Genomic DNA, 72,089 nt, shown 5'->3' on the forward strand with positions numbered 1-72,089 from the left:
AGACACTGATTATTAAAGATGTGAGAATACAATTGCGGAAAAAAGGAAATGCCACCCGTGGAAACATGTCATGATTAATTGTGTTTACTCAGAGAGCCCTTTTAGGAATCCCTGCAGACGAGGTGGGAACGATTAGAGGCTGCAGTATAGTCACACAAATCGTGTTACGGTAAAACTGGGCCTACTTAGAGAAGAGAGAGTGATGCTGTGAGACCAAAGCTTTTGGGGGAGGGGGCTTGTTGTTGTGCATACCAAACACCACTTGGGGGCACTGCAAGCAATGTCAGCCGTCAAATGTAAACCATTAAGGTTACACAGACTCCACTTAACAGGAGAAGATGAATGGAAAATTATGGAATGCTGTACTAAAAAATGACCTTAAACCTAATTCACTCATCATACTATTATTATAAACTGTATCACGGAAATGTATTATTTGCAACTTAAATAACACTATGTTAATTATTTACATATATTTCTGTCAGCCTTATACGTCCACAGCTGGGAGGTTATAAGAAAGAGCATTATTGTAGTTTTTGCAGTTGTAGTTCCAGTAGAACTTGCACCAATGAACATTTTATATAACAGCATTAGTATCATGTTAGAGTTGACTAATTGTCATTACTCCTTATATCCATGTGTCTTTCAATAATAAGCGCTTAAACGCAAGTTTAATGCCCAATAAAAACTTTTAAAACGTATTTATTATACTTATACTGTGTGATTACTTATTTGTTATACTTGATTGGATCTTATTGTTCTACTTATGTCTCTTATCTGTTTGTTTGCACTATCCACTCTGCTGCTGTAATCCTGCAAATCCCCCCCATTGTGGGACTAATAAAAGATTATCTTATCTTATCTTATCACAAAATGATCTTATTTCTCCCAAGTCTCTAGCGACTATATTGACAGATTATGTGATATTATGGCTTTATTTTCATTTACCTAATAAACAATTGTTCTCGGGATGGCCAAAAATCTTGCAAGAATGGTGAAAAATCTTACTCAATGAAAGAAAGACAAAATCCTACAATAAATAAGGAAAATTAACAAAACTGGCATCTCTGATTTAGAAATGATGCGAAGCTGTGTGTGCATGTCTATAGAGTAACATGCATATATTTTTTAGTTTTTTTGGTAGCATATGATGTATTTACATTTTCCATATAAACTCCACTACGAATAAATGTCTTGTCTATAGCGAAACCTCCAGACCCATCCAGTGTGAAAAAACATCTTTACAAAAAAATTCCTATAAAAAGCACCATGGCAGACGTCATCCTGTAGGTACTTTTTTGCTCCACAACCAGCAGGAACATGAAGCGCCTGGGGGGTGAGGTATTTTTTACCTTCGTATGCAGGAGCATTACAGTGCACTGGAAGTTCAGTGCCGTAGGAAAAAAACCCGCTGAATGAACTGTGAGACGATGATGATCTTTACTCAGTAATTAGACTCAGTGGAAGTGACACAATTCTGCTTGTCTTCTAACAGAGCTTAGCCATACAATGGAGCATCATTATTGTTATCTATCTTTTCTCTTTGACGACACCAGTATTTGAAGGCATTGACTGTATCAGATAGAATTATTGGTTTCATTTTTATTATAAAGAAGTAATAAAATGTATTAATACTGTTATTTTTGTTTTCCTTGCCTCTGAACTGTGACACAAAATCCAAGATAAGATAAGATAAGATAATCCTTTATTAGTCCCGCAGCGGGGACATTTGCAGGCTTACAGCAGCGTAGAGTAAAGTGCACACAAGAGACATAGTAAAGAAAGACAAGATAAAAATAAAAAATGAAAATAAAAAAAACAAGTATTATAAATAAGCAATAAAAACAGTAGAAAATCAACAATAACTGAAATATTATATTTACAGACAGAAAAAACTATTTTAACTATTATTGCACAGTGTAATGTGTAATGTATTGCACAGGATTTTATTGTCATGTTATTATTGTCATGTGTCATGTGGTCTACTGGGAGCAGAGCTGGTTGTGCAGCCTGACAGCAGCAGGAAGGAAGGAGCTGCGGTACCTCTCCTTCACACACCGGGGGTGAAGCAGCCGGTGGTGAAGGAGCTGCACAGAGCTGCCAGGGTGTCCTGCATGGGGTGAGAGGTGTTGTTCATCAGGGATGACATACAAACCGAAACAGATTTTGGGTATTGTTACAACCCCTAACCACAATGTGTTCAGGGAGGCATTTTCCGTATTTAAGCTTGTCGACTGAATGGGAATTGCAGTAACTAAAATACATTTAGATATTCGTGTCTTGTTGTGTTTGTAGTGAATGAAACCCGTAACACTTTTCCTCCATCGAGCTGATTTTATCTGCTGGCCCTCAGGGAGTTTGTTTTGGATATTTATTCAGCTTTTTCTCCACTGTGGAAGCGCATGTAAGCATTGCTGCATTATATTGTTTTCCATTGTGGTGGCATGACACAGAGAACTGCACCTCAAACACCTTGGATGGAAGACCGTACTTATTGCCTGGAAACTATTGCTACACTTTATCAGTTTATGACAGTGGACCAGAAGAAACTAAACCCATCACTTTATCTGTTTATCAAGGAGCCACGAGCGCTGCTATGCAGAAGGATTAAAGAGCGACTCAGCAGGTCGTAAACAACGCTCAGTGGGGATGACGGAGACCTAGCTGCCTGGAGATAAACTCTGAATAAGGATGCATGCCGATGTTAAAGGGTGAGGAATGACTAATTATTTCGTTCTGAAATACAGGCTCAGCTTCATACCACCCATATAGCTGAGGTTGCACTGCCGAGTAACTGGGATGGCGCCAACCAAACAGTTGGTTACAAAGCACGTATTTTGCAACAGGGCGAACTGCTTTTGTATCATGGGTGGAGCAGTTTCTTTCCATGGTCGGAACCAGAGGTACAAAACCTGCCTTTACAATAACAAGGGTTTATTTGCTTTCTCTTCATGCTTTACACATAAATCCAAAGAGACAATAACAATACGCCTGACAGGAAATGAAAAGGATTTTTTTTCGCTCTCTACTCTGACCTGGCTCTGCCCTTTGTAATTATCTTTGTAATAAAGGCATTGATTTGTCACTATATCGTGTTTCGATAAGAAAAGGATGAACTCAGTAGAATGCAGATCTCGCAAGGTGTGTCAGAAACGAGAACGTTTGTAACGTCAAATCGAATGAGAACAAAACACAAATGTCCCCGTCAAGTCCACAAACGTGTCAGACTGGTTTTTCATTCACACATCTCATGTTACAACAAGGCTCGCTTCTCAGCTGCTTGGCAACCTTTTTGGAGCAGTTTGTACAGGTCTCTGAGAACTTCAAGGGTAGAGGAGTATTTTTGGAGTGTTTTTTCACGGGCAAACTTTAACCGATACTGCACATTTCTGCCACTAAAGAACTTCACTGCTAAACTTTCCTTCAGCTCAACTCAGCTCAAGTTATCTTTCCCTTTTTTTCCCACACTATAAAATACATCAGTTAATACCGCTCACAGGAATTTTGAAGCTTTTACATGTATTAATAAGTTGGTTGCTTACAAGTGGCCAAATGAGACTACAAAACGTCATCAGGCCGACTAGTCCACCTCGTTCCATCGCTACTGTACCCACAGGATACTACATTTCCACTTTGAATGTGTTCTGTCAATGAACTCTGGCTTAAATGACAAAAAAATCTAATAAAGGCAACATTCCCAAAAACCTGTACAAACCAGCCTGTGAGATATTTAAATAGAAATTGTGAGCAGCTTTGTGAGATAAGAGGGTACAAGGCAATCACAGGGCAATTATTGCCACAAATGGACTTCACTGGGATTCGAGAGTAATTAGCCAAAACTTCCCTTAACCAGACAGAGGCTGTCTAATTCCTTCATCCACAGAGAGCACAACTGGTGAAGCAGCCTCATTTTAAAAGCAATCTCCCGTTCCCATCATAAGCCTGGGATTTTCATTAGCATCTTGTTACTGCTCAACAGCCCCACAATTACCTCTTAATTGGAGCTCATTCTGCTCTTATTTATGGAATACAGTGATAATCTGCATGCCACTGAGCCTAGAATTAGGTGAAAATGGATACATATTTGGACGCCAATAGTTGACTGAGCCTCTGCCAGGCATGCCATTAGAGCATTTGAACTAATGAGTCACGCTTACAGTTTTAGTTTGGTAAAATATTAAGTACATATTGACACATGAAAGCATCTGTCACACTTACAGTTTTAGTTTGGTAAAATATTAAGTACATATTGACACATGAAAGCATCTGACCAAGACAAAATAACAGTTGTTTTCCATTTCCTTGTACAGTTTTCGTCCGACAGAGACGCTATACACACATGCAAACAAGTTTAGCCTTTTTTTTTTACAAATACTGGGAGTTGATTTAAGAATATGCTTGAAGCAGGAATGTTTTTTCATCTCAAAGCATGTCCAAGATAAACAAAGTGTTCCACACGTTAGGTGCAAAAATAACAGGCGGGGTTAGAAACTGACAGCATGTCTGAGAAGTGCTTTTGGAGCCAGAGTAGCCAGTTCTCTTTACACCATAGGAAGGATTTTGAAATGTAATTTTAGTTAAGCGTGTAAGCAACACTAACTCTTGTTAGTGTTGCTTACACGCAACCAAACACAAAGTACAGCTGCTGAGGATGTATCTCATTAGTATTGCAGACATTTCCAAGGGGTTGGATTAAAAGATAGGGAAACGCCAAAATTGTTACAATTCATCCTATGGGGGACATGAATATCAGTAACAGTTTATACTGTGATATTGTGTTAAAAAAATGATGCACTTATCAATTGATCAATGATAAACACTGACAGGCAGGTGGAACTAGATGAAAGGTCAGAAGATAACCAAAGTCGGTCGGATTCATCCTCTGGGAGCCATGAACACATGGTTCATGTCTGTAGCATGACAATCCAACCAGTAGTTGGACCAACATTGCCATCAGTCATGATAATGTGGCTAAAAAACATTTAAAGATCAGTATTCATTGTGCATGACATGTGAATTGTACTGCATATTCTCCAGCCACTTTAGGCTGAGCTGATTGTATGTGACATTAAATGCCAACGTGGAAAAATGAATCGCAATCTGATTGTCACAAAAAAAGGCTCTCAGCGAGGAATTTCCTAACCTTCTTAACTAGACACAAATCTATTAAAATAATAAGGCAGCCATACGGATGCACTTTGCAAGGCAGAAAGAAATGACTAGGCCTTCGCTGGGCTCTGCTTTAAATGCATCCCATAGATCAGGTAGACAGAGCTAGAGCCAGAACTAATTGAGCAAGGCTGGTTCTCCTGAAGGACTTGGGCGATTCCCCCCTCCATGACTGATGGATGTGTCTCAGAGGAAGAGCAGGGCCCTTCTGCTACTATCACACATCCTAATAATATCTCTTTGATCACACTCTCAACCTGATGAAAAATTTTAACATGTATTAATATATGTAAAAAAATAAATAGGTTCAGTGCTGCCGAGGGGCTCATATAATCGTTTCACTGAAGGAATGTTTAAATCTCTGCCTGGTGTGAATGTTTACCTGCTGAGACAGCAGGCAGGCCTCGATAACAAAAAAATATGACAGTTCTGCCGTTTCATCCACTGATTAAATATTAATTAACTCAGCTAAAATCAAAAATATGTCTTCACGAGTGCCCAACGATGCATAATTCATAAGTAACTGCTTGGACAGAATACGCTATATAAGCATTATCTGGACAAGCTGTTAAAAGAGAAAAGCAATTTAGACAAGTAGAAGCTGCTTAACTGAAGTCTGTAGTAGAAAAAAATGCAATAAAGATGTCAATTATACAACAGGACTAAGAGTCTACAGCCATGCTAGGAGGTCTGTGAGGCTGTCTGCACAGCTAAATATCAGCATGGCAAGACTCTCACAGTGACGATGCTATCGTGCTGATATTGAGCAGGTTATACATAGCATAGTCAGTTTATAGTTTAGCGTGCTAGCAACACTAACATTTGCTACCAAACCCAAAGTACAACTGAGACTGATGGGAAAGTCATTAGTTTTACAGGTATGTTTGAAATGTTGAAGTTTTGACCGGATGGTGGCGCTACAGGAAAAGTCAGGGGACCACCAGGGGGAAATAATAAATGTCTCTACAGCATTTTACGGCAACCCGTGTATAAAATGTTGACATATTTCAGCTCGACCAAAGTGGACAGACCAAGAGGCAACCTTTGTTTCTGAAAAGAGAGTCCGACGTGGAAGTGTCTTAAACTTAAACTTGACTCCTCTGGTTGCTAAAATAATTCTGATTGTTTAGAAGTGTATGAGAAAATGACCCTATTTGTCACTGGATTTATTACCTCGGTAGACATTGTGAACATGAGTTTGTCCAATCACTTGTTTCAAGTCCACCAATACAGCATGATTTTTCATTTAGCAAACGATAGTCCCATTTAGAGTCAAATAGACAATAAGTAGGGAATGATTTAAGGCGTGGCTACCTTGTGATTGACAGGTTGCTCTCAGAGCCCTATAAGGCATCTCTATGTCGAGCCTCCGCGGTCCAAACATGGTCACTTCCACTAAATGGTTCCAAAAAAACAAGATGGCGACGGCCAAAATGCCTTTCTCGAGGCTTCCAAACCACACTTCACAAACCAATGGGTGAAGTCACCTCAACATCGTCATCCCTAAAACCATGGCACGACCATGGCTCTGAATGTGTCAGTAATAAATGAATTCATATATGTGGCAACAAGATAATCCTTAAAACAAATAGTGAAAGGAAGTTGTTTTTTGAGCCACAGGTTCGAGGAATTGAAAACTCAGGCTGATTTATGCACACGTGTGACGGAGTCATGGGGGATTATTCAAAAAGGATTGCATTGCTTTTGCGGGCTGCTAAACCTGTACACCTAACTGCGCTGCCAAGCAAATAGCATCTCAGTGCTCCTGTGCTATTTGTCACACATTTAAATAAGGTAATATTCATATGTTTTGCTCAAAATTGGCCCCTTTATAAGGAAACAAGCCTCCAATGCACAAAGATCAGCGCTATAAGCCACTCAGAGTTACAGTGAAATGATTAGAGTCTTCAGAGCTCATAACCCCGGCCTAACTGAAGCTCATTTATTAGGGTTGACGTGCAATGAAAGTTGTGTCATTAAAAATAAAAGAATAAAGCTTTCCTACATGTCATTTTTTAAAATAAATGAGACAGGTGTACCTTTGTTCTATTGTTTGTTTGCCTTCTTTGTCTGACCAAATAAACCATCAGCAACACGGAATTCTGTATGGACAATGACCTTTTTTGCCTGCGTAATCCACAGATCCATGCCGCGTCACTGGCCTTTTGATTTAAATTTGTTTTAGGATTTTTCGGACAATTGGCCGCTACAGTTATTATTTAAGCGAATTGAAAAGAAATGTCTTTGTCCCCCGCCTTTCCTAAACCCTGGGCATATATGTTTCCCTTTCCTTTCTTACTTGCATCCAGCAGGTTTGCATGGGAGAGGCACTCTGGCAGCCTCTCAGGACTCCCACCCCTCACAACCCGACGCATTGACCTCAAGCACATTTATACTTTGCCACATGGATAATTGCAATCAGATGCAAAGGAAGGGCAGAATTGCACTGATCAGCATAACTGTATCGATTTGTTTACATGTGTTTACAGACACCCCCTATTCAATTTGAAACATTTCTATTCAAGGATATAGGCAGGAGTTCATCCGTGAGTTGGTATATAAACTATAGCTTTGAAGTCACGTAAAAATTTGCCACTGAAGACCAACCAACAGATTTATTAATTTGGTTATTCTCTCAAAATAAATCTTAAAAAAAACACAATAATCCCCTTTTGAGTCAGCATGCCCTCTCTGGGTGTAACATTTGCGCTGTAACATTATAACACAAGACCTTTTGTGAATCAGACCTTTTAGACGGAGCAGTTAGAGGTATCATATGATGCGCAATTCATGGGGCTATCATATCCAAAATCAATCCTTTTGGGAATTCGCCCCACAGTCTACAATGCACAACCGTATAATCTGCCAAGACCAAATATTTAATAGGTATATCATGTGATTGTGTGACGTATTGGCAGAAATTCCCTCAAGATAACCTGTGATTTGAAACCGTCCCTCTGTGCCAGATAAAATATCAGTCTGTGTAGTTGTGCAACAACACAGAGACCTAACTTGGGCACCTTGAACTGAACTGAACCACACAGGCATTGAAATGTAGTCAGCTCAAAGTACAGTAAATATAGAGATATACAAGCTACATCGAACACCTTAGAGTCTGTATGGAATACTTATAATAATGCAAAATCATATCAAATTTAATTATTTTCCTATCAGCACAAAACAAACACCTTATTATTTAGTTTAACTGATCATATCAACCAGATTTCCAGCAGATGCAAAACTTCATGCAAACCTGCTCAGAAGCACACAGCAGTCAAAGTAAGGGACGATAGCTGGTGGAGCATTTAGCATGTAAGCAGCTAAAAGGAGGCAATGTTGAACTTATGACCTTAAATTGGACAGAAAAGTGACTTCAGCAGGATTTAAATGTATTAAAATAATCCATACTAAACTAAAATATTCAACCCTGTGGCGTAATCCTCAATACCCAACAAAACATCTGCCCAAAAAGTAGAAGTTAAATGGCAAAGGAACTTGGATGAAGGTATAGATACACTCATATTATTCAAATATATTACTAGCTAACATCATGTAAATTGAGCATTTCAAGGTTTTATACTAACATTTGTTTTAATGTAACCCCAAACAAGCTATTTATTTTACCATTATTACAACATGAATATACTGTATTGTGCTTGCAAACAATAGAGGGAGTTGTATAGCAAGCTCTCTGCACCCAGCACAACCCTCATCACTATGTAGCGCTGCTCACAACACACTCAACCATCCACCCGCTTTGGCTGTCATGTTTGTATTGTGCACTTTCTGTAATGTTGTAATGTTCTGTGGATCACAGCAATTTATTTTGTTTAAAGACATCTAGTAGCTGGCTTTGTAGAATTAAAAAGGAGGGATATCATGCTCATAACCAGGCTGATGCTTTTTTACTTTTTGGGTTTCTTCTATAAACATCCTTTTATTTTCAAAACAGCTTTTTATTTTTTCTCATACTCTGTCTGAATAAATCTGTATTCGCCCTCTGACTGAAATGCCCAGTTTAAGCATGTTTCAACTAAATTTGTTGCTAGGCAACAGCTTGGGTTCATGTTTAATTCCTGTCATCATATATTTTACATACATTGCATGTCATTCACATACACAGCAAAAAAAAATTAAAAAAAAAAGAGCAAAAGAGGAAAAGAGGGCATCTTGACTCTACTTTTTCCATGGATAGTTTTTGCTGCTCTTGACTGATTCAAGAAGTTCTTTTTCCTTTGCCAAGTTGACTTTTCAGACATTGGCGGAGGGATGGAATGGACAGTTGGTTGAAATGTTTTTGTTTTCTGTTGTCTTGTATTCAGTCCTTTGAGACTGTCAGTGCTGTTGTAGCTGAGTGTGTGTTTAACCCTATGTTATACGAGGACTCACTTTGGTCATTTTTCTGCTGTAGATGTCATGATTCATTGGTATTGGTCGCCCATTTAGCTAGTGTGGCATGATTGTACATTTCTGTGTTAACATGTCCCTGCGACCCTTAACATGATAAGCAGGTTACGGAAAATGAATGAATGAATGAAGGAATGAATGTGTTAACATGTGAGGTCGCTCTCATCTCACCTCCATGGCCTATTGAGAATTCCAGACAGCATGATGTACAAAAGGCTTTCGTTGAGTCACCGCTGACGGCTTTACCCATGTCTGTTGTGCTGTTGTAGGTCTATAGTCTTTCCTTTTTTGCGTTGATTTTATCGAACAACACCAGACTCTCAGATCTCTCACATGATGTGATCGGTGAGGCTCGACAGGTGTCTGTGTTCACTAACCCACGCTGACAACTCCGTCAGTCGTTGCGATCTTATCACCATCCGTCAGTAGTAAACAATTGCATTATCATTCATCTCGGCACTCATTCAGGGAGAAGCTTAGGTTGTCATCCGTGACCATGACAGAAGATTCCATGCAAGTGCTTTGCTGCGTGCTACACTCACTAAACCTGATTACCCGGGCCACGATTCTTTCAAACTCTAGTCTTCTTCACAATTAATTAAATGTTTTTGGATGTCACAATCCTTCAATGATTAAAATATTAACTTATCTCATCATCATCATCTCATCTGTTTCAGTCCAAGTTTCATCTTATGAAAAACAAGGATGACTTAACCTTTATAGGAACGTTGACAGAGAATTGCACATTTGTAGTGTGCTGTTTGGCGGCTTAGTTTATACTTTTTCCTGTGGAAGGATATAAATACAGTTTTCCTCTTTACATTAGGAGCATTTACAATAAATTGCCCCGGTTAGATTAAACATATCTGTCTGATATAGACGGTGTAATGACCTCAGAAGTGTTTTGAGTCTTGTTGCTGATCATGCCACTGCAGAATCTGCAGTACTTGGCGTTATTCCTTTCATTGAACTGCCAATAACTACTTCCAGTTGTACTTTTAAAATACTGACACTTTGTGTGGAAAAAAAAGTAGAGCAGCATTTTTTCCCCTCCTAATAAGGTTAATTCTTTTAAAATCGTATGACTTGTTTATGTTTTATTGCACGGGTTATGTGGCTTATTAGGTTGCCTTTTTTCTGTTAATGGAAAAGTAAAACTCACTGGCAGCCACAGCTGGTCTAGATGGTAAGAAAGTAAGAGATTGGCACAGAAAGCTAAGCTTCTATTCAGTATGAGCTGTCAGTCAGTCTTATTGTTCCAAATTGCCTTGAGGAGGAGTTTGTTCTCCACCTTTCAGCGTGCTGCGACACATCCAGGACTCAGAGGCAGAGCAGTTGAAAGAAAGCAATCATTCATCAGAGAAGAGTTACGCCCCGCGTCAGTGAGGATGAATCATGCTGGCAAACGGGTGGAGAAAGAGGGCTGATACGTATATGCAGGGGAGCTAATGTGGGAATGGGGATCAGGTGTGCTGGGATAGATGGGAACACACTGAGGAAACTGCAGGGCATGAGGGGAACAGCAAGTATCTGAAATGACTGGAAATGATAATGACTGGAAATGAACAGGAAATTATGCTCAGTAAATAAACAGAAGTAGTTCTTGGGCCAATTTCGTTCGGGGAAACAAAGCATTCCTCAATGATGACAGGCTCTGTCACTTCCTGGAAGGAAGTCAGTGTCAGAGTTTGTTGCTCTCTGGCTGGATAAGATCTTATGATCTGTTCAGAATAGATTCAGCATCAAACATGAGGGGACACAAAGAAGCGCTTTGTAGACTTTTCAAATAGGTTATTAATTATTGACGTAAACATTTTAGATACCTTCCTGATTTAAGCGGATTCTCCTTTTTTTTCTTTTTTCTAAAAATTCAAAGTGCAATTATATACTATATCAAAACTACTATTACTACTGATCTTTTTGAGTACATTTCTTTAAATCAACTACTTGTTCATTTAACCAACAATGCCATCATAAGGATCATCCTGTCATCCTGCAAACCACAGCACAGAGACATGAAGGATTTGTGGTTGCGAACAATGTGGCTGTCCTTCTTCTTTTACTGCCGAATTCTATGCAATCGACCACAACGTTTTAATTGCCAATGTGGAAGTAAAGAGGTTCAGTATGTTGTAGATGTTCTTGTTCTGCCTACCAAGGTAGATGACTGCATTTGGGAAGTTCTGGGGATTGCAGAACTGTATTGTGTCCTTTGTGCCTTGTGAGAGTTTTTCAAAAATGTTTACAACGCTGGGGAAATTGTAAACCAGATTAGAAGCCACCTGAAGCCCAGCAAAAAACAATATATATATTTCTTTCAACAAAACTTGCGACAATACATCATTTCATCCCCCCCATGAGGGAAACATGCATGAGACCATATTGGACATAAAGCCTATCGGCTACCTCCACCACCAACGTTGAATAAGGTACATTAACGTGCCAACCAACAAATGATATATAGGCTGATTAAACAAGACATTTATTATATATTTTATTGTGCCATAGTGATACAACAATAATGTATAGATCTACTGCAGCACTACTTTAAATCAACAAGAAAAGTATTAGATTAAAAAAGAGCATTCAGTCTTTTGGAGACTTTTAATGCCCCTAATTACGCCTGTAGGCCACCAGATGTCGCTGTTCCAAAAAATAGAATGAAGCCCTGAAGCTTTAAATCTTTTTCAGCACAAATAAAAAGAAAGCCACAAAGCTGCATAAGGCTTCACTCACTCATCGTTACATGGAGGGAAAGTACTGGGTCGGGCTCCAAAAAGTGCAGATTTGTGCACTAGTGCTACTCACATCACATTCCACATTCTCTCATCCCCAGACGACATCATTACCCTAAAATAAACAAATATCATACAACTAAAACTAAAGTGTATTTCTAACATGTATTTCTCATACAATGATCTCATCAAAAAAAAATAGTTTTACACAAAAATACGTGTTTTTTTTTTTTAATCATGTGACCTTTACCTCATCTGAATGCGCCCTGGTCATGATGGTATTTAACAGCTGATCAGGCTTTACCCGTGTTTGGAACAAGGACACCCTAAGAACACACACACACACAGAGAGAGGTTAGTATACAGTCATTGATTATGCAAACTAAAAATCAAAAGAACATTTGGTTAGAGTAGGACACAAGTGTGAACCCCCTGGGGACATACAACACTGTCAGGATGAATCATGTGTTAGTGTGGGATCATTATTTAACATAATGAATAATAACTGAACTAAATCTAAATTGGTGTCGATGTTGACTAATATGGATGAATACCAAAGTGATGATAGTGATCACAGGTAACATTGAACCTTGTGATTCTGGGTGTCACGTGGTCTGTGTCAGCTGAACTCACTTCCTCTTGGGTCTGAACATACACTGGGTTTGTATGGTTTACTTATCTAATGTCCTGGGGGTTTACATTTGATTTGACGATGGTGGTGTCAATATTATCAAGACTGTTTGGTAAATAGGCCTGACTATTTGCACTTTTTATGAAGGAACTTTTTTTTTTTTTTTAATCATCTGTCTTTAACTGACCCTAAAAAGGTGCAGATAATATATCATCTACAAAGACATGATTGGTATTGACATATATATATTTTTTTATACAGTTATTTTTCTTCTTACATCTCCCATGTGCTTGAGCCATGCAGCCTATCTCCAGATGCTTTTTTTTTTTTTTTTTTTTTTTTTTCTCCAAGTTAAACTAAATACTAAATGTTATATTGTTTTGGTTGAGAAACTACCTGTTAAATAAAACGAATTAAACATGTAAACCCCTAAATTATTTTTGATAAAAGTCGAGAAACCCCGCAGTGTTTTCCTCTCCTAACATCATTGAGTGTGACACTGTGAATATTGGAGCTGTGCCTTTTTAATTTCGTTTTATTACATTAACATTTCTTTCATAACTGTTGGACTGCACCAGGCACATAATCCACTAAATCAACTACTTGTTCATTTAACCAACAATGCCATCATAAGGGTCATCCTGTCATCCTGCAAACCACAGCACAGAGACATGAAGGATTTGTGGCTGTCCTTCTTCTTTTACTGCCGAATTCTATGCAATCGACCACAACGTTTTAATTGCCAATGTGGAAGTAAAGAGGTTCAGTATGTTGTAGATGTTCTTGTTCTGCCTACCAAGGTAGATGACTGCATTTGGGAAGTTCTGGGGATTGCAGAACTGTATTGTGTCCTTTGTGCCTTGTGAGAGTTTTTCCAAAAATGTTTACAACGCTGTGGGAAATGGTAAACCAGATTAGAAGCCACCTGAAGCCCAGCAAAAAAAACAATATATATATTTCTTTCAACAAAACTTGCGACAATACATCATTTCATAAATGAAATCTTGTCACAAAAATATCAAACATGAGTGAAAAAGACCATATTGGACATAAAGCCTATAGGCTACCTCCACCAGCAACGTTGAATAAGGTACATTAACGTGCCAACCAACAAATGATATATAGGCTGATTAAACAAGACATTTATTATATATTTTATTGTGCCATAGTGATACAACAATAATGTATAGATCTGCTGCAGCACTACTTTAAATCGACAAGAAAAGTATTAGATTAAAAAGAGCTGTGCCTTTTTAGATTCGTTTTGTTACATTAACATTTCTTTCATAGCTGTTGGACTAGACCAGGCACATAATCCACACCCTTTATTCCTGCATCATTATCTGTCATGTGGACATAACAACGAGCTGTGGGTGTCAGTTTCCTCACGTGGTGCGACTGCTTAAAGCCTCAAATCAAGATGATGAGTTTGGCTCAACGCTGTTGGAATGACAGTGTTATTGGATAACAATGTTATGCATGTTGTGTTTGTAGCCTACACAGTGGAGTTATTATTACACGGATTTTCCTTTTCCATTTATTATTGTCTATTGTCAAAGAGCAGGGGGACGATGAGGAGGACGTGGAGCTGCTGGAGGTATCCTATGACTTTTTGATCTCCAAAAGCTACTTCCCTTTTATACTCATTTAGATTTTTACTAAATCTTTTTCATGTTTTGTCGAGAGTAAAGTCTGAATTTAGTGAGAATAAAGTCACAAGAATTCAAGAAAAAAAAAAAAACCAAAAACATCTGCGTTATAAAAAACGGTCATAATAACATTCATACATTCACCTGGTGGTCGGCTGAGCTGTGGATATCCAAGATCACATACAGTTAAACAATAGCACAACAGAGCGTCGATTGCTCCTAATGGAAAAAATAAAATAAAATAAATATATATATATAGTTAACTATCATATATTTTGTGTGTCTAAAATCACTGTGCCACACGCTCCTTTTTATTTCCTTGTCCACGGTGATCACAACAGAAGCGCATTCCTCCGCGGTTCTGCTCCTCTCTGTGTGTGTTCGTTCACTCCAAAGACAATGATACAGAGTTTGATCAAGATATTAGAATATTAATTTTGATCTTTCGAAAAAAAAAAGTCTGACCACACCTTTCTGCGATTGGGATTATGGTTTTATGGACTTATTTCTCAGTATAACTGGAGTGGAAGCGGATTTACTATCTGAGGTAGGACACACATCTAAAACATTAGAACATATTAACTGATGATGATGGCAATAATGGTGGTATTAACAATAATAATGACTGACTAATTCGCCTTATAGATCTTGATATTGATAACAATTTAAAAAAAAAAAAAAAAAAAAAAAAAAGCTCCCCACTGCCAAATGACCTTATTTGCTTTTGATGATTATAGCTTTAAACAACCAATATGACAGTTTATGAGCGTTTTTACCTCATATATAAATGTACACAGTGTTGAAGGAGGGATTCAGATCATTTAGTTAAGTAAAAGTAGCAAAACCAGATACTGAAAACACTTCTTCTTCTTCTTCTTCTTCTTCTTCTTCTTCTTCTTCTTCTTCTTATTCTTCTTCTTCTTATTATTATTCTTATTCTTATTCTTATTCTTATTATTATATTCTTGTATAGAAACGATATGGAAACAGTGGTAATGTCAGACTGATAACAGTGGTTTTTCTTTCCATACAGTAACACGGGGGTGCACTTTAGCTGCCTTGGCACATTTAAAGCATCCAGCACAGGGTTGGGTAACAGCATCTGGTTTCAAGTGTTTGGCCTGGCAGGCTGTGTGCTTGACATGTTGTTTTAGAGAGACTTGTGTTGTCCCTGATTGGCCTGTGTTTGGAGTAAAAAGCATTTCCCTTGCCTAGCACCAATTGATTCAAACTCTATTTAGAAAACAAGCATTTTTAAAAGTTGTTTGCTTGGCTTCTTGCAATTATTATGTAGTTATTTTGGCCTCCTTTTTCCGTTGACACACAATATTAAAAACATATTTTCACTATTTATGTTTCAAGGACATTATACAATCACAGCGGGTATAAAATCATTTTTTTTTGATAAAACAAAAACACCAGTGCATTAAATGCCGTGTTCCTGTGTGTTGTGTTAATTAGTTTAAAAATATTGAAAAACATACTTTTTTCTTTTTTTTCTTCACAATATTTAATTTTCAAGGTAATTTAAATGCAATTAAAGGTAAAATTGAAGTACCCATAATGCTGCAATTTTGTCGTAATACTATTGTATATTGGATTAATGCATTATTATTACTGATGATACCAATGTTAAGTGTCCGTCGGCCGTTCTGCTCCTAAATGGGCTTTTTGGTCTTTGTTATGATAGTGTCTGTCCAAAATATGAAGCTCCGGATAGACAGAAATGGCCCAAAGAAACATCTCCATTGACTACAGTGATGTCACCAAAGCTTTTCAGAAAAGTTCAGAGATTTTCAACTTGAAGCGCTCTGAGCGGCCGCACCAAAAAGGCTAAACACTTAGAAAAAAACACTGCTGGGTGCAGAAGTATAAAGTAGCATGAAATGGAAATACTAAATATCACACATTGAGTAAACCTACTTTGTTACATTCCACCACTGACCACACTCTCTTGTGTATTTTGTCACATTCTCTGTCTACAGATTGCTTCCCATTCACAAGCATCAAACAACATCCAAGATGAGTTCAAAAGTGATGGTGCTCATTGTCCTGCTGTGTGTGACTGGCATCGGTGTGTTTTGGAGAGAAGACATCTCACTATACTTCCTGCCTCAGGATGAAATACCCTGTGCTTGTGACCAATGTTTATGTGAAGATGGTCTGTTGTTGTCACAGCATTTCAGAAAATTTGCTGAACCATTTTTGTCGGTAAACTACAACCTTTCAGATGATGATTTCAACTGGTGGAGGGTAAGTTGTGACCTTATAAATAAGTACAACGTATTAATTGAAAAAGGGACAGTTGGGGAGGCCTCAGCTGTGTTATCCCTTGTGGCCCCTAAATGACCCGTGACTGCTAAAAGTAGTGATTGAGGACTCAGCTGGCTGGCAATGTCAGTATTAAACAGGCAACAAATGGTGTTTTGAGAAAGTTTGAGTCACCACAACCTCAATGGTCCTTGAGCATGTAGCCTAACTGGGCAAACTAAATAATATGCAGTGTTATGCATCACAATGAAAGCTTAGCGATGGACGGACATGGAGGTGCACCCTTACTAATGCACACGTGTGTGCCCGACCACATGATCCTCCTCGGAGAAATAATAAATAAAATTAACCTTGATTCTCTAGTCATTTTAGGCAAAAATCCTTGAACTTAATTCAGGAAGCAGAAAATGCAAAATTCATACGTTTCACACTATGAACAATTTTTAAAAAAAATATATTTTTGGCTCCTACAGTCACTGTGGTGATGGAGACTTTTAATTTGTTTAATTAGTACTATTCATATGTTCTAACGGCAAGCAATGTTTCATGTTCCTGACAGCGCATACAGAATGAAAGGCGTGACTACAATTACTACAAAACAACAGTGGACAAGATAGTCCAGATGTTCCCATCCAGTGCTGATGTTGAACCACCCAGCCCTGACCGCTGCAGGACTTGTGCTGTGGTGGGGAATTCTGGTAACTTGAAGAATTCACATCATGGACCTCTCATAGATTTCCAGGACATCGTCATAAGGTACATGAGTTGAGACAGTGGGACAAACATGAATGTTTTGAATGTGACGTATTAAATATATATATTTGTTCTACTTAGAATGAACACTGGTCGCACCAAAGGCTTTGAAGCAGATGTTGGGACCAGAACAACTCATCATGTCATGTATCCAGAGAGTGCTGTGGATTTAGATAACACCACTCGTCTTGTGCTGTTTCCATTCAAGATAATGGATCTTGAGTGGATTATGAAGGCCATCAGCACAGGATTTTCTGGAAGGTGAGCCATGTTTTTAATTTTAATTCAAGTCAAGTTGCTCCTGTTGAAGTCCCCCAGCTGATCGGATTGAGGTCGGACCATGGGGTGAAATTCGTGTTTCATTTGTGTTCTGAAAAACATTTAATCCATCAAATTCATTGCCTCATGCCATATCACTATTTTCCAAGCTACTGTAGCTGGCTGTCATCCACTTTGGCTGTCAAAATTAACGGCTTTGCATAGGATTTGACTACCTCTCTAGTTGAGGACACATACTCCAAACATGACAGCAGAAACATCTCAATATATGCTACTTGCATATCATATTCCTCTGCATTCCCACCACCACTATTGTGGTAAAAAGCACTGGTGAAATTCTACTTCAGCTGAGTATTCTCCCTGGAGGGCTCTGTGTACTTACATGGGCAAAGGCACCAACAGGCCCCATCGTCTGTGACAACTGACCGTCAGGTTCTTAAACAAATTGTGCCTGTCAATAGGCAGTTTTCCCTATTAACATTAAAATTTCTTCAGCATAATTTACATAAAATGCAAACACTGAGTTCCAGTGCAAGCAGTAGTTTTTCCTTGCCTGTCTTAACTCATGTACCTTATGACGACGTCCTGGAAATCTATGAGAGGTCCATATTGTGAATTCTTCAAATTATTTGATTTTGTAAATGTCTTTAAAAAGTCTACAGAGTTCTTAGTGATACTTCCTGAGATAGGCGTTCATTTAAAAAAAATGTATCATGTCTGCTTTACTTTTTTTTCAGAATGCCTGGTGTATCACTTAACTGACAAAAAACAAAGTCATTTGATGTTGAGTTTAACATTTCATGCTATTTTCAACAGCTCATATATGCCAATTAAATCAAAAATCAAGGCCAACAAGGATTTGGTGAGTATTATTTTTAATGCATTCATAGATAAACTTCCTTTGCTCCAAAGGTAATGGTTCATAAAAATATGTTTAAAGCCTAATTCTGATTCATAACAGGTGATGGTCCTTAACCCAGCCTTCATGAGGTATGTTCATGACGTGTGGCTAAGAAGGAAGGGCAGGTATCCATCCACTGGCTTCATGGCTTTGGTTCTTGCCCTGCATATTTGTGACGAGGTAGGTTTATTTTTTAAATTGAGTGAATGTCGTGACACACTGATGATTGACAAGTGGATGCTAATGACGATGAAGCAAAAAACACATAACATTGTTTTATTTGATGAGATTTTAATAATGCTTTTACCACGTTTTCTGTTTCTAAAATTGTTGACCTTTGTTTTTCCAGGTCCATGTGTTCGGTTTTGGAGCAGACAGTGATGGAAACTGGAGTCATTACTGGGAAAACTCAAAGACAAAAAGTTAAAAACTGGAGTACATTCTGGAAATCATGAGTATGGACTCCTCCAGAAGCTAGCTAAGCATCAACTACTCAAGTTTTATATGGGTAGAGATTCATCTCTCCGCATTTAACGTATTGAAGCCTTGATAGTGAATCATTTACAAAGCAAAACATGACGAAGACGCCTTGGACTTAAACCTCAAGAGACATCTCTTCTCAGACTAACTCCCCTGCTGCACACGTTAACCCTTATCAAGATTAAAACTGAGTGATAAATCATCCGTGATCTAATGGAGAAGGAACTGACACTGCAAGTGGAGGTGACTGATCCTGTTGTTGGCGTTTAAGCCAAACTGGTTCAGTAACATTTACCACACGCGACTTTCAATGAAATGTAGGATCACAGCTGCTCTATGCTGTTGTCTGCGTATTGTTCTGTTTTTTCATTATTTATTGTCATTTTGTGATGTTGATGGACTCTGTTGCAATACACAACATAAATGAAGTAGTGAGTTCAGGGAAATAAAGTTTGAATTGTGTTACAATTGACCGAGCAATGATTGTTTCTAGAAATGTTAACATCTTTTCGCTGTTAAAATGTCTAATCAAAAAATGGCCTTTGGAATGTTTGTTGTAGTAGAAGTACATGAAGCTAACATTTTTCCAAGGATTAAACAGACACTTATCTTTGTGTTTATACATGAAATGTCAATTTTCATTCACAAGATGTACATTTTGAAGGAATAGTGGATTGCTTGCCTGTTTTACTGATGGTAGAAACACTATTAAATTATATCAAAGATCTCTATATATATGTGTATACTATAAAGATAATGTAGCCAACGGTAGAAGTGCCTTCACGATTGTGACAAGAATATACTATCTGAAGTAGACTAAAATAAATGGATTTTGGAGCACTTTTCTGTATCTTAATTACTAAAATGTTTTTTTGTGTTACTTGTCGCTATATACATTTTACTGTTAAAGGGATGATTGACCCTAAAATCAAAAATACACATTTCTCCCCTTACCTGTGGTGCTATTTATCAATCTAGATTGTTTTGGTATGAGTTGATAAAGGCAATAGCTCCGCTAGTTCTGGTATGAAACTGCTCACAACAAGGTCCGTGGATTATCTTGAGTTACCCGGTTATGATTTATGAAAAGCACATTGGTGTTGAGCTGAGCCGAGTGCCATATAATCCCTTAATATTTGAGAGAAGGCAGACATCTGTACAGCTGTCATCTCCTAACCTTGGCAACTCACACCAAAACAATCTTGAATTTTAAATAGCAAATCAGGTAAGAGGAAAAACATTCAATTTATTACATTTGTAGAGACCCACTATGGTTTGAGATTATTCCAGCAGTGTTTTATGCCTATTTTATACATCACAAAACAAAAAAAGAAACTCATTAAGCTAACCCAACTGAACACACACACACGATCTGTATCTATTTCCTCATGGGGGACATCAGCGTATTTTTACGAGTTGTCCAAAATGATAAATTCTAATAAAAATCCCTGAAAAGAATTCGATTGATGGATGAAAGAGTTCAAAATTGCGCCGTCATTATATATTCTGAAACATAAAGGGTGCTAAGTGGAAGACGAGACATCATCACTCCATTGATTTGAGCAGCAGAGTGCATCCCTGGCAGCCTCTTCCCTAATCCATGATTTTTTGTTTTTTAGTTAAATAGCTTCATGATATGTTAATGCTATTGTTCAGTTTTTTTTTTTGCCCTCCTTTCCACAAGAGGCACCAAGTGTTGGTTAACTATACTCATGGTAGGATGTCCAACCTTATAAATAGAGGCCTTCATGAGGACTCCCTCCTATTTGTCTCCAAACACCTTCACCCAGATTGAGTGTTTGTTATGCCTTTAAAATTACTTTCAATGTAGCTAGCAATTTATTTCTATTATTGGGATTATGATGTATTTAAAAATGTTAATGGATCATCTTTGATCTAATTTATTTTGTAATGTTATAATAAAGTACATGTTGGATTATTATATTTTAAAGATAATATTTAAGTTTCTCTAATGTGCAAATATTTGGCTTGATTTAAAGGCTGCATTTTAAATTGATTCAAGATGCTGTAATCTATCTTTCTATGTTTAGAACCATGGCAACCGTCAGCAATCAACTTCAAAACAATTTCCTGTGATAATAAGTGTGTGTGACCCTTGTTTCCTGGTGGTTTGTGGCTCCAGGTATAAACTTAAATCCAGAGCAGAGGTCAACCAAGCGTTTGAATAACTACATGAATGCATCTCAAGTTCAAGTTCATAACATGCTTAATTTGCATTAACCAACAGTCACGTTTCCATCTAATTTAATAAAAAAAAAGTATCTGTTTTATGACTGGTTTGGGGGAGATCATGGTTTAGGGTAAATACACACATTTCCACATCTCAATAGCCTGAACTAGATAAACAGGGTCTCAGGTTCATACTCCATCAAACCAAGAGTAATGAGGGACTAATATGCAGTCTGCATACAGAAACAAAGAAGGGTTGACGATGTTTAAACACCTTGAAGGCCGAGGTTCTATAAAGCATTTTTGTGTTTTTTAGATTTCCTTCTACTTTTGACACAATTCAGCCCAAGATTATAGCCATTAAATTACTGTTTCATTTTAACTCGATAGCTGGCATTTTTTGGTGAACCAATCCCAGTGTGTCGGGGAAAATGGCAGCTATGTGTGATATGTTCTGCTCTTCCACTGGATCGCTGCAGGGTTGTTTCCTGTCAATTATTTTCTACAAACTGTACAGTACACTGACGACTGAGTCAGGAAATCAACAAAGTCAGTGGCATTCATTCTTCGGAACCACAACTGTCTCTACAAAACTGTATGGAAAGCCTTTTAATAGTTGTTGAGGTACTTCAATCCGGACTAAAGTGGTGGATCGCTTGCCATCCACTAGCTAGTGGCTATAAAAGACTGAATCGTCTGCTCAGTCAAGCCAGACTTGCATCTGTCCTTATGATCACCAAACACCCTCCGGTTTCTCCCAGTACAAGGTTACATTTATTCATGTTATATTATTTGTAGTCACTGACTCGCAAAATTCAAGTGAAATTCCTGCCAACAACGGGGAGATGAGGTAACTACTGTGCTACTGACTGGTAGACACACTGTAAAATGTTAATATCAATGTTCAGCCGCAGCAGGCCTTCAGCTGGCCCGGGCAGCCACCGCAGGATCTCCTCATGACGAAGTAAGTTGCTTCCTGTAGTCTTTCTTCACCAGCAATTCATGGCAGACATCGCCGTCATCTCCCCACAGCAGTCACGGGTTAGCTCCATCCACACATCGATGCTCGCCTTCAATACCTGGAAACGCTGAAGCTGCTACTACACCATCAGTTACCCACGAGACCAACCACTACTCCATGCGGCAAACAGCCATCATGCTAAATCAGCCACATATGACAGTTTCAGGCTCAGCACCGCTAAAACTAGAACTTTGTTTCTGCTGCCTCTGCTTTTACCAAACAGAGGAGAAATCCAACGGTAGTGACGCATGTCTGGAGTCACTGGGCATCAATCTCCAATCAGTTATTATGAAAGCTTCCCTTCCAGTCACAGAGTTGGAGCACATCCGCGTGATTAGGAATCCTATTGCGCAGAGGAAAATACATAACCAAGCAGCAGTTAAGCTTAGTTTACACTCGCCGTACTGAAGCCAGCGCGAGGCGTGCCAGAGGATGACGTAATCATGGCTGGCCTGTGGTGCGTGTAGGCTTGTGGTCGCAAGCTAGATCACGTGACTGTCACAGTAGTACACTGATAAAACACTATAAACATGCTTAAAAATCTACTTTTAAGTAAATATGTGAAAGCAAAATCAAACAGTTTACAGGATAGTACACTCTTTAAAATGCATTTATTACTTGATGTGTTTTTACAGGGCTTGTACAAAGGTAATTTTGTTAAAAAAAAAAAAAAAAAAAAAGGATCCATGAATATAAGATAAGGCCCCTACTTGCCACGTCTCCTTATTTCTTACCCCAGGTAATCTTCCTTTGTTTAAATCCTGGTTTAACTATAAATTAGAGGTGATCCTCACGAAAAGCAATTTATCACCTCAGCATTTGTCAGGGCATTCTTTAAGATGTAGCATTGTTGCTGGTAGCAGATTTTTATAAATAATAAGTAATTAATATCAGGATATATAACTAGCATTAAGATTGGTGACTTACATACAATTTTGTTCATATGATTTAGGTACCGTTCAGCAGCTGAAAGTTCGAGAAGCACCAGGGAAGATTGTGAACCATCTTTATATTAGTTTAATTTAAATTAAATTTAGATCTTTTGGTCTAAGATATTTATATCTAAGGTTATTTTATAATGCGACTTACGTTTAGGAACATCAAACTCATCTACATATGAAAATGGTATTGTTTCACCTGACGGCTCTGATGGGCAGATTGGAGGTAAAGCTGCATGGAATGGTGACCGTTCCTCTGAAGGCCTCTGAATCTGGTTGGATAATTGTAGGTGGTTGAATCACACTCTTCCATCTCCCGCTCAGTGGCAGTTGATTCAGCTTTCTCTGATGTCTTCTGAACCTGGTCGTCTTCTTTGTTGAGGTTTGGCTTGAACCGTTCTTCCTCGTCTTCATCTCTCTCAGCAGGAGGCTGAGTCGTCTCTTCACCCCCCTTTGGAGCAGAAGGGGTCATTATGGCATCTTTGCCTGTTTAAGAGTCTGTTGCTCTCAGTAGTTGCTGGAATTAACCTGGTCAGGTCGGAGCTACATGGCATATCAACATTAATCTCAACATTTAAGCATCCATCAGTGTCCTGTGTGAAAGACAAGAAAAGGGGGAGAAATAACATCCCCCCTCCCCCCCTCTGTTGTCCTGTGCTGTGGTTGAGATAAGGTTATATGGCAGGAAACTTGTCACGGTTGGTGTGTGGACCCAACTCTGTGGTGGCATCAGCCATTTTTTATGCAGTGGTCTGCTGGAGCAGCAGCATCTCAGCAGCTGACAAGAAGAGACTGAACAAGCTTGTCAGGAAGGCCAGCAGTGTGCTGGGGTGTCCACTGGAGTGTCCACTGGATACGGTGGAGGTGGTGGGAGACAGGAGGATGATGGCCAAGCTGTCATCCCTGATGAACAATACCTCCCACCCCATGCAGGACGCCCTGGCAGCTCTGTGCAGCTCCTTCACCACCGGCTGCTTCACCCCCGGTGTGTGAAGGAGAGGTACCGCAGGTCCTTCCTTCCTGCTGCTGTCAGGCTGCACAACCAGCTCTGCTCCCAGCAGACCACATGACAATAATAACATGACAATAATAACATGACAATAAAAACCTGTGCAATACATTACACATTACACTGTGCAATAATAGTTAAAAAAGTTAAAATAGTTAAAATAGTTTTTTTCTGTCTGTAAATATAATATTTCAGTTATTGTTGTTTTTCTACTGTTTACTTTTTTTATTTTTTATCTTGTTTTCTTCTACTATGTCTCTTGTGTGCACTTTACTCTACGCTGTTGTAAGCCTGCAAATTTCCCCGCTGCGGGACTAATAAAGGATTATCTTATCTTCCATCCATCCATCTTCCGTTACCGCTTATCCAGTTAAGGGTCGCGGGGGTGCTGGAGCCGATCCCAGCTGTCAATGGGCGAAGGCAGGGTTCACCCTGGACAGGTCGCCAGCCTATCACAGGGCAGACATATATAAACAGACAACCATTCACGCTCACATTCACACCTACGGGCAATTTAGAGTCTTCAATGAACCTAAGCTGCATGTCTTTGGACTGTGGGAGGAAGCCGGAGAACCCGGAGAGAACCCACGCTGACACAGGGAGAACATGCAAACTCCACACAGAAGGTTGTCTGGCCCAGGAATTGAACCCCGGCCCCTCCTGCTGTGGGCGACAGTGCTAACCACTACACCACCGTGCAGCCCTTATCTTATCTTATCTTATCTTATCTTATCTTATCTTATCTTATCTTATCTTATCTTATCTTAAGAGCAGTACGACGAGGAGACAGATAATGTTCTGGAGCTTTATTTGAAGCTGAGAACACAGCAGACAGACAGGCAGGATACGACTCACAGTGGGAAACAGGCAAGGGATCAGGCAGACGGAAACCAGAGGAAACGGAGGCTAAACTCGTGGTCTGGGACAGAAGGCTGAGACGGTTAACCGGGGCACAGGCAAGGCAGGGAAGTCCAGACAGGCAGGGTCGGCAACGGGAAATCAGTCCACGGGAAATTGCTGGAAAGTGTAGCATGAAAACAACGAACGATCTGGCAGCGAGTGTGTGAATGAGTGGGGCATTTATACTGCAGGGTGGAGGTGCAGCAGAGTGAGCAGGTGTCGTATCTTTCATGCGACAGTGCTGTTGAAGTGATGAGAAAGGATGCTCCGCGGACACTGTTCTTGCTGGTATAATGAGGTTTATTACAAACAAGCAACACATGTCATGACGGACGTCTAGATCGCCCGGAGGTCTCGAGTCGAATCTGTGAGTTCCCTCCTTTTCGGGCTCTTAACCCTCCTTATATAGGATGCATGTTATTCATATTTGGGATGAAGTCCAGACCATGTATTTGGCTCCGTTAGTCTAAACATCTACCCTTCCACCTCTGGTTTCCTGTACATCTTTTTCCCATATAAGGACAAAGACCTTGGGGCCTTCGCTGTATTGTGCCAGACCTAAAAATATACCACACAGGTGAGAGGGATTGTGCTGATGAGGTGGGTGTGGCAGACAGGTGCACTGCATGAACTGAGAGAGAACTGAGAGATAATGACAGGCAGGTGAACAGAGTGAGCCAGTTAGGTGAGTGAGACAGAGTGACAGGGAGTATGGAGCTACTGGCAGTATGGAGGCAGAACTGTGACACAACTGCTCACACAACTTTAGCAAATAAATGAACAGCTGGCACACTGCCCAGTCTCTCACAGCTTACGAAACAGTACAACGAACAATAGCCATCTAAACGTGGTGTGTGCAAGAAATGCAAGATCCTTTTACATTATTTCAGGGTACCACACTAACCCTAATTATTTATATTTTTTAATCTTTTTTTTCCTCCTTTTTATGAATAATAATTGAAACGGCTCTAAAGACATAACAATATATATTTCTAATGAAAATTGACATTTCATGTAAAAACACAAAGATAAGTGTCTGTTTAAACCTGAAAAAATGAAGCTTCATGTACTTCTACTACAGCGAACCTTTCAAAGGCCATTTTTTGTTCAGACATAGTGAGAAGATGTTGTAAACATTTCTAGAAACAATTGATGCTCTGTCAATTGTATCATGCTTCCTTTTGAATTTCAATTCAAACTTTAATTCCTTCAACTCACTACTTCATTTCTGTTGTGTATTGCAACAGAGTCCATCGACATCACAAAATGACACTAAATAATGAAAGAACAGAACAAAACGCAGACAACAGCATAGAGCAGCTGTGATCCTACATTTCATTGAAAGTCGTGTGTGGTTAATGTTACTGAACCATTCCGGGTAGCTTAGACGCCAACACCAGGATCAGTCACCTCCACTTTACATGTAGTGTCAGTTCTTTCTCCATTATATAATTTAGTTTAGTTTAGTTTAGTTTATTTGCACAGTTGAAAAATATAAAAACATAACATAGATAAATAATATTACAGTGCAGGAAGAGGCAAAAAGCCCACTGGGCTTATTTGAAGCCTCCAACTATATAATATGAAAAGTGTCAAAATACTACAATGAATACATGGAATACATGAAATCATGGATGATTTATCACTCAGTTTTAATCTTGATGAGGGTGAACGTGTGCAGCAGGGGAGTTAGTCTGAGAAGAGATGTCTCTTGAGTTTAAAGTCCGAGGCGTCTTAGTCATGTTTTGCTTTGTAAGTAATTCACTATCAAGGCTTCAATACGTTAAATGCTGACGGATAATAGCCCTTCTTTCTTAGCCACACGCAATGAACATACCTCATGAAGGCTGGGTTAAGGACCATCACCTGTTATGAATCAGAATTAGGCTTTAAACATATTTTTATGAACCATTACCTTTGGAGCAAAGGAAGTTTATCTATGAATGCATTAAAAAGAATACTCACCAAATCCTTGTTGGCTGTGACTTTTGATTTAATTGGCATATATGAGCTGTTGAAAATTGCATGAAATGTCAAAATCAACATCAAATGATTGAATGTTTTTTTTTTCCAGTGAAATGATACACCAGGCATTCTTGAAGAAAACTAAAGCAGAGATCCATCTTCCGTAACCGCTTATCCAGTTAAGGGTCGCGGGGGTGCTGGAGCCGATCTCAGCTGTCAATGTTTTAAATGAACGCTATCTCAGGAGGAAGTTTTATTTCACATAGAAATCTGAAGACTTTTAAAAGAAATCTACACAATGTAATTGCTTTTTTGCCTTTCCTACGTACAAAACTACCACTTGTACTGGAACTAAGTGTATGCATTTTATGGAAATTATGCTGCAGGAATTTTCATGCAAGAATGTTTATGGGGTAACTTTGCTTGGTGACAGGAACAAGTTGTTTCAGAACCTGACGGTCAGTTGTCATAGACGATGGGGCCTGTTGGTGCCCTTGCCACTGTAAGTACACAGAGCCCTCCAGGGAGAATACTCAGCTGAAGGAGAATTTCACCAGTGCTTTTTATAGTGGTGTTGGGAATGCAGAGTAGGATATAGTCATTGAACTGTTTCTGCTGCCATGTTTTTTTCAGCAGTCAACGGTCGTTTAGAGGCCACAAGGGATAACACAGCATAGGCATCCGCAACTCTTCCTTTTGTATGAATACGTTGTAGTTATTTATTTGGAGTGAACGGACACACTGAGAGGAGCAGAGCAGCAGAATTGCTTTTTTCGACCGACGCGGAGGAATGCACTTCTGGAGTGATCACTTTGGCCTTGGCCAGCTGTGAGGTCACGACGGTCCGGACTTCGGTGACTTTTATCCTACAAAGGCCACCAACTTTCTGCATCTGAATGACGTGAAACACTTTGCACTCATTTATATCCTCGTTATCATGAACGGGTCAAACCAGCAGTGTTGTTTGTGCTTGTACTAGTGAGCCCAAACTATAAGCACCTTTCAACTGTAAACGATCATCTGCAAGAAAACGTCAACTAGTGTTAAGGAACTGCAGAACAAGTTGACAGTAGTTTTCAATAATCTTCTCATGCTGTGCATAAATCAACAAGTAGTTTTCATATAGTTTTAGTGAGTAAAATCATAGGCACTGATACAGAATGCTGCACACAGACCAACTGTAAACAGACATATCCGATGGGAGCATCAGAGCTCACTGGAGCAGAGGAGTCACCTGACACCTTCACCACCTGCACACAGGGATTGTATACATTAGCAAATCCAGAGTGAGTGACAGATCTGGCACATATCATAATGCCATGTGAAAATACGTGACGTGTAATGACGTGTAATACGTGACGTGTAATACTTGGTAGATACTGTACTGCGTAAATGGAAGAATTAGGAGGGCACGAGTGTTCAGGGGTCCCTTCATCCATCAAGCACCTCGATTCATGAGTTTAAAAAACTTTTTTGTGTCTTTTCAAGGCGAACCACGGCACCGTGAAACGTCGTGATTGTGTGAGGCTGAAAGTATTTACGCAGCTATTAAAAAAAGGACAATTACGCACTGGCAGACGTCCATTTCCTCCTTCCGCAAACATTTAGAGTGGATCTTTCTCCTTTTACTTGTCATGACAAAAAGATCTGCCAGAGTTTTAGTAGTAATGCATAAAATTAGCTGTAACAGACAACATTTAATTTAAATTTGGGTTCATGAGAAAGGAAGGTCCCCCCAGAACAGTTCCAGTGCTATTAACCAAAGGTTTAAAAAGAAAAAGTAACTATAATTGTCAATTATTAAACCAAAATCTTTAATAACTTCATTAAAATGGCCAGGTAGTTGTTTATTGAGTGTGACACTGCTTCTCTGCCTGTGTGTGTGAGGATGGCGTGACGTTGCTACCTGTCTCTCTGACACACTGCTTTTGCTTGTTCTATTACATTTCTTTCATAGCTGTTGGACTAGACCAGGCACATCATCCACGCCCTTGCTTTCCTACATCATTGTCTGTCATGTTGACATAATGAACTGTCACATGGTGCGACTGCTTAAAGGCTCAAATCAAGATAATGAAAGTAGAGTTTGGTTCAACGCTGTTGGAATGACAGTGTTATTGGATAACAATTAAGTTGTGTTTGTAGCCTACACGGTGGAGTTATTATTACACGGATTTTCCTTTTCCTTTATTATTGTCTTTGTTAAATTGTCCAGTCTAGAGCCAGGGGGACGATGAGGAGGACATGGAGCTGCTGGAGTATCTGCTGGAGGTATATAAGCTTCTTCCCTTTAATACTAATATAGATTTTACGATATATTTTTCATGTTTTGTTGCGTATTTTCCTGGACAACATGTGATCCAACCACAAAAGAAAACTTGTCATTTATAGGCCGTTATTTATGGACACCATTAGAGATAAATCCAGGAGACAGGTTCATATAATGGAATATAATGTAGTTGTATAGCTTTCAAATAATGATTCCCCTCAAGATCAACAATTCATTATCTCTGCTGAGTCAACACACAGGTATGCTTTATTCACTCTTCTCTCCTCTTTTGTGTCTTTCACCTCTTTAAATGGCACTTATATGTAAAACTGACACAATGATAGAAAACCCTTCTGATCAGGCATGAATCTCACCATTGGGTGGCGTCTTATCCAAACTAATGTTAAATTCACTTCCTGATAAAAGTGCACTCTAGATCCTCTTTATCATGAACATAGCAGAGCAGAGGAAACTCGTGGTGAGCTGTGGAGCAAAGAGCTCACGGCAGCTGATGAAGTTACCAGCTCAAGTTATGGATATACAAGATCACATAACATTAAATAATGGCACAGCAGAGCGTATATATAGTTCATCATCATCTACTTAGTGTGTGTAAAATGGCTGCTGTCACTTGAGACACAGCGGTGCTCCACATGCACCTTTTCCTTCTGCAGCCACTTCACAGACAGACTCTGACTGATGGCTGTCAGTTTAAAGCGGTTTCACGTCATTCAGATGCAGAAAGTTTTGGCTTTTTAAGGATAAAAGTCATGTGCAATGTATTCACAGGTTTCTATTGTCATGTTATTATTTTTGACCAGTTGTCATTTTCTGCAAATAAAGCTGGTCAATAGGAAGATCATCATCAAAGAAAGTACTAAGTGTCACAGTTCCTCCAAGTCGGTCCACCAAATTGCGGTTCTGATTATTTTGACATATCTTTAGCTGCTCTGCTGCTTCTGTGTTCGTTCACTCCAAAGATAATGATACAGAGTTTGATCAAGATATTAGAAGATACATTTTGTTCTCTCGAAATACTGTTACACATGCTGGGCCATGCCTTCACCCTTCTGCGACGACACTCCTCCTGTCGGACAGGTTTTTCATGGGATTATGGTCTGACTTGTTTCTCAGTATAACTGGAGTGGAAGCGGATTTACTATCTGATGTATGACACACATCTAAAACACTCATACATATTAACTGATAGTGATGGCAATAATGCTAATAATAATATTTATAATAAAAAGGACTGAATCATTATCCTTAAAATGATTGTAATCGATAACAAGAAGAAGAATTATATTTAAAGTTTTTATTTTATTAATACTCAATCCTCAGAGAAATAACTCATCTGGTGATATTCCTTTGAAATGACTGGCAGCTGTATTCACCTGATATATAGACCAGTTTATATGAATGGAGTTTAGGGATTGAGACAAACTACCTTATTTGCTTTTGATGATTATGGCTTTAAACAACCAATATGACCCTCATATGTCCAAACAAATGTTAAATTCACTTCCTGATAAAGTGCACTCTGGATCCACTTCATCATAAACATAGCAGAGCGCAGAGGAAACTCGTGGTGAGTGTACATATATATATATATATATATATATATATATATGCACAGCGATTTTACACACAAAAACTATAAGATGACGAACTATATATATATATAAATGGCTGAGGTGAACGCCACATGCACCGTTTCCTTCTGCAGCCACTTCACAGACAGCTGAAGATGTCTTGCATTTGTGCGCCAGTAGTGTCATAAACAGCAGTGTGAAGGACTGGTGGAGAGCATGCCCAGACGCATGAAAAGCTTTGATTGTAAATCAAGTTTATTCAACCAAATATTGATTTCTGAACTCTTCCTATGTTAAAACATTAGTATTGTGTTGTTTAACAATGAAGATGAACTTGTATTCTTTGCATTATTCGAGATCTGAAAACACTGCATGTTTTTATTTTACAAGATAAGATAAGATAAGATAAGATAATCCTTTATTAGTCCCGCAGCGGGGAAATTTGCAGATTTACAACAGCGCAGAGTAAAGTGCACACAAGAGACATAGCAGAAGAAGACAAGCTAAAAATAAAAATAAAAAATAAAATAAAAAATAATAAAATGAAAAATAAAAATAAATAAAAACAAGTATTATAAATAAGCAATAAAAAAAAAACAGTAGAAAAAACAACAATAACTGAAATACTATATTTACAGACAGAGAAAAAAACAACAACTATTTCAACTACTTTTAACTTTTTTAACCATTATTGCACAGTGCAATGTGCAATGTATTGCACAGGTTTCTATTGTCATGTTATTATTTTTGACCAGTTGTCACTTTCTGCAAATAAATGCTCTAAATTACAATATTAAGAAGTATTAAGTATCATCAAATGAAAGTACTAAGTGTCACAAGTTCAGTAAACCTACTTAGCTACGTTCCACCACTGATTGTACCCTTCTGATTATTTTGACATATCTTTAGCTGCTCTGCTGCTCTCTGTGTGTTCGTTCACTCCAAAGATAATGATACAGAGTTTGCTCAAGATATTAGAATATTGATTTTGTTCTCTCGAAATACTGTCACACATGCAGGGCCATGCCTTCACCCTTCTGCGACGACACTCCTCCTGTCGGACAGGTTTTTTATGGGATTATGGTCTGACTTGTTTCTCAGTATAACTGGAGTGGAAGCGGATTCTGATGTATGACACATCTAAAACACTCATACATATTAACTGATAATGATGGCAATAATGCTAATAATAATATTTATAATAAAAAGGACTGAAACATTGTCCTTAAAATGATTGTAATCGATAACAAGAAGAAGAATTATATTTAAAGTTTTTATTTTATAAATACTCAATCCTCAGAGAAATAACTCATCTTGTCATATTCCTTTGAAATGACTGGCAGCTGTATTCTCCTGATATATAGACCAGTTTATATGAATGGAGTTTAGGGATTGAGACAAACTACCTAATTTGCTTTTGATGATTATAGCTTTAAACAACCAATATGACCCTCATATATAAATGTACACAGTGGTGAAAGAGGCATTCAGATCATTTACTGAAGTAAAAGTAGCAAAACTACAGAAAACACCAGTACATTAAATGACGTGTTCCTTTGTGTTGTGTTAATGTTTAGTTTAAATATATGTATTTAATTTCCAAGGTCATTTGAAGTAGAGGTCAAATTGGAGTACCCATAATGCTGCAATTTTGGCGTTTTACTGATGTATTCATTGTTTAATTAGCAATTTACTTTTGTTGTTGGTCAAAGTGGGGTTGATTTGAACTATCTATCTGTTTTACATAGTTTTTTCTCCATGAGCATCAAACGGAGGATGTCTGCTTCATACTTTATATAGATGAGCTTTTCACCGCTCAATTTGACAGACGTTACGTTACAGCAAGACGACAAAAAGCGTACGGTAATAACAGCACAACACGCACCAGCAACGTTCAGTGTCCGCCGGCCGTTCTGCTCCTAAATGGGCTTTTTGGTCTTTGTTATGATAGTGTCTGTCCAAAATATGAAGCTCCGGATAGACAGAAATGGCCCAAAGAAACATCTCCATTGACTACAGTGATGTCACCAAAGCTTTTCAGAAAAGTTCAGAGATTTTCAACTTGAAGCGCTCTGAGCGGCCGCACCAAAAAGGCTAAACACTTAGAAAAAAACACTGCTGGGTGCAGAAGTATAAAGTAGCATGAAATGGAAATACTAAATATCACACATTGAGTAAACCTACTTAGTTGCATTCCACCACTGACTGCACTCTTTCATGTATGTCGCCATATGCTTTGTCAACAGATTGGATCGGCTTCCCATTTCAGATAAATGTACTGGAGTAAGAAGTACAATATTTCCTGTGGAAGTAGAGTAGAAGTATAAAGTAGCATAAAATGGAAATACTAAGTATCACAACATTAAGTAAGCCTACTCAGTTCCACCACTGACCACACTCTCTTGTGTATTTTGTCACATTCTCTGTCTACAGATTGCTTCCCATTCACAAGCATCAAACATCCAAGATGAGTTCAAAAGTGATGGTGCTCATTGTCCTGCTGTGTGTGACTGGCATCGGTGTGTTTTGGAGAGAAGACATCTCACTATACTTCCCGCCTCAGGATGAAAGACCCTGTGCTTGTGACAAATGTTTATCTGAAGATGGTCTGTTGTCACAAAATTTCAGCAACTTTGCTGAACCATTTTTGTCAGTAAACTACAATGTCTCATATGATGATTTCAACTGGTGGAGGGTAAGTAGTGACCTTTAAATAACTACAACGTATTAATACAAAAGGAAGAGTTGGGAATGCCTCAGCTATGTTATCCCTTGTGGCCTCTAAACGATCCGTGACTGCTAAAAGTAGTGATTGAGGAGACAACTGGCTGGCAATATCAAAAAAGGCAACAAATGGTGTTTTGAGAAAGTTTGAGTCACCACAACCTCAATGGTCCTTGAGCATGTAGCCTAACTGGGCAAACTAAAGAATATACAGTGTGATGCAGAAACAAGAAAGAGAGCTTAGCGATGGACGGACATGGAGGTGCACGCTTACTCATGCACACGCGTGTGCCCGACCACATGATCCTCCTCGGAGAAATAATAAATAAAATTAACCTTGATTCTCTAGTCTCTATTCATGTGTTCTAACGGCAAGCAATGTTTGATGTTCCTGACAGCACTTACAGAATGGAAAGGGTAACTACAGTTACTACAAAACAATATTGGACAAGATATTCCAGATGTTACCAGCCAGTCTTGATGTTGAACCACCCAGCTCTGACCGCTGCAGGACTTGTGCTGTGGTGGGGAATTCTGTCAATATGAAGAATTCACATTATGGACCTCTCATAGATTTCCAGGACATCGTCATAAGGTACATGAGTTAAGACAGTGGGACAAACATGAATGTTTTGAATGTGACGTATTAAATATATATATTTGTTCTATTTAGAATGAACAGAGGTCGCATCAAAGGCTTTGAAGCAGATGTTGGGACCAGAACAACTCATCATGTCATGTATCCAGAGAGTGCTGTGCATTTAGATAACACCACTCGTCTTGTGCTGTTTACATTTAAAATGAGTGATCTTGATTGGATTATGAAGGCCATCAGCGTAGGATTTTCTGGAAAGTGAGTCATTTTTTAAATTTCAATTCAAGTCAAGTTGCTCCTGTTGAAGTCACCCAGCGGTAGGGAGTGAGGCGGACCATGGGGTGAAATTCGTCTTTCATTTGTGTTCTGAAAAACATTAATCCATCAAATTCATTGCCCCATGCCATATCACTATTTTCCAAGCTACTGTAGCTGGCTGTCATCCACTTTGGCTGTCAAAATTAACGGCTTTGCATAGGATTTGACTACCTCTCTAGTTGAGGACACATACTCCAAACATGACAGCAGAAACATCTCAATATATGCTACTTGCATATCATATTCCTCTGCATTCCCACCACCACTATTGTGGTAAAAAGCACTGGTGAAATTCTACTTCAGCTGAGTATTCTCCCTGGAGGGCTCTGTGTACTTACATGGGCAAAGGCACCAACAGGCCCCATCGTCTGTGACAACTGACCGTCAGGTTCTTAAACAAATTGTGCCTGTCAATAGGCAGAGTTTTCCCTATTAACATTAAAATTCCTTCAGCATTATTAACATAAAATGCAAACACGGAGTTCCAGTGCAAGCAGTAGTTTTTCCTTCATGTAGGCAGGGCAAAAACAACATTTGATTTTGTAAATTTCTTAGTGATATAAGACTTCTTCATGAGATAGGCGTTCAATAAAATCATGTCTGTTTTACTTTTTTCAGAATGCCTGGTGTATCATTTAACTGACAAAAAACAAAGTCATTTGATGTTGAGTTTAACATTTCATGATATTTTCAACAGATCATATCAGCCAAACATCAGGGCCAACAAGGATTTGGTGAGTTTTATTTTAAATGCATTTATTGATAAACTTCCTTGGCTCCAAAGGTAATGCTTCATAAAACGAAGCCTAATTCTGATTCATAACAGGTGATGGTCCTTAACCCAGCCTTCATGAGGTATGTTCATGACGTGTGGCTGCATAAGAAGGGCTATTATCCATCCACTGGCTTCATGGCTTTGGTTCTTGCCTTGCATATTTGTGACGAGGTAGGTTTATTTTAAATTGAGTGAATGTCGTGACACACTGATGATTGACAAGTGGATGCTAATGAGGATGAAGGTAAAAGCAATTAATCTTGTGTCATTTAGCAATAATTTATTTTTATTTTCCCAGGTCCATGTGTTCGGTTTTGGAGCAGACATTGATGGAAACTGGAATCATTACTGGGATGAATTCAGATACAAAACGTTAAAAACTGGAGCACATCCTGGAGATGAGGAGTATGGACTCCTCCAGAAGCTAGCTCAGCATCAAATAGTCAAGTTTTATATGGGTAGAGATTCATCTCTCAACATTTAACGTATTGAAGCCTTGATAGTGAATCATTTACAAAGCAAAACATGACTAAGAAGCCTTAGACTTAAAACTCAAGAGACATCTCTTCTCAGACTAACTCCCCTGCTGCACACGTTAACCCTCATCAAGATTAAAACTGAGTGATAAATCATCCGTGATCTAATGGAGAAGGAACTGACACTACATGTAAAGTGGAGGTGACTGATCCTGTTGTTTGCGTTTAACACCAGGATACTAGATCACGTCACTGTCACAGTAGTACACTGATAAAACACTATAAACATGCTTAAAAATCTACTTTTAAGTAAATATTTGAAAGCAAAATCAAACAGTTTACAGGATAGTACACTCTTTAAAATGCATTTCTTACTTGATGTGTTTTTACAGGGCTTGGACAAAGGTAATTTTGTAAAAAAAAAAATTGGACCATGAATATGCGATATGAGCATTATTTGGCATTATATGTTACGTCTTAAACACTCGGGAACAGACTCTCTTTTGCTCCTTTTAAATTCATGATTAACTACTGTTGAGGTTGGTTTGGTTTCCAAATTGAGGATGTTAGGGCCAGGGGCCTAAAGCTGCCCATCATAACCAAGCGAGCTTCCCTACCACACGTGTTCCTCCTCCAGCGGTGGCCCTTTTAAACAGGACCCATCCTGGAGTACTGCCAGTCCTCCTACACCTATTGCACAAACACATCTAAATCCGTTGATATCCGGCTGTTGGAGAGACCGACTTCTTAGCATGAAATAAGTGATACGGCAGTGGCTAGTGTATTAAGTTATCCTGGCTTTTGTCCCCCTAAGCAGGCTAAAACGGTTCTGCGTGTAGATTGTGGGGGGTGCGTTCGTAGGTTCCTAGGTCAGAGGTCACGGAACAAGCCGTCTCCCAGTGACTTACCACCATTGGGAAGGGGTATCGGTTACGCAGGAAGTCTGCACACCTTTTCACTACCTACGTCTAAGGCCCCTACCTGCTCCACATCTTCTTATTCCTTACCCCAGGTTATCTTCCTTTGTCGAAATCTATAAATTAGAGGTGATCCAAGCGAAAAGCAACTTATCACCTCAGCATTTGTCAGGGCATTCTTTAAGATGTAGTGTTGACGCTGGTAGCAGATTTAATAAGTAATAAGTAATTAATATCAGGATATATAACTAGCATTAATAACTCAAATATGATTGAGAAACCCTTAAATTAGTATATAAGAACAATGGTACTCGGACTTACCCACATTAGTTTAACTAACAGAATTTGACAGAGATTCGGGTTCGATACCCGGCTTCGGCAGTCGATGTGTCCTTGGGCAAGACACTTAACCCCAAGTTGCTCCCGAAGGCTTGCCATCGGTGTGGACTGGATGTTGCATGAATGTTAGTTAGAGTCTGATGGTGGCACCTTGCATGGTAGCCTGTCATCAGTGTGTGAATGGGTGAATGATATGTAATATACTACTGACTGTAAGTCGCTTTGGATAAAAGCGTCTGCTAAATGACTGCAATGTAATGTAATGTAATGTAATTTAATTTGGACACCACCCTATTTTGGAAAATAGGGTGGTGAAACATTTAAACATACAATTTAAACATAAAATAAATGACTAAATGATCAAATAAACAGAATAAAGGGAAGGTAGTTCTCCAATCAGAGGGTCGGTGGTTCGATACCCGGCTTCAGCAGTCGATGTGTCCTTGGGTAAGACACTTAACCCCAAGTTGCTCCCGAAGGCTTGCCATCGGTGTGGACTGGATGTTGCTGATATGTAATGATATGTAATGTACTACTGATTGTAAGTCGCTTTGGATAAAAGCGTCTGCTAAATGACTGTAATGTAATGAGTAAACAGAATAAAAGGAAAGAAGAAAGAAGAATACAATGAATAATGAACCACAACTAAATAAAGAGGATTGCATGTGAACAAGTTGAATCAGTGACTCATATCATTGACTGATAAATTAAATTCGTAGATTGGCGTTTTACATAACATTTTGTTCAAATGATTTAGGCATTGTTTCACCCGACGGCTCTGATGGGCAGATTGGAGGTAAAGCTGCATGGAATGGTGACCGTTCCTCTGAAGGCCTCTGAATCTGGTTGGATAATTGTAGGTGGTTGAATCACACTCTTCCATCTCCCGCTCAGTGGCAGTTGATTCAGCTTTCTCTGATGTCTTCTGAACCTGGTCGTCTTCTTTGTTGAGGTTTGGCTTGAACCGTTCTTCCTCGTCTTCATCTCTCTCAGCAGGAGGCTGAGTCGTCTCTTCACCCCCCTTTGGAGCAGAAGGGGTCATTATGGCATCTTTGCCTGTTTAAGAGTCTGTTGCTCTCAGTAGTTGCTGGAATTAATTTTCAGCACGTTAGTGCATCGCAGGTCGGAGCTACATGGCATATCAACATTAATCTCAACATTTAAGCATCCATCAGTGTCCTGTGTGAAAGACAAGAAAAGGGGGAGAAATAACATCCCCCCTCCCCCCCACTTAATGGCTTTATTCGTCTTGAGAGCAGTTCCTGAAGGAAGTTGCTAAATTTAGATTGTCTCATAGACACTTAGGTTTATAATGTCTTGGTGGATGTCCGCTACAAAGAATAGGGGCTGCTTCTTCGGACACAAACCAAGGCATCTCATCTACATCCCTGAGACAAATGGGACATTGGTCATCCTCTGCCTTCACCTCCATTAAACATCAGTAAAGCATGGGATACCATTATCTTTGTCAGGCCTAATGATCCTTATATTATCACTAAAGCTACTTCTCGCATTCTATTGTTTAAGCGGATATTCACTCATTCACTGTATAATGCCATTGCACTCATGTCTGTTCATTGAGTCAGACTATTCTCCGATCTAACGTGTCTGTGTTCTCAATTTGCTGGTCTAACGGACCATTATTCAATCTCCCTATCCTTTGACCCCTCTTGACTCCAGCTTAACTTCAGTTCTCTGCAGCAATAGGTAAGTAACTTATTTTATATATTTATATAAAAAAATTATCTTCACATGCTCCTCATTCATCATTGGATGCAGCAACTCACTACATCACCACCATTACCAGTGTCTGGACTCCAGGGGGTATTGTGGAGTCCAATTGCCAAAGACTTTGCATTATTCATTTCTTATGTGTCATAAATTATTGTTTCTTTTATTGAAGTCCCATTACATTACATTACATTACATTACAGTCATTTAGCAGACGCTTTTATCCAAAGCGACTTACAATCAGTAGTATATTACATATCATTCACCCATTCACACACTGATGACAGGCTACCATGCAAGGTGCCACCATCAGACTCTAACTAACATTCATGCAACATCCAGTCCACACCGATGGCAAGCCTTAAGGAGCAACTTGGGGTTAGGTGTCTTGCCCAAGGACACATCGACGCCGGGTATCGAATCACCGACCCTCTGATTGGAGAACTACCTTGCTCTCCACTACGCCACAGCCGCCTCCAATATGTCTCATAACCCTTATTTGTAGAGCAGTTTACTCTATCTTAATTAATTATTATTTCTGTATGCGTTACTTGTTGGTATATACATTTTATTGTTAAAGGGAAAGTTCACCGCAAAATTTAAATGTACATATTTTCTTCATACCCATACTGCTATTTATCAATATAGATTGTTTTGGTGTGAGTAGATATCGGCCTTAGCTCCTATACAGTAGTTCCTAAACGATCTGCTCACAACAAGGTCCATTGATTATCTTGAGTAACTGGGTTATGATTTCTGAAAAGAGACACTGCTGTTGAGCTGAGACGAGTGTCATATAATTCCTTTATATTGGAGAGAAGGCAGACATCTCTGCAGCTGTCATCACCTAAACTCGGCAAATAGCACTTAAGAGAGAAAACATGTTTTTTTATTTGAGGGACAACTGTTCCTTTAAATAACAAAAAATCATGAACACAACAGGAACAGTTACATTTTTAGAGACCCACCATGGTTTGAGATTATTCCAGCTGTGTGTCACACCTCTTTTATACTTCACTGGTGCTGAGAAGACTAGAGCAAGAAATACGTTGGTGTTTCCTTACTCTCAGCTCCTCCAGAAGCCTCCTATCTCCTCACTCCTTGCAGTACATTTGAAGGATTGGAAGATCATCCGTGATAGAGAAGAGGGAACGATTTATGGGTCACAGGAGGAGAGAGGACACAGGGAAGTATATGTTTACAGAGCGAGTGTAATGAAATATACCACGTCAATGAAAACTGCTTTAACTTTCCTTAGATGTCCGAATAAACACTTTTTTTGTATCACAAATATGTGACTTCAGATAATGGATGAAACATTTTCATTTTACTTTCATTTGTATCTAAGAAATCTGAAATACAATACATTATAAATATATATATTTTTTTACAATTAGTTAAAACAATAAAAGGAACACTCTAAATATGTGTGATTTAGTCTAGCTTTATGAAAAATGTTAATGACATTGCCTAGTTTTAATTTTGAGGTTTTTAGATTTCTTAAACTTTTAACAAAATTCAGCACCACATTATAGCAAGTAAATAACTGTTTCATTTTCACTCTATTGCTGGCAATCTTTGGTGGACAGATCCCAGTGTGTCGGTTTAAATGGCAGCTATGTGTGATATGTTGTGCTCTTCCACTGGATCACCGGCTGTGAATTGTCACCTGTTTTATTAATGCTGTAAAAAATGACAGCCACTGATGAGTCAGGAGATCAACAAAACAAAGTCAGTGGGATTCACTCATTGAAATCATGACTGTCTGTACAAAACTGTATGGAAAGCCCTTGAATAGACCAAATTATCCTCAGACGAAGGTCATATTTCGTCATTTTCTTTTGCTTGTTCATATTACTTTACATCTGCTTTAGAACCTGTTTTGTTTTGGCAAGCAGCTCTGCCCCAGAGATATTTTGAATGTATAGTCACTGACTCACAAAAGTCAAGTGAGATCCCAAAGCAAGAATGTAGCAGATCTGTTCACAGACGATGTTCTATTATTAACACAACTGCTCACACAACTCTAGTAAATAAATGAACGGCTGGTACACCATGTGCTTCTGCTCACCTGGCTTCCCTGGCACACTGCCCAGTCTCTCACGGCTTACGAAACAGTATAACGAACAATAGCCTTCTAAACGTGGTGTGTGCAAGAAATGCAAGAACCTTAACACTATTGCATTTAAAAAACAATCTGATAAGCCAACTCACCTGGAGCTGCTCTCATGAGCTGCAGCTGAAGTTCAGCCATGCTCACCTCCACACAGGTAATGCTAAATGCCCCACATTTGCAAAATCAAACTGCTTGAAGCTGAATTGATGTTGAAAGAATTACAGAGTTTGAACTGAACAAAAACTGTTTTCAATGTTGGATCAACATTATGTCAGGGTACCACACTGACTCTAATTAATTGTATTTGAAAAAAAAAGGGCTCAAAAGACATAAAAATATATATTTCTAATTGGAAATCATCTTTCAATCTGATCACCGGGACACCATATTAGACCAAGAGCATAAAGCGGAGAAGCCAATGGCCCCACCCAAGTTTCATGTCTGTATCATGCAACCCTATGTCAAGAGGCAGACAGACATAACCACCTAAATGCTACAGTAGGGATCTATAGAATACATGTCATGGCAAGCAATCCACCTCTCCTTCAAAATTTTCATCTCAAATGAAAATTGACATTTCATGTAACAACACAAAGATAATTGTCTGTTTAAACGGACTGTTCAGACATTTTAACAAAGTGAGAAGATGTTGTAAACATTTCTAGAAACAATCGATACTCAATTGTCAATTGTAACATGCCTCCTTTTGAATTTCAAGTCAAACTTCAATTCATTCAACCCACTACTTAATTTCTGTTGTGTATTGCAACAGAGTCCATCAACATCACAAAATGACAATAAATAATGAGAGAACAGAACAAAACGCAGCCGTAGACACGTAAACATAGAACAGCTGTGATTCTACATTTCATTGAAAGTTCATTCATTTTTTCATTCATCTTCTGTAACCTGCTTATCCAGTTGAGGGTCGCGTGTGTGCTGGAGCCGATCCCAGCTGTCAATGGGTGAAGGCAGGGTACACCCTGGACAGGTCGCCAGCCTATCACAGGGCAGACATATATAGACAGACAACCACTCATACTCACATTCACACCTACGGGCAATTTCAGAGTCATCAATTAACCTAACCTGCATGTCTTTGGACTGTGGGAGGAAGCCGGAGAACCCGGAGAGAACCCACGCTGACACAGGGAGAACATGCAAACTCCACACAGAAGGTTGTCCAGCCTGGGAATTGAACCCAGGCCCAAGTTGTGTGTGGTTAATGTCACTGAACCAGTTTGGGTCGCTTAAACGCCAACACCAGGATCAGTCACCTCCACTTTACAGGGAGAGATCACGACCCCTTATGAAACTTGAGTAGTTGACGCTGGGCTAGCTTCTGGAGGACTCCATACTCCTCATCTCCAGGATGTGGTCCAGTTTTCAACTTTTTGTCTTGGAGTTTTTCCCAGTAATGACTCCAGTTTCCATCACTGTCTGCTCCAAAACCGAACACATGGACCTGGGAAAACAAAGGTCAACAATTTTAGAAACAGAAAACGTGGTAAAAGTGTTTTTTAAATCTTGCTAAAGGAGACAAGATTAATGCTTGTTCCTACATTGTCATTAGCATCCACTTGTCAATCATCAGTGTGTCATGACATTCACTCAATTTAAAAAAATAAACCTACCTCGTCACAAATATGCAGGCCAAGAACCAAAGCCATGAAGCCAGTGGATGGATACCTGCCCTTCTTTTGCAGCCACACGTCATGAACATACCTCATGAAGGCTGGGTTAAGGACCATCACCTGTTATGAATCAGAATTAGGCTTTAAACATATTTTTATGAACCATTACCTTTGGAGCAAAGGAAGTTTATCTATGAATGCATTAAAAATAATACTCACCAAATCCTTGTTGGCCTTGATTTTTGATTTAATTGGCATATATGAGCTGTTGAAAATTGCATGAAATGTCAAAATCAACATCAAATGATTGGATGTTTTTTTTCAGTAAAATGATACACCAGGCATTCTTAAAGAAAACTAAAGCAGAGATGATTTTGAAAACGTACGCTATCTCAGGAGGAACTTTCATTTCACATAGAAATCTGAAGACTTTTAAAATAAATGTACACAATGTAATTGCTTTTTTGCCTTTCCTACGTACAAAACTACCACTTGTACTGGCACTAAGTGTATGCATTTTATGGAAATTATGCTGCAGGAATTTTCATGCAAGAATGTTTATGGGGTAACTTTGCTTGGTGACAGGAACAAGTTGTTTCAGAACCTGACGGTCAGTTGTCATAGACGATGGGGCCTGTTGGTGCCCTTGCCACTGTAAGTACACAGAGCCCTCCAGGGAGAATACTCAGCTGAAGGAAAATTTCACCAGTGCTTTTTATAGTGGTGTTGGGAATGCAGAGTAGGATATAGTCATTGAACTGTTTCTGCTGCCATGTTTGGAGTTGGTGTCGTCATTTAGAGAAGTAGTCAAATTCTATGCAAAGCATCCCCAACAGCTCCAGACTGATGTCACTCAGTTGACCTTGGATCAGAATGGTTTTTTTATTGTTAGCACATTCCTGCTTAGCAACCTGATAACTTAATTTGATACATCCCACTGAGAGAGTTTAGTTGTTTTAAGAACAGTATAGTTTTAGCAGTGCTATGTTTAATAAGTTAAAAGTGTAACTTCACCACCAGGTCTGAGCCGAAGTCCACCTGCTGCATAATTAAGAAGAAACTGCAAAAAGGTGGCCAGGGGGCAAAGAGATGAACCACGCATATTTCCGTAAGTCAAAACCCAACCGCAGCTTCAACAAATATGACAGTGAAAGTTGATGACAGCCAGCTACAGTAGCTTGGAAAATAGTGATATGGCATGAGGCAATGAATTTGATGGATTAATGTTTTTCAGAACACAAATGAAAAACTAATTACACCCCCCCATGATCCGTCGGCCTCACTCACTACCGCTGGGTGACTTCAACAGGAGTGAACACCAGCTTCAGAGGAGAGAACTACAACTCCACTTGAATTGAAATGAAAAACATGGCTCACCTTCCAGAAAATCCTGTGCTGAATGCCTTTATAACCCACTCAAGATCCATTATCTTAAATGAAAACAGCACAAGACGAGTGGTGTTATCTAAATCCACAGCACTCTCTGGATACATGACATGATGAGTTGTTCTGGTCCCAACATCTGCTTCATAGCCTTTGGTGCGACCTCTGTTCATTCTAAATAGAACAAAAGGATATATTTCATACGCCACATTCAAAACATTCATGTTTGTCCCACTGTCTCAACTCATGTACCTTATGACGATGTCCTGGGAATCTATGAGAGGTCCATGATGTGAATTCTTCAAGTTACCAGAATTCCCCACCACAGCACAAGTCCTGCAGCGGTCAGGGCTGGGTGGTTCAACATCAGCACTGGCTGGTAACATCTGGAATATCTTGTCCACTGTTGTTTTGTAGTAACTGTAGTTATGCTTTTCATTCTGTATGCGCTGTCAGGAACATGAAACATTGCGAGCTGTTAGAACACATGAATAGTACTAATTAAACAATTTATCAGTTGCCATCACCACAGTGACTGTAAGAGCCAAAAATATAGTTTTGAAATATTTGTTTATGAAGTGAAATGTATCAATGTTGTATTTTTTGCTTATTGTATTAAGTTCAAGAATTTTGCCTAAAACGACTAGAGAATCAAGGTTAATTTAATTAATTCTTTATTCCAGGAGGATCATGCAGTCGGTGACGCATGTTTGCTTGTAACTGCGAGGTAATGACAGGGTGATTGTATGAGTGAGCGTGCACCTCCATGTCCGTCCATCGCTAAGTTCTCTTTCTTGTTGCTGCATAACACTGCATATTATTTAGTGTGCCCTGTTATGGATACATGCTCAAGTACGTCTCATGGTTGTGGTGACTCAAACTTTCTCAAAACACCTTCTGTTGCCTGTTTTATACTGACATTGTGAGCCAGTTGTCTCCAATCAATACTTTCAGCAGTCAACGGTCATTTAGAAGCCACAAGGGTTAACACAGCTGAGGCATCCGCAACTCTTCCTTTTGTATTAATACGTTGTAGTTATTTAAAGGGACAGTTCACCCCAAAATCTAAAATACATATTTTTCCTGTCACCTAAAGTGCTATCTATCAATCTAGGTTGTTTTGGTGTGAGTTGCCTAATTCTGGCCTTCATACATCTACATTTACTTTTGATTGGTGGCTAGGGCCCTGGCCCACATTGTGCATGCTGACTCACTAGAATGGCCGTGACATACTAAATAGAATAAGACCATAATGTGATGTATCGTGCTACGACATGTCAAAGTGGCTGCTGTGAAAAAGGCTGATACAGGAGTGGCCGTTACAGACACACCTGGCAAAGATCTGCACTCTGCTAAATGCGCCTTAGTTGTTGATAGTTAATTGGATATAATAAAGCTACTCACGGTGCATGTGTAGAATGAGTAACCTAGTGAAAATGAGTATTTAAACTGTAAAACGACAAAGAGTATCGTAATTGCTATGTGGAATTTCCTGGATGACTGATGGGAATCAAAATTAGATTAATTTTCAAAGTATGTGTGGTAAAACAAGGGACTCTGTTGAAGGGAACCCAGGAAGAGTCCTGTGAGTAGGCTGTAACATAGTTTACCACTGGATAAAGAAGTTAGCACATGGATACCAGTCAGAGACCTTTCTACTGCCCACATCGAGAAGAAGTGGTCTAACTAGGAACAAACTGAGAACTGAAGTTTAGCCACCACAGTGATGGCCACTGTTGAATGTTATGGTATTTTTACTTTCTGATCCTGATTTGAAATGCAGGTTGAGAGACTGTTATCTTGCAAGGTCACTACTTACCCTCCACCAGTTGAAGTCATCATTTGAGAGATTGCAGTTTACTGACAAAAATGGTTCAGCAAATTTGCTGAAATTTTGCAACAGACCATCTTCACATAAACATTGGTCACAAGCACAGGGTCTTTCATCCTGAGGCAGGAAGTGTAGTGAGATGTCTTCTCTCCAAAACACACCGATGCCAGTCACACACAGCAGGAAAATGAACACCATCACTTTTTTCATCTTGGATGTTTGATGCTTGTGAATGGGAAGGCAATCCAATCTGTTGACAAAGCATATGGCGACATACATGAAAGAGTGCAGTCAATGGTGGAATGTAACAAAGTAGGTTTACTCAATGTGTGATATTTAGTATTTCCATTTCATGCTACTTTATACTTCTGCACCCAGCAGTGTTTTTTTCTAAGTGTTTAGCCTTTTTGGTGCGGCCGCTCAGAGCGCTTCAAGTTGAAAATCTCTGAACTTTTCTGAAAAGCTTTGGTGACATCACTGTAGTCAATGGAGATGTTTCTTTGGGCCATTTCTGTCTATCCGGAGCTTCATATTTTGGACAGACACTATCATAACAAAGACCAAAAAGCCCATTTAGGAGCAGAACGGCCGGCGGACACTGAACGTTGCTGGTGCGTGTTGTGCTGTTATTACCGTACGCTTTTTGTCGTCTTGCTGTAACGTAACGTCTGTCAAATTGAGCGGTGAAAAGCTCATCTATATAAAGTATGAAGCAGACATCCTCCGTTTGATGCTCATGGAGAAAAAAACTATGTAAAACAGATAGATAGTTCAAATCAACCCCACTTTGACCAACAACAAAAGTAAATTGCTAATTAAACAATGAATACATCAGTAAAACGCCAAAATTGCAGCATTATGGGTACTCCAATTTGATATATAACAATATAATATATATATTTAAACTAAAATTTACACAACACAAAGGAACACGTCATTTAATGTACTGGTGTTTTCTGTAGTTTAGCTACTTTTACTTCAGTAAATGATCTGAATGCCTCTTTCACCACTGTGTACATTTATATATGAGGGTCATATTGGTTGTTTAAAGCTATAATCATCAAAAGCAAATAAGGTTTTATTCATTTTAAGGATAATGATTCAGTCATTTTTATTATAAATATTATTATTAGCATTATTGCCATCATCATCAGTTAATATGTGTTTTAGTTTTGTCTTACCTCATCAGAGAGTTAATCCGTTTGGTCGAGGGCGTAGGTCTGCATATGTAAGCAAACTCTGTATCATTATCTTTGGAGTGAACGAACACACAGAGAGCAGCAGAGCAGCACTCCCATCTGCAGCCAAAGATATGTCAAAAATAATCAGAAGGGTACAATCAGTGGTGGAACGTAGCTAAGTAGGTTTACTGAACTTGTGACACTTAGTACTTTCATTTGATGATACTTAATACTTCTTAATATTGTAATTTAGAGCATTTATTTGCAGAAAATGACAACTGGTCAAAAATAATAACATGACAATAGAAACCTGTGCAATACATTGCACATTGCACTGTGCAATAATGGTTAAAAAAGTTAAAAGTAGTTGAAATAGTTGTTGTTTTTTTCTCTGTCTGTAAATATAGTATTTCAGTTATTGTTGTTTTTTCTACTGTTTTTTTTTATTGCTTATTTATAATACTTGTTTTTATTTATTTTTATTTTTCATTTTATTATTTTTATTTTATTTTTTATTTTTATTTTTAGCTTGTCTTCTTCTGCTATGTCTCTTGTGTGCACTTTACTCTGCGCTGTTGTAAATCTGCAAATTTCCCCGCTGCGGGACTAATAAAGGATTATCTTATCTTATCTTATCTTATCTTATCTTATAAAATAAAATAAAAACATGCAGTGTTTTCAGATCTCGAATAAGGCAAAGAATACAAGTTCATCTTCATTGTTAAACAACACAATACTAATGTTTTAACAGAGGAAGAGTTCAGAAATCAATATTTGGTTGAATAAACTTGATTTACAATCAAAGCTTTTCATGCGTCTGGGCATGCTCTCCACCAGTCCTTCACACTGCTGTTTATGACACTACTGGCGCAACAATGCAAGACATCTTCAGCTGTCTGTGAAGTGGCTGCAGAAGAAACGGTGCATGTGGCGCCCCGCTGCGTCTCAAGTGACAGCACAGTCGCGTCCATTGTTCGTCATCTTATAGTTTTTTTTATTTTATAAGTAAAATCGCTGTGCATATATATATATATATATAGAACCGGCCTGGGTTCAATATATGTACATATGTATATGTACATATATACATGTACACTCACCACGAGTTTCCTCTGCTCTGCTATGTTCATGATAAAGAGGATCTAGAGTGCACTTTTATCAGGAAGTGAATTTAACATTAGTTTGGATAAGACGCCACCCAATGGTGCAATTCATGCCTGATCAGAAGGGTTTTCTATCATTGTGTCAGTTTTACATATAAGTCCCATTGAAAGAGGTGAAAGACACAAAAGAGGAGAGAAGAGTGAATAAAGCATACCTGTGTGTTGACTCAGCAGAGATAATGAATTGTTGATCTTCAGGGGAATCATTATTTGACATTATATTCCATTAGCCTATATTAACCTGTCTCCTGGATTTATTGTTTTCATTAACAAAATTGAGACTTTCATCAATATTGAGAAAGCAACATTTAATGCGCAAGTGTTCAGAATTTTAACCAACCTATAAACACATTTGTTCCTTCAAACATGAATTTTAACTTTGTCAAAAAAGACTTAAAGTCTATGAAACTTTCTTTCTCTTACATTCTTTCTACTTGGCTGTTTCAATCTCTTCTAATGGTGTCCGTAAATAAACATCAATATTATGGCATATTTATATATTTCCACCATAAATTGATGCAGAAAAAAAAAAAACATCACAGTTTTTACGCTCGAATGCAAAGTGAGGTGTGACATGAAGTAGAATGTCATGGGGAGGATACTTCCCCATGACCTTCTACTTCATGTCACACCTCACTTTGCACTCATTTATATCCTCGTTCTCATGAACGGGTCAAACCAGCAGTGTTGTTTGTGCCTTACCTTTCTCCTGGATTTATTGTTTTTATTTACACAAATTGTGACATTTCCAACATGAATTGATGCTGAAAAAAAAATCACCAAAATGTATGAATGTAGAGTATTTAAGCTCAAATGTCATGGGGGAGATACTTCTCACACATATCAATTCATGTCACACCTCACTTTGCACTCATTTATATCCTCGTTATCATGAACGGGTCAAACCAGCAGTGTTGTTTGTGCTTGTACTAGTGAGCCCAAACTATAAGCACCTTTCAACTGTAAACGATCATCTGCAAGAAAACGTCAACTAGTGTTAAGGAACTGCAGAACAAGTTGACAGTATTTTCAATAATCTTCTCATGCTGTGCATAAATCAACAAGTAGTTTTCATATAGTTTTAGTGAGTAAAATCATAGGCACTGATACAGAATGCTGCACACAGACCAACTGTAAACAGACATATCCGATGGGAGCATCAGAGCTCACTGGAGCTTTTATCCAGAGAGAGGTGGATACTGGTGATTGATCATCCATCAAGCACCTCGATTCATGAGTTTAAAAAAAAAAACAACACTTCTTTTTTTGTGTCTTTTCAAGGCGAACCACCGTGATACGTCGTGATTGTGTGAGGCTGAAATTACTGCGCAGCTATTAAAAAAAAGGAAAATGACGCACTGGCAGACGTCCATTTCCTCCTTCCGCAAACATTTCCAGTGGATCGGACGCAGTGTTTTATTAATGAGACACCAGGACCTATGAAGCCTCTTTTCTCCTTTTACTTGTCATGACCAAAAAAAGATCTGCCAGAGTTTTAGTAGTAATGCATAAAATGAGCTGTAACAGACAACATTTAATTTGGGTTTATGAGAAAGGAAGGTTTCCTCCCCTCCCCATCTGTCAGTACACGGGGAACAGTTCCAGTGATATTAACCAAAGGTTTAAAAAGAAAAAGTAACTATAATTATCCAAATAAATAATAAATCAAAAATCTTTAATACCTAATGAAATGGCCAGGTAGTTGTTTATTGAGTGTGACACTGCTTCTCTCGGGGAAAAGCTCTGCCTCTGCTGCTTCTCGTCCAATCAGCTCTCTGTGTGAGAGGATGCGCTTGACGTTGCTACCTGTCTCTCTGACACACTGCTTTAGCTTGTTTAATTACATTAACATTTCTTTCATAGCTGTTGGACTAGACCAGGCACATCATCCACGCCCTTGCTTTCCTACATCATCATCTGTCATCATGTGGACATAACAACGAGCTGTGGGTGTCAGTTTCCTCACGCAGTCCGACTGCTTAAAGCCTCAAATCAAGATGATGGAAGTAGAGTTTGGCTCAACGCTGTTGGAATGACAGTGTTATTGGATAACAATTAAGTTGTGTTTGTAGCCTACACGGTGGAGTTATTATTACACGGATTCTCTTTTTCCTTTTTTTTTCTTCTTCAAAATTGTCAGGTTTAGAGCAGGGGGACGATGAAGAGCACCTGGAGCTGCTGGAGGTATCCTATGACTTTTTAATTTTCTCACTTAGATTATTGGCCAAAAACTACTTCCCTTTTATACTCATTTAGATTTTACTATATCTTTTTCATGTATTGTTGCGTAATTTCTTGAACAATATGTGAGCCAATGTGAAACGATGGTGGTTATTTACGGACACTATTTGAATATAGTTAAACCACATAGAAAAATAACTTTCTGAATTTAAAACTTTATTCAACAGACTTTAAGTGTACATGTATTTATGAAGGACCGAATACGTTTATATAATGACAGAGGTTGGTTAAAAATCTGTTTCTGCAAAATGTTTCTGCATTGCCGGTGACTGAAGAAAAATAAATTCCGGATAGACCTGAACGGCCCAATCAACCGTACAGTCATTGTTCACTGTGACCTGGTGCATGTTTAATCTTCCAAAAGTTGTCAGAAACCAAACAATCCGAATAAACATAGTTTATACCTCATCACCAACACCATTGCTAACAGTTCAATCAGTATTTAGTGGAATGTTGTTATTCAGCCCTCACAATTCATAGTTCCATTAGGAAAACGCTCTCCTTTTCATGAAAAATACATGTTCAAACCATTTTTTAGGTACATTGGAAAAACCTAGATATACATTGCATTAGTCTAACATAACTAATTTTTTTTTACATTTTGAAACTTTCCTTTTTTCATGAGAGATGAGACAACTCTTCTGTTCAGGGTCATATTGACACGGTCACTTAAAATCAAGCCAAATGAGTCATAAGGATTTGTATTGAAAGCAAACTTTATTTATGTTTATTTATAGTGACTTATAGACCCCAGCAAGGACAAGGAGCCCCACATATGCATGTAAATGCGTTTCATCCATCTCCTTCCACTTCTCCCCCAAAACACGTCTCCCTTCTAGAATAATCATTTCTAGAATGAGTTTCTGTATTGAGTTGGGAGTGACCAGCTCAAAAGCTGACTTGATGTCTGTGACACTAGTCACTGCCATCCTGGTGGGGCCTTGCACTGTCTTCATAATGTTTTCAGCAGACTGTCTTGACTGACGTATATTGGGTGAGGATGACCACTGTATTTCACAATTTTTGACATGAATGTCTTGCTTGGAGGAATAGGAATATCAATTTCCTCATCTGATGGTTCATAATCAGTATCATCATAATTTGAATTGACCTCAAGATGGTCTTCATCTTCAGACACATGCTCCTCTATTTCACTGTCGTGATCAAGGATGTGTTCCAGAGCCTCCAGGGCTGTCATCCTTTAGTTTCTGTTGCTCATATTGTCTTACAGTAAGCTGCTGTACTGTATGTAGCTGCAGAGTGTAATCTTGGTAGGACTACCAAGCAACCCTTTTGTATGTTACGCCCCTCACCTGTGTGGGCGTAACAAGTGTGGGCGGTGTTTTCACGGGGGAAAATAAAAGGTTCCCGTCAAAGTCATAATAGTATCTGTATTTTTTTAAGTGGGGTAGTGAGAAAGAGAGTGTGTGTACATGTTAGATTGGGATGCAATATGGTGTGTGTGTGTGTGTGTGTGGGTGTGTGTGTGTGTGTGTGTGTGTGTGTGTGTGTGTGTGTGTGTGTGTGTGTGTGTGTGTGTGTGTGTCTGTCTGTAACACTTCTGACCCCTTATAGCCTCCACTTTCACTGCCGGGTGAAGTTGAGTTTTTTCTAGATTGTCAAACTTTGAAAAGGGTCAATTGACCCGCAGGAGGGTTAAAAGTTCAGAGATATTGAACTTGAAGCGCTCGGAATGACTGAACAGAAAAGGAGGAGCGCTCATAAAAAATGTGCTGTGTGGACACACATCCCTAGGTTCTGTTATTCGCTCGCATCACTTCTCTTACCATTGTTATGCCGATGACACCCAGCTGGTCTTGTCATTTCCTCCCGGTGACACCCAATTGGAGGCACGCATTGCTGCGTGCTTGGCTGACATCTCGAAGTGGATGGCGACACACCACCTGAAGCTCAACCTGGACAAAACCGAGCTACTGTTCCTCCTGGGGAAGGGTTGCCCGCACCGAGACCTGTCCATCACCATTGACGATGCCGTGGTGACGCCAACTCGGACTGTGAGGAATCTGGGTGTGACCCTGGACGACCAACTGTCGTTCTCAGCAAACATTGCATCGGTCACACGCTCCTGCAGATTCCTCCTCTACAACATCAGGAGGATTCGCCCCTTCCTCACTGACGAGACGGCGCAGGTGCTCATCCAGGCTCTGGTCATCTCCCGCCTGGACTACTGCAACTCACTACTTGCCGGAGCCCCGGCGTTGGCCATCAGACCTCTGGAGCTCGTCCAGAAAGCTACAGCACGTCTGGTGTTCAATCGCCCCAAGTTCTCCCACACAACTTCCCTTCTCCGTTCTCTACACTGGCTCCCTGTAAGAGCTCGCATCCAGTTTAAGACTCTGGTGTTAGCCTACAGGGCAGTGAAAGGAACAGCTCCTTCCTATCTCCAGGCCTTGGTCAAGCCCTACACCCCCGCCCGACCACTTCGCTCTGCTGCCTCGGGGCGACTGGTTGCCCCGTCGCTCAGAGGTCCCTGAAAACTCAAATCTTCAGGAAGTACTACCCTGCCCAGCCTTCCTTCAGGAAGCACTTATTGTATTCGTATTAATTTGTTGCACTTATTGTATTCGTATTAGTTTGTTGCAATTATTGTTTTCGTAGTAATTTGCTTCTGCACTATACTTTTGCTCTGGTTTATGCTTTAAGATGCTTGTTTAAGAAAGGAGATGCACTTATGACTTCTGGTGACTAGTAGTTCTCTTGAATACCTATGTTGAATACACTTCCTGTAAGTCGCTTTGGATAAAAGCGTCTGCTAAATGACTGTAATGTAATGTAATGTAATGTCATGGACACAGGCTCTAACCTAACATTAAACTTGATTTCCGTTTAAATGTACTGGAGTAAGAAGTACAATATTTCCTCTGGAAGTAGAGTAGAAGTATAAAGTAGCATAAAATGGAAATACTAAGTATCACAACATAAAGTAAGCCTACTCAGTTCCACCACTGACCACATTCTCTTGTGTATTTTGCCACATTCTCTGTCTACAGATTGCTTCCCATTCACAAGCATCAAACATCCAATATTAATCCAAAAGTGATGGTGTTCATTTTCCTGCTGTGTGTGACTGGCATTGGTGTGTTTTGGAGAGAACACATCTCACTATACTTCCTGCCTCAGGATGAAAGAACCTGTGCTTGTGACCAATGTTTATCTGAAGATGGTCTGTTGTTGTCACAAAATTTCAGCAAATTTGCTGAACCACTTTTATCAGTAAACTACAATCTCTCAGATGATGATTTCAACTGGTGGAGGGTAAGTAGTGACCTTGCAAGATAACAGTCTCTCAACCTGCATTTCAAATCAGGATCAGAAAGTAAAAATACAATAACATTCAACAGTGGCCATCACTGTGGTGGCTAAACTTCAGTTCTCAGTTTGTTATTAGTTAGACCACTTCTTCTCGATGTGGGCAGTAGAAAAATATGTATTTTAGATTTTGAGGTGAACTGTCCATTCAAATAACTACAACCTATTAAAACAAAAGATAGAATTGGGGATGCCTCATCTGTGTTATCCTTTGTGGTCCCTAATGGCCCATAATATTTTAAAAATATCTTTTTGGCTCTTACAGTCACTTTGGTGATGGCAACCATTAATTTGTTTATTTAGTACAATTCATGTGTTTTAACGGCTAGCAATGTTTCATATTCTTGACAGCGCATACAGAATGAAAGGCGTGACTACAGTTACTACAAAACAACAGTGGACAAGATATTCCAGATGTTCCCAGCCAGTGCTGATGTTAAACCACCCAGCTCTGACCACTGCAGGACTTGTGCTGTGGTGGGGAATTCTGGTAATTTGAAGAATTCACATCATGGACCTCTCATAGATTCCCAGGACATCGTCATGAGGTACATGAGTTGAGACAGTGGGACAAACACGAATGTTTTGAATGTGACGTATTAAATATATCCCTTTGTTCTATTTAGAATGAACAGAGGTCGCACCAAAGGCTACGAAGCAGATGTTGGGACCAGAACAACTCATCATGTCATGTATCCAGAGAGTGCTGTGGATTTAGATAACACCACTCGTCTTGTGCTGTTTTCATTTAAGATAATGGATCTTGAGTGGGTTATAAAGGCATTCAGCACAGGATTTTCTGGAAGGTGAGCCATGTTTTTCATTTCAATTCAAGTGGAGTTGTAGGTCTCTCCTCTGAAGCTGGTGTTCACTCCTGTTGAAGTCACCCAGCGGTAGGGAGTGAGGCCGGCGGATCATGGGGGGGTGTAATTAGTTTTTCATTTGTTTTCTGAAAAACATTTAATCCATCAAAAAATTAATTGCCTCATGCCATGTCACTATTTTCCAAGCTACTGTAGCTGGCTGTCATCCACTTTCGCTGTCATATTTGTTGAAGCTGCGGTTGGGTTTTGACTTACAGAAATAGGCATGGTTCCTCTCTTTGCCACCTTTTTGCAGTTTCTTCTTAATTATGCAGCAGGTGGACTTCGGCTCAGACCTGGTGGTGAAGTTACACTTTTAACTTATAAAACATTGCACTACTAAAACTATACTGTTCTTACAACAACTCAACTGTCTCAGTGGGATGTATCAAATTAAGTTATCAGGTTGCTAAGCAGGAATGTGCTAACAATAAAAAAAACTTGTCAATCCAGTTTGTTTGCTCCCATTCTGATCCAAGGTCAACTGAGTGACATCAGTCTGGAGCTGTTGGGGATGCTTTGTATCATTTTACTGACAAAAAACATGCAATCATTTGATGTTGATTTTGACATTTCATTTTCAACAGCTCATATGTGCCAATTAAATCAAAAATCAGGGCCAACAAGGATTTGGTGAGTATTATTTTTTAATGCATTCATAGATAAACTTCCTTTGCTCCAATGGTAATGGTTCATAAAAATATGTTTAAAGCCCAATTCTGATTCATAACAGGTGATGGTCCTCAACCCAGCCTTCATGAGGTATGTTCATGACGTGTGGCTGCAAAAGAAGGGCAGATATCCATCCACTGGCTTCATGGCTTTGGTTCTAGCCCTGCATATTTGTGACGAGGTAGGTTTAAGTGGATGTGAATGATGATGAAAGAAAAAACATATAATATCGTGCTATTTGTGGGACATTTAAAACATTTTTTTTTACCACGTTTTCTGTTTCTAAAATTGTTGACCTTTGTCTTCCCAGGTCCATGTGTTCGGTTTTGGAGCAGACAGTGATGGAAACTGGAGTCATTACTGGGAAAAACTAGGGAACAAAAACTTGAAAACTGGACCACATCCTGGAAATGAGGAGTATGGAGTCCTCCAGAAGCTAGCTAAGCATCAAATACTCAAGTTTCATAAGGGGTCGTGATCTCTCTCTTAGCATTTAACGTATTCAAGCCTTGATTATCCTTGCGTTTTTTACATGACTTAATGTCTTAATTATGCACTACTGTGCTTGCCTTTTTTTTACTGACAGTAGAAACCCTATTTAATCATGTCAAAGATCTATATATACAAATTGTGGCCACCTACAAGCCACTGGCTATGCAGCAGGCGGCCAGCAAAAGGACTGTGAAGGTTTGGTCCAAGGACGCCGAGGAGACCCTCCAGGAGTATTTTCAGGACACAAACTGGGAACTGTTCCAGGAGGACTACGGGGAGGACATCGAGGGCCTCTCTCGTTGCATCACAGACTACCCACTAGCCCTTTCCAGACCAACATTTCCACATCAGTGGACCAGGACAGCCCATCACTCCCCCCATCCCCCCCTAAAACTGTTCACCTATGGCCAGGAGCTCACAGCTTCCTGCAAACCCCCTCACCACCCAGCCCCACCTTCACCACCATCCAGGTACAGTGACAGCTCTCCAGGCTTCAGATGAGCAAAGCCAGTGGACCTGATGACATCAACCCCAGGATGCTTAAAGTGTGTGCTGGACAGCTGGCATTTCCTCTCCAGCACCTTTTCAATCTCTCCCTGAGGTTGAAGAAGGTGCCCACGATCTGGAAGACGTCCTGCATCGTCCCGGTGCCGAAGAAGAGTCGTCCCAGTGGTCTTAATGACTACAGACCTGTTGCCCTGACATCACACGTCATGAAGACCTTTGAGAGACTGGTTCTGCGGCACCTGAGGACCCAGCTTACAGCTTTCCTGGACCCACTACAGTTTGCCTATCTGCCACACATCGGGGTGGAGGACTCCATCATCTACCTGACACACAAGGCCCTCTCTCACCTGGAGAAGCAGGGAAGCACCGTGAGAGTCATGTCCTTTGACTTCTCCAGTGCTTTCAACACCATCCAGCCCTCCCTACTGAGAGAGAACCTGCTGGAGATGAACCTGCACCCCGACACCACTTCCTGGATCACAGACGACCCCACAGGCCGGCCACAGTACGTCAGGGTGGATGGCAGTGTCTCTGAGTCTGTGATCAGCAACACCGGCGCACCCCAAGGAACTGAACTGGCACCGTTCCTCTTCACTCTCTACACCTCGGACTTCCGCTTCAACTCTGGTTCCTGCCACCTCCAGAAGTTTTCCGATGACTCCTTTGTTGGATGTATCACCAGGGACAACGAGGAGGAGTACAGAGGACTGATTGAGAGCTTCATCACATGGTGCAGCAACAACCACCTGAAGCTCAACATCAGCAAGACCAAGGAGCTTGTGGTGGACTACCAGAGGAACAGAAGCCCCCCTGTCCCTGTTTTCATTCAGGGAGGGGAAGTGGAGAGGGTTGAGTCCTACAAGTACCTTGGGGTGCAGATCAATAATAAACTGGACTGGACACACAACACTGATGCCCTCTACAGGAAAAGACAGAGCAGGCTGTTCTTCCTGAGGAGGCTGAGGTTGTTCAGTGTGTGCAATAAACTGCTCAAGGCATTCTACCAGTCTGTGGTAGCCAGCGCCCTCTTCTTTGCTGTGGTGTGCTGGGGTGGTGGCATCAGGACTGGAGATGCCAACAAACTAAATAAGCTGGTGAGGAAAGCCAGCTCTGTGGTGGGTCTGGAGCTGGACAGTCTGGAGTCAGTGGGTGAGAGGAGGATGAAGGTCAAACTCAGAGCCATCCTGGCGGTCCCTCTCGCCCTCTCCATGAGGAACTGTGGCAGCTGGGCAGCTCATTCAGTCATCGGCTCATTCTACCAAAGAGCCCACTGCCATCAGACTGTACAACAACAGCGGAGACCACAGTCTGTCATCATGCTGATATCAGCAATAGCTTTGTTTGTTCCTACACGAAACTGCTCACAACAAGGTCTGTGGATAATCCTAAATAGCCGGGTTATCATTTCTGAAAAGAGACATTGCTGTTGAGCTGAGCCGAGTGTCATATAATTCCTTTACATTGGAGAGAAGGCAGACATCTCTACTGCTGTCGTCGCCAAAACTTGCAATAACTACAATTTAAGACTACAACAGTAACAGTTACATTTGTAGACCCACCATTGTTTGAGATTATTCCAGCTGTGTGTCGCGCCTCTTTTATACATCACCTTAAATGTTCCAATGCAAACTATGAATTTGTCTCAGAAATATGTAAATTCAGATAATGAATAAAATTGGTTCATCACTCTTTACGTCACATGATTTTCATTTGTGTCAAAAAAGAAAACTACAATAAGGTTTTTATATTTTATTTTTTGTAAACTGTTAATACCATTTGATAGTTATTGTTTTCATGTCAACAAAGCTTGAGAATAACTACATGAATGCATCTCAAGTTCAAGTTCAGATAACTTAATTAACTTCATTAGCATGGATTGGTTAATGGCCATTTATGCAAAGAAACAGAACATTAAAAGGAATAAAAGAGAAACTGCTTCACCAAAAGTCAAGTTTCAATCTAAATGTATACAAAAATGTTTCAGTTTTATGACTGGATGAAGGTGAGCTCATGGTTTAGAGTAAAATACACACATTTCCCCCTCTCAATAGCTTGAACTGGATACACAGGGTCTCCGAATCATACTCCATTAAACCAAGCGCACTATAAAGCACTTTTTTTTTATCAGGTTTCAGCAAAGTGGCAACAGGAGATGGACCGAAATGCAGCACACATGAGGAGCAGAGGGATAATTAAAGGTGATTGTAAAAAGTGTCTAAAAGATGGAGGTTATGACAAAAGTAGTAACAAAAAGCCCAACAGGAAAAAATGACAAGAAACAGGAAATGAGTGCTATCCAGGGGAACAGCGCATGAACAAAGCAGACATAACTGACAACCCAACGACCAGCAGACAAATGACAGGACTTTAAATACACAAGAAACTAATCAGACAACAAGACACAGGTGGGCAGACATGAGGGCAGGCTGAAAGCTGATAGGTGGGAGAAACACAAGGGACCAGAACAAGGCTGACAAGACTAATAAATCACAGGTGGATTCACTCAGGGGCGGGGTAGACAATTCCAAAAGCGGGAAAACATACAAAGGCAGGAAGGGAAATGAACACAATACACAAGAAGCAGGGAACTTCAAAATAAAACAGGAAACCTACTAAATGTAGCGTTGTTAATAACTACGTTAAAATAGAAATACTGCTTACGTTAAAAATTGCTGGGCACCACCTCTGATAGAGAAAAATAATAATTATTATTAATTAAATAAGAATACAAATCATGAATGAATGGATTTCAAATAATCATGCAATATTATATGAAATAGTGAAGAAAAGTTGCGGACTCCTCTTTATCTGATCCCTACTCTACCCGGTCAATCTAATTTATTATTCAGAGCTTCTATATCTCCTACACCAACTCTGGATCATAGTAACATTGATTGTTCCTACTTTGTGCCGTGGGGTCCAGATGCATTTTGTGGGTCCCTGCAGTTGCTTCAGCGGTCCTGGTAGTTTCAGCTCTGCCGTCGGACTTTCCGGTCCGTCGGAGGTCAAGAGGGTGAAGTTGAGGGTTCGCGGACCGGTGACTCTCCGCTGTCTCTGGGATTCTCACTCAGTCAGCAGGCAAGAGTCTCTGAATTCTTTGTCTTGCTTGAAGACGGGCGTTGGATCCGGTTCGGTGTTTGGAGAGGGATATAGCTCTGAATAGTTTGATAACTCAGGCTACTCGTTGATATTCTCAAACTAATCTCGTTTTGGCCTAAACGATAATAATTAAAGTTGATATCTCACGAGGTCAACAGATGTACACTAAAATAAAATAAGGCTTGCTTAAAAGAATAATTCTAAGGTGCTCAAATGAGTTTGAGGAGGAAAAGTATTAACAAAAACTCTTTCTAAAAATAAAATAACGGTCACTTGTAAGGATCTCCGTTAGACTAAAAAGACACACATATAACATAAACGAACAATGAAAAGAACAAGAGGACGAACAAATGAAATCTCCTGGTTTTATCTGTTCGGGATAGGTGTCAGGTCCCAGGGTGTGGCTTGATTTTATGGCTTTGTTTCTGCCAAGATTTCGGATTCCTTTGTTTCCTAGTTTCGGTGTGTTCTGGTTTGGTAGTTTAACTAATCTAACATTTCAAACAAATAACCCACATACTTTTCTTCACTATGAGCTTAATAGATCTTACACACTTGTATGGATACAGAGATGGAATTTCAGTTACATACACTTGGTATACAGAATTTAACAGAGGTTATGCGTGTCAGATATGTGTTTCACCAATTGACCACTGGAGTGCAATATGGTCACATGCATATGTAAGCAAGCTCTGTATCATTATCTTTGGAGTGAACGAACACACTGAGAGGAGCAGAGCAGTAGGAAATACTAAATATCACAACATTAAGTAGTTCCACGTAGTAGTTCCACATTCCAAGTAGTTCCACCACTGACCACACTCTCTTGTGTATTTTGCCACATTCTCTGTCTACAGATTGCTTCCCATTCACAAGCATCAAACATCCAATATTAATCCAAAAGTGATGGTGTTCATTTTCCTGCTGTGTGTGACTGGCATCGGTGTGTTTTGGAGAGAAGACATCTCACTATACTTCCTGCCTCAGGATGAAAGACCCTGTGCTTGTGACCAATGTTTATGTGAAGATGGTCTGTTGTTGTCACAGCATTTCAGCAAATTTGCTGATCCATTTTTGTCAGTAAACGACAATCTCTCAAGTGCTGATTTCAACTGGTGGAGTGTAAGTTGTGACCTTGCAAGATAACAGTCTCTCAACCTGCATTTCAAATCAGGATCAGAAAGTAAAAATACCATAACATTCAACAGTGGCCATCACTGTGGTGGCTAAACTTCAGTTCTCAGTTTGTTCCTAGTTAGACCACTTCTTCTCGATGTGGGCAGTAGAAAAATATGTATTTTAGATTTTGGGGTGAACTGTCCATTCAAATAACTACAACCTATTAAAAGAAACGATAGAATTGGGGATGCCTCATCTGTGTTATCCTTTGTGGTCCCTAATGGCCCGTAATATTTAAATATATTTTAAGCTTGTTTTCCCTGATAGAGACAGTGATGATGAAATATATCCCTTTGTTCTATTTAGAATGAACAGAGGTCGCACTAAAGGCTACGAAGCAGATGTTGGGACCAGAACAACTCATCATGTCATGTATCCAGAGAGTGCTGTGGATTTAGATAACACCACTCGTCTTGTGCTGTTTTCATTTAAGATAATGGATCTTGAGTGGGTTATAAAGGCATTCAGCACAGGATTTTCTGGAAGGTGAGTCATGTTTTTCATTTCAATTCAAGTGGAGTTGTAGGTCTCTCCTCTGAAGCTGGTGTTCACTCCTGTTGAAGTCACCCAGCGGTAGGGAGTGAGGCCGGCGGATCATGGGGTGTAATTAGTTTTTCATTTGTGTTCTGAAAAACATTCCATCCATTAAATTCATTTCCTCATGCCATATCACTATTTCCAAGCTACTGTAGCTGGCTGTCATCAACTTTGGCTGTCAAATTTGTTGAAGCTGCGGTTGGGTTTTGACTTACGGAAATAGGCATGGTTCCTCTCTTTGCCACTTTTTTGCAGTTTTTTCTAATTATGCAGCAGGTGGACTTCGGCTCAGACCTGGTGGTGAAGTTACACTTTTAACTTATTAAACATAGCACTGCTAAAACTATACTGTTCTTACAACTACTCAACTCTCTCAGTGGGATGTATCAAATTAAGTTATCAGGTTGCTAAGCAGGAATGTGCTAACAATAAAAAAAACTTGTCAATCCAGTTTGTTTGCTCCCATTCTGATCCAAGGTCAACCGAGTAACATCAGTCTGGAGCTGTTGGGGATGCTTTGCATAGGATTTGACTACTTCTCTAAATGACAACACCAACTCCAAACATGGCAGCAGAAACATTTAAATATATGCTACTCACATAGCATTTTCTTCCGCATTTCCACCACCACTATTGTTGTAAAAAAACACTGGTGAATTCTACTTCAGACCATCTGACCATCAGTTTCTAAAAACAACTTATTCCTGTCACTATGCAAAGTTAAAAATAAATTCACAAGATTAATTGCTTTTTGCTTCATCGTCATTAGCATCCACTTTTCCATCATCAGTGTGTTACGACATTCATTCAATTTAAAATATACCTACCTCTTCACAAATATGCAGTGCATGAAGACTGTTTTATACCGTTATTGACTATTGACATTCACTATTCTTAAACAGAAAGTTAGGAGCTGCAAGGGATCAACAACTGCTTCTGTTTAAAATCCAGATTAGTATTGGTAGGTAAAACAGTTGCATGCATGTCATTGTGTCAGCGTCTGCTAAATGACTGTAATGTAATGTAATGTAATGTAATGTACACACTGGACACAAAGGACATCACACATGGCAGAAACAGTAAGAGAGGTGGAAACCATCGGTAACGAACAGTACACAAAATGTGTAAATGAATAGAGAACCCTTTTCTAGCATTTAGCAAGTGTAATTTTAAACTAATTTATAAACGAATGTACCCCGCACAGTCTTTGTACAACATTTGCTGTACTATAATACTAACTTATATTTTCAATGCAGGACTTTTACTTGTGTTGGAGTTTTTCAGTATCTGGTTTTGCTGCTTTTACTTAAGTAAATGATCTGAATGCCTCTTTCACAACTGTGAACATTCATAAATTAGGGACACTTTTATCCTACAAAAGCCACCAACTTTCTGCATCTGAATGACGTGAAACCGCTTACTGACAGCCATCAGTAAGAGCGCTGTCTGTGAAGTGACTGGAGAAGGAAAAGGTGCATGTGGCGCACTGCTGTGTCTCAAGTGACAGCACAGTCGCGTTCACCGCAGCCATTTTACACACACTAAGTAGATGATGATGAACTATATATACGCTCTGCTGTGCCATTATTTAATGTTATCTGATCTTGTATATCCATAACTTATGCTGGTAACTTCATCAGCTGCCGTGCGCTCTTTGCGCCACAGCTCACCACGAGTTTCCTCTGCTCTGCTATGTTCATGATAAAGAGGATCTAGAGTGCACTTTTATCAGGAAGTGAATTTAACATTTGTTTGGACAAGACGCCACCCAACGGTGAGATTCATGCCTGATCAGAAGGGTTTTCTGTCATTGTGTCAGTTGTATATATAAGTGCCCACATGCAAATTTAAAGAGGTGAAAGACACAAAAGAGGAGAGAAGAGTGAATAAAGCATACATGTGTGTTGACTTAGCAGAGATAATGAATTGTTGATCTTCAGGGGAATAATTATTTGAAAGCTATACAATATAACTGAGAGCCTTGCCGCATTATATTCCATTATATGAACCTGTCTCCTGGATTTATTGTTTAAATCCAGGAGACTGTTTTTTCTCTGTAATCAGATGGCCCGAGCCCTTAGGAAAGAAAACTGTTTCTTCACTGTTGGAACCAGTAAAAGAAGTGATCATACATATAGCTTTCTCGTGATTCAAGTAAACACACACAAACCCTTTGTCAGATCAGGCTTTGACATTTTATAGGGCTAGCAGTCGGCTTAAAGGATAATACCGCCATTATTGAGTTTTTCCTTATCTTCTTCAGTGGCTAGTGACGACTTCACTTCGATCTCTCCGCATCTGAATGAACTTATTTTATTGCTCTTTTCCTGACTGCGCAGCGCTGATATTCCCAACTCCCCCCATAAAAGATTGTCTCCCATTGAAACGTGTCCTGAGGGTGAGTTGCTGTTTCATGATATAAAATAATAACTGTTAATTAATCCATTGCGTACTTGCAGAATATGTATTGGGGTTGACTGAATGAAAAGAATGTCATTTATTTAGTTCATTGCAGATAAAAAATCCCTGAAAAGTGCTACATATTTTCCTTGCATAGTAATTATGGATAAATAAAAGCCTTTAATACATGGGTGCTTATCTATGAGCACCTTCTGCTCCCATCAGGTTTCCCCTCTTTTAAATCTTAAAATCCCCACATTTGATTAATTCCTTTTTATGTGATTGACTCTAAAGATGCGTATTGTAATCTTTACTATCAAAACACTATACAAAGATAATACAAAACAAAGCTGTCCTTTACCAGAAAAAAACAGAGCATTGATCATATGTTGAATGTCAATGACCTACTGCATGAGCATTAAAGTCATTTCTTGACCTAGAAAGGTCAAGAACGGTTTTGACAAAACAACTGACCCTTCGCTAAGCCCCGCCTCCCTGCGGTTACTCCGTGGAGCTGTCAAAGCTACTATGGAATCCACACTATCACTAACTGCACTTCCTGCATAAATATAATCTAATCTTTGATTGACCACATCACCTGGCGATAGAGACAGAAGACAATGATATTGAGGAACAGCACTGTTCCTGTAAAACCAGGTATGTCTTTATTCACTGTTACAATTATTAAAGCAGCATGTGTATACATTCAGAATACCTTAGCTAGCTGCTGAAAATGAATCTGAAACGATTGCATGAGAGTCATTGGAGCAGAACCGGATATTTAACGGGCCCTGGTGCGTTCGAGGGGCTGGAACTGGCGAAGGGTCAATTCCAACTCAAGGCCAGAAATTCATCTGTCCTGTAGTCTGAACAGTTCCGTAATTGGACTTGCCGCATGGCCACTGTCAAAAAAATGGCCACTTTTTTTTTTACTAATTGTAGCCGAATTCTTCCCTCAATCAGGGGATCTAGTTGCCAAACCCAATTTATCTTAATAACCCTAATTTCCATACCATAACCATATCATATTCATGCACAGATCTACATTTTCCTCTGGCCATATGGTTGTAAGTAAGTAGGTAAAGTTAATTTAGTATAGTACCAGATCGAAAAGTGCTTCACAAGAATGAAAATTATAAAGAATAAGACCATAAAACAGTAAACAGTCCTTACAAACACATAACAAACACTACAGCACAAGGCAAAGACCAGATTAAAAAGGTGAGTCTTAAGCTGCTTTTTAAAGCACAGCAGAGACTGCACATTGAATGTCTATAGGAAGAGCGTTCCACAGTGTCACCACATCAAAGGCCCCTATAGAGGGTCAATCTGAAAGCCCGGTCAGAAGACCAAAGTGACCTACCGGTGATTTAAAGATGGAGCAGGTCAGAGATGTACAGTTTCCTACCATGCAGAGCTCTGAATGTGAAAACAAGATTCTTAAAATGAATCCTAAACTTGATGGGAAGCCAGCGTAAAGAAGATAGATGTGCATGATGCAGGTCATAAACTACATTGAGCTTCTATGAATATTATTAGATTTCACATGCATCATTATACCTGTTGTAGCAGAGTGCTGTGATACAAATACAACTGAACTTGCTGCAGAATGGACTTTGTCTGTGTCTGTCTTTTAGGTCCATAGTTTTATTTTCCCCTCTGTTCAAAATATGATTACAGTGCTCTTCTCTGTCTTAATCAATGCACATAAGTTCAGTACAAGCATAGAAGTCTTACATAACTTCCCTTGCAGAAAGGGTGATACAATGTGTAGTTTGAGGTAAATGATAAGGCTGGCATTATTCATTAATTTCAATTTTTTATCATTACATTGATGATAAGACCAAAACCAACATTGTTGTGTTTGGCTGTCATTCATTTTTGATTCTCCCAGCATGCCTTTGGCTCTCAGCCCCAAGCCCATTAGAACCCACTTAAGGTGTAAATTTTTTTTTTTTGAATCACAAATATATAGATTTTTTTATGTCCTACAGCTAGACGTATATTCTAAACACACTGTACATATAGGGCTGATTTAATAAAAGTGTGTGTGTCCACAGTAATGAAGGAACTTGTCACAGAGCAACATTGGGGCTCATTTGAAAAGTTTTTGGACAACAATTGAGCTCTGGCTCAGAGGAATAAGGTTCTGGATACTCACACAATACTTGTTAGTAGCATCAATTAATTGTTGTTTTTTTGCCTTTTTAAGAAAAATATAGGATATCACCAAACTCCAATGTACAAGATGAATAAAAATGACTGCCTAGACGTTTTTTTTTGAAAATGCATTTCATTGTAATTTAAAAAAAACACATCAAGTGTCACCAATCAACGCAGGGAAGTTGGAAGTTCAGGCAAGAGCAAGAAACACTCATCAAGATTCAACCTCTTCATCTCTGATGCCAGAGAAAGAGAAACTAAAATCTAATTGATTAACTTACTTGGCCAAAAAATAAATTGCTTCTACATATTCTCATTAATACAGAGTGTCTAACTAATGAACAGTGTATTCATCCATCAGAATCTCTCAAACGTTCCTGTCGCCGCTGGTCACAAGGAAGGCGTTAACGATGCACAGAGACACACTACTGTTTTGATCCCTTTTCTTCACACACATGACACATGATCACAAATATTGCACCATGATCAAAGCCTGTCAAATGCTCCCTTTGGCTACTTAGTGATCAGTGGTACGGGATGTGCATGGCTGCACACACAGAGTGGTTAACTTCATCGAGGTTGGTATTTTAGGAGGAGAGGAGGGCCTAAACCGGAGAGGGTTCATATTTTATTTTAGACTTCTTCACACCAGCATGTATCACTGTGAATCTGTGGCTACTGGGGACTAAAAACCTATACATGAAAACAAACAGTAGATGTTCTATTCAAAAAATATTTCCACATTCCCCTGCTGGAGCGTCTTTGTTCATCCAAGTGTGTTCATTGTGTTGCAACGGTTGCTACTTGAGAAATGTCTTTGAAAAGAAAGTACACAATGTCATCATTAAGCTCTGCTCTGAACTGAACACTTTGACATTTTTAAAGAACGAGAAAAGAGAATCCAGGACATTCATATAAAAGCAGACATATATTACTTAGTCAAAACCAGGTAACACGAACAAAACTTTCTGTTCGTCATGAATAATTTTGTCCGGAATCAGTGTGATCAATGGGATTTCTGAAACCATTGGCTTGGTTCACTAATGAGTTCATGTAATTGATCTAAAGGTCTGAAAGGACGAAGCAAGGACTTTATCTTCTTTTATCACAAATGTAGTTTCATATTTTGTATCTTTTCCTTGTTGGAGCCACAATATATTTTTGCATCAATCCAAAGTTTTCTGTCCTGATACAGATACCTGAGCATATAAAGAGTGACATTACCAGTGTTTGTATAATAAGCTGTTTGTCTAATTGGATGGAAGTGAACAGGATCTTTTTTTTTTTTTTTTTACGTGCAAAGCAACATCAGGCTTGACTTAAACACTCCTTTCCTTTAGTGTAAAACAAAATATAACAAATCCAAATTTAATAAATTGTTCTTTAATAAAATGATGGTATCAGATACCAGATGACCCGATCTGTGACATTTCTTCCTCCATACTGTCAGTAGTTCCATACTCCCTGTCACTCTGTCTCACTCACCTAATTGGCTCACTCTGTTCACCTGCCTGTCACTCTCTCTCAGTTCACTCCGGCCACTCCCAGTTCCACTTCCAGCTCACAGCCCAGCCCCCTCTCTCTCACCACACTCTCCCTCGCTCATCTAATCAGCTTCATGCAGTGCACCTGTCTGCCACACCCACCTCATCAGCACAATCCCTCTCACCTGCTCACTCTGCTGCACCTCCACCCTGCAGTATAAATGCCCCACTCATTCACACACTCGCTGCCAGATCGTTCGTTGTTTTCATGCTACACTTTCCAGCAATTTCCCGTGGACTGATTTCCCGTTGCCGACCCTGCCTGTCTGGACTTCCCTGCCTTGCCTGTGCCCCGGTCAACGTCTCAGCCTTCTGTCCCAGACCACGGTATTCCTACCTTGCCTCTGCCCCGGTTAACCGACTCAGCCTTCTGTCCCCGACCACGAGATTAGCCTCCGTTTCCTCTGGTTTCCGTCTGCCTGATCCCTTGCTTGTTTCCCACTGTGAGTCATATCCTGCCTGTCTGTCTGCTGTGTTCTCAGCTTCAAATAAAGCTCCAGAACTTTATCTGTCTCCTCGTCGTACTGCTCTTGGGTCCACACACCAACCGTGACAGTACGATCTGGCCACAACATGGACCCAGCGTTCGACACCTCGTCACAGGCCCGGTTCGGGTTCATTGAAGAGGCGCTCCAGATACGCGAGACCAAGGTTGTCACCAACACCGCTGATGTTCGTCACGCCCTGGCGAGCAGCAACCAGGCCTGAACTGCCCTGTTTAACCAGGTTCAGCAGCTCACGACAGCCATTTCGCAGACCTTCGCTCAGCCTGTTCCTAAGCTTGTCTTGCTGGCTTTCCTGACTGTCTGTCTCGCCGGATTTCCAGACTGTGCCTGTCTCGCCGGCTTTCCAGACTGTGCCTGTCTCGCCGGCTTTCCAGAATGTGCCTGTCTCGCCGGCTTTCTGGCCGGCTTCCCAGCTGACGCCTGTCCCGCCGGCTTTCCAGCTGACGCCTGTCCAGTCCCGTCGGCGTTCCGGCCGACTCCTGACCCTTCAGCGTTCCTGCCGACTCCTGACCCGTCAGCATCCCGGCCGACTCCTGACCCGTCGGTGCCCCGGCCGACTCCTGTCCAGTCGGCGTTCTGGCCGACTCCTGACCCGTCAGCGTTCTGGCCGACTCCTGGCCGACTCCTGACCCAACTCCTGTTCCGTCGGCGTTATGGTCCTCTGACCCGGCTCCTGACCCTGACCCGTCGGTGTTATGGTCAACTCCTGACCCGTCGGCGCCCCGGCCGACTCCTGTCCAGTTGGCGTTCCTGCCATCTCCTGACCCTTCAGCGTTCCTGCCGACTCCTGACCCGTCAGCATCCCGGCCGACTCCTGTCCAGTCGGCGCCCCTGCCGTTTCCTGTTCCGTCGGCGTTCCTGCCGGCTCCTGACTCATCGGCGCTCCTGCCGACTCCTGTTCCGTCGGCGCCCCTGTTGACTCCTGTCCAGTCGGCATTCCGGTTGACTCTCCTGACCCGTCGGCGCCCGGCCGACTCCTGTCCAGTCGGCGTTCTGGCCGACTCCTGACCCATCGGCACTCTGGCCGACTCCTGACCCGTCGGCGCCCCGGCCGACTCCGGTCCAGTCGGCGTTCTGGCCGACTCCTGACCCGTCAGCGTTCTGGCCGACTCCTGACTCATCGGCGCTCCTGCCGACTCCTGACTCCATCGGCGCTCCTGCCGACTCCTGTTCCGTCGGCACCCCTGCCAACTCCTGTTCCGTCGGCGCCTCTGTCGAGTCCTGTCCTGTCCTGTCGGCGTTCCGGTCGACTCCTGACCCGTCGGTGTTATGGTCAACTCCTGACCCGTCGGCGTTCCGGTCGACTCCTGACCCGTCGGTGTTATGGTCAACTCCTGACCCGTCGCCCGGCCTGTGCGGCGCCCCGGCCGACTCCTGTCCAGTCGGCGTTCCTGCCGTCTCCTGACCCTTCAGCGTTCCTGCCGACTCCTGCCGACTCCTGACCCGTCGGCGCCCCGGCCGACTCCTGACCCGTCGGTGCCCCGGCCGACTCCTGTCCAGTCGGCGCCCCTGTTGACTCCTGTCCAGTCGGCGTTCCGGTTGACTCCTGACCCGTTGGCGTTCCGGTCAACTCCTGTTCTGTCGACTCCTGTCCAGTCGGCGTTCCGGTCGACTCCTGACCCGTTGGCATTCCGGTCAACTCCTGACCCGTCGGCGCCCGGCCGACTCCTGGTCTGTCGGCGTTCTGGCCGACTCCTGACCCGTCGGCGCTCTGGCCGACTCCTGACCCGTCGACGTTCCTGCCGGCTCCTGACCCGTCGGCGCCCCTGCCGTTTCCTGTTCAGTCGGCGTCCTGCCGGCTCCTGACTCATCGGCGCTCCTGCCGACTCCTGTTCCGTTGGCGTTCCTGAAGGGCTGCGGCGGTTGCTGAGGCAAAAACCCGGGTGTGGGAGGAGTTTGGCGAGGCCATGGAGAAGGACTTTCGAATGGCCTCAAGGAAGTTCTGGCAAACCGTGAGACGACTCAGAAAGGGGAAACAGGGCTTTTCTCAGGCTGTGCTCAGCAGGGGGGGGAGAACTGCAGACCCGGACTGGGGATATAAGCAAAACAAGTAGAATTAATAATCAACAGTAAAGGTATTATAAATAAGTAAAATATAACAAAAACTAAAATGCAATATAATCAGAATGTGTGGTTGGATACACATTATAGCACATATGGGGTAGGAAATATGAAGTGTTTTTAAAAACATGCTGGACATCTTTTTATCTTCTAGACATATTTGTTTGCTTAAAAAGTAAAATAGTTTGCATACATTCCAACAGTGCAATGCCGCTGCAACAATGCCAGCTTGTTTACTTCCTCTACAACCCTGGAATAGTTTAAAGTCGAGGGGAAGATGTTACATTATTGCTGTGATTTGAACTGGTCGATAAAAATGTCACACTGGATGTTAATGCAGTGTTTAACAGATTGTCACTAACAGACTGTATTACTTACTGACACAGACAGATCCACCACTTACTGCTCCCAGCTCTGCCGCCATGCTGGGACTGGAACAAACTAGCTGTTGGTTCATTTCTGACACTGCCAGAAGGCTCCGAATCCATCCAAGAGTCCACATGGCGTTCCCAGTCACGACTCCTTGGGGGGGTGTTCGCATTATTAACAACCTGCAGTGGTCCGATAACACTGTGGCAGTAGATTAGACTGGGCAGTGCTGGCTGTTATTACTGTGGAGGCTCACGTTATTTAATGCAGCCTGTCTTAATCACACACACACTGTCACTGAAAAAGTCGGCCAAAAAGTCCATCTGGTCCCTACACATATTTATACTTCCTCAATGTATTAAGTTCTGGAACTTTAAAAAAAAAAAAACCATTATCGATAATCATTTTAAGGACAATGATTCAGTCATTTTTTATTGTAAATATTATATTAGCATTATTGCTATCAGTTAATATGTGTTTTAGTTTTGTCTTACCTCATCAGAGAGTTAATCCGTTTGGTCGAGGGCGTAGGTCTGCATATAAGATAAGATAATCCTTTATTAGTCCCGCAGCGGGGAAATTTGCAGACTTACAACAGCGTAGCGTAAAGTGCACACAAGAGACATAGTAGAAGAAGACAAGCTAAAAATAAAATAAGTATTATAAATAAGCAATAAAAAGAAACAGTAGAAAAAAACAACAATAACTGAAATATTATATTTACAGACAGAGAAAAAAAACAACTATTTTTAACTTTTTTAACTATTATTGCACAGTGTAATGTGTAATGTATTGCACAGGTTTTTATTGTCATGTTATTATTGTTATTATTGTCATGTGGTCATGTGGTCTGCTGGGAGCAGAGTTGGTTGTGCAGCCTGACAGCAGCAGGAAGGAAGGACCTGCGGTACCTCTCCTTCACACACCGGGGGTGAAGCAGCCGGTGGCTGAAGGAGCTGCACAGAGCTGCCAGGGTGTCCTGCATGGGGTGGGAGGTATTGTTCATCAGGGATGACAGCTTGGCCATCATCCTCCTGTCTCCCACCACCTCCACCGTATCCAATGGACACCCCAGCACACTGTTGGCCTTCCTGACAAGCTTGTTCAGTCTCTTTTTGTCTGCTGCTGAGATGCTGCTGCTCCAGCAGACCACTGCATAAAAGATGGCTGATGCCACCACGGAGTTGAAAAAGGTCTTCAGGAGTGCTCCCTGCACTCCAAAAGACCTCAGTCTCCTCAGCAGATACAGTCTGCTCTGACCCTTTTTGTAAAGTGCGTTAGTGTGATTAGTCCAGTCCAGTTAATTGTTCAAGTGAACACCCAGGTACTTATAAGATTGCACAATCTCAATGTCCTGTCCCTGGATGTTCACTGGTTCCGGAGGACAGTGTTTTCCCGGCGGAAGTCCACCACCAGCTCTTTGGTTTTACCAGAGTTGATCTGGAGGCGGTTCCGCCGGCACCATCCCATGAAGTCCTGGTTCAGTTCTCTGTATTCCCTCTCATCGCCTGCGGAGATGAGGCCGACGATTGCAGAGTCGTCAGAGAACTTTTGCAGGTGGCAGGTAGCAGAGTTATGTTTGAAGTCTGATGTGTAGATGGAGAAGAGGAATGGAGCCAGAACGGTTCCTTGTGGGGCCCCCGTGCTGCAGGACACCCGATCTGACTCACACTCCCCTATCATCACATACTGTGGACGGTTGGTGAGGTAGTCCAGTATCCATGCAGTGAGGTGGTGGTCCACCCCGATCTGCTCCAGCTTGTCCCTCAGAAGCAAAGGCTGGA

General features: G+C 40.3%; 4 protein-coding genes across 4 annotated transcripts; 3 read left to right on the forward strand and 1 right to left on the reverse strand.

Moving 5' to 3' along the window:
• Positions 1–12,577: 12,577 nt before the first annotated feature.
• On the forward strand, positions 12,578–19,319 carry LOC129097271 (CMP-N-acetylneuraminate-beta-galactosamide-alpha-2,3-sialyltransferase 1-like). The gene is made up of 7 exons (XM_054606074.1): positions 12,578–12,665; positions 16,577–16,844; positions 17,422–17,618; positions 17,697–17,876; positions 18,711–18,756; positions 18,856–18,975; positions 19,145–19,319. Exons 2-7 carry the CDS (start codon positions 16,614–16,616, stop codon positions 19,220–19,222), a joined length of 852 nt encoding a protein of 283 aa, XP_054462049.1. The 5' UTR covers positions 12,578–12,665; positions 16,577–16,613; the 3' UTR covers positions 19,223–19,319.
• A 14,307-nt stretch (positions 19,320–33,626) lies between these two features.
• On the forward strand, positions 33,627–36,055 carry LOC129097693 (CMP-N-acetylneuraminate-beta-galactosamide-alpha-2,3-sialyltransferase 1-like). Its single transcript, XM_054606602.1, has 6 exons — positions 33,627–33,854; positions 34,282–34,478; positions 34,557–34,736; positions 35,494–35,530; positions 35,623–35,742; positions 35,870–36,055. The coding sequence occupies exons 1-6, from the start codon at positions 33,627–33,629 to the stop codon at positions 36,053–36,055; spliced, it is 948 nt and encodes a 315-aa protein (XP_054462577.1).
• A 3,143-nt stretch (positions 36,056–39,198) lies between these two features.
• On the reverse strand, positions 39,199–47,297 carry LOC129097616 (CMP-N-acetylneuraminate-beta-galactosamide-alpha-2,3-sialyltransferase 1-like). Its single transcript, XM_054606517.1, has 7 exons — positions 47,180–47,297; positions 45,987–46,248; positions 44,420–44,616; positions 44,162–44,341; positions 43,004–43,049; positions 42,785–42,904; positions 39,199–42,615 (listed from the first exon to the last, which is right to left on the reverse strand). Exons 1-7 carry the CDS (start codon positions 47,182–47,184, stop codon positions 42,448–42,450), a joined length of 978 nt encoding a protein of 325 aa, XP_054462492.1. The 5' UTR covers positions 47,185–47,297; the 3' UTR covers positions 39,199–42,447.
• Positions 47,298–53,643: 6,346 nt separating this feature from the next.
• LOC129097694 (CMP-N-acetylneuraminate-beta-galactosamide-alpha-2,3-sialyltransferase 1-like) lies at positions 53,644–55,926 on the forward strand. Its single transcript, XM_054606603.1, has 6 exons — positions 53,644–53,859; positions 54,265–54,461; positions 54,540–54,719; positions 55,364–55,409; positions 55,510–55,629; positions 55,759–55,926. The coding sequence occupies exons 1-6, from the start codon at positions 53,644–53,646 to the stop codon at positions 55,924–55,926; spliced, it is 927 nt and encodes a 308-aa protein (XP_054462578.1).
• Positions 55,927–72,089: the final 16,163 nt, after the last annotated feature.

The sequence above is a fragment of the Anoplopoma fimbria genome, chromosome 10, assembly GCF_027596085.1.
Source record: "Anoplopoma fimbria isolate UVic2021 breed Golden Eagle Sablefish chromosome 10, Afim_UVic_2022, whole genome shotgun sequence".
Classification (NCBI taxonomy): domain Eukaryota; kingdom Metazoa; phylum Chordata; class Actinopteri; order Perciformes; family Anoplopomatidae; genus Anoplopoma; species Anoplopoma fimbria.

Excerpts from the sequence above, each read along its gene's own strand:
- LOC129097271 (XM_054606074.1), top strand. The coding sequence starts at position 16,614 with ATGAGTTCAAAAGTGATGGTGCTCATTGTCCTGCTGTGTGTGACTGGC. Across the intron at positions 17,877-18,710 it reads AGCACAGGATTTTCTGGAAG|CTCATATATGCCAATTAAAT; the intron begins GTGAGCCATGTT and ends TATTTTCAACAG. Across the intron at positions 18,757-18,855 it reads TCAAGGCCAACAAGGATTTG|GTGATGGTCCTTAACCCAGC; the intron begins GTGAGTATTATT and ends GATTCATAACAG.
- LOC129097616 (XM_054606517.1), bottom strand. Across the intron at positions 44,617-45,986 it reads ATGACTTCAACTGGTGGAGG|CGCATACAGAATGAAAAGCA; the intron begins GTAAGTAGTGAC and ends TGTTCCTGACAG. Across the intron at positions 42,616-42,784 it reads GCCTGCATATTTGTGACGAG|GTCCATGTGTTCGGTTTTGG; the intron begins GTAGGTTTATTT and ends TTGTTTTCCCAG.
- LOC129097693 (XM_054606602.1), top strand. The coding sequence starts at position 33,627 with ATGAGTTCAAAAGTGATGGTGCTCATTGTCCTGCTGTGTGTGACTGGC. Across the intron at positions 34,479-34,556 it reads TTCCAGGACATCGTCATAAG|AATGAACAGAGGTCGCATCA; the intron begins GTACATGAGTTA and ends TGTTCTATTTAG. Across the intron at positions 34,737-35,493 it reads AGCGTAGGATTTTCTGGAAA|ATCATATCAGCCAAACATCA; the intron begins GTGAGTCATTTT and ends TATTTTCAACAG.
- LOC129097694 (XM_054606603.1), top strand. The coding sequence starts at position 53,644 with ATGGTGTTCATTTTCCTGCTGTGTGTGACTGGCATTGGTGTGTTTTGG. Across the intron at positions 53,860-54,264 it reads ATGATTTCAACTGGTGGAGG|CGCATACAGAATGAAAGGCG; the intron begins GTAAGTAGTGAC and ends TATTCTTGACAG. Across the intron at positions 55,410-55,509 it reads TCAGGGCCAACAAGGATTTG|GTGATGGTCCTCAACCCAGC; the intron begins GTGAGTATTATT and ends GATTCATAACAG.